This window comes from Microtus oregoni, unplaced genomic scaffold (genome assembly GCF_018167655.1).
Source record: "Microtus oregoni isolate MIOR12 unplaced genomic scaffold, Mior012 000005F_ref0000423, whole genome shotgun sequence".
In the NCBI taxonomy this organism is placed as follows: Eukaryota; Metazoa; Chordata; class Mammalia; order Rodentia; family Cricetidae; genus Microtus; species Microtus oregoni.
Window position 1 is genome coordinate 11886795 of NW_024543064.1, and position 69103 is coordinate 11955897.

The window sequence follows — 69103 nt, forward strand, 5'->3', positions numbered from 1 at the left end:
CATCTTTGGTCCCCAAAGCAGCACAACTCAAAGGCTTCAAGAGTCACTGAGTCCACGGTACAACTCCAAACAAGTCTCAGTTTCCCTGCCTTTAAGATACACATGATTTGGGGCTGGAAAGATGGTTCAGCAATTAAGGGCACTGACTACTTTCCCAAAGGGCCCAGGTTCAAATCTCAGCACCCACATGGCAGCTAACAACTGTCTGTAACTCCAAGATCTGACTCTCACATAGACTTACTTTCAGGCAAAACACCAATACACATAAAATAAAAGTAAATAATAATAAAAAAGTTACTTATGGTTCTAGCTGGGCAGTGGTGATACACACCTTTAATTCCAGCACTCAGAAGACAGAGGCAGGTGGATCTCTGTGTGTTTGAGGCCAGCCTGGTCTACAAAGTGGGATCCAAGGCAGCCAGAGCTGCTACACAAAGAAACCCTGTTTCGAAAAACAAAACAAAACACAACAAGAAAAGAATTGTGTGGTCCTCAACCTGGGGGACTGAACCCATTGGGCCAAATGAACCTTTCACAGGGGTCACCAAACACCATGGGAAAACACAGATACTTACGATTCATAAGACAGCAAAATCAGAGTTGTGAATTAGCAACAAAAATAATTTTATAGCTGAGTGGTAGTGGCACACGCCTTTAATCCCAGCATTCCGGAGGCAGAGGCAGGTGAATCTCTGTGAGTTTGAGGTCAATGAGTTCCAGGACAGCTAGGGAAGACAGAGAAACCCTGTCCTGAAAAAACAGAAAAAAATTATGGTTGGGGTCCACCACAGCACTAGGAACAGCTGTGAACCACTGGTGTAGCCCCTGCAAACCCATCCTAGAGAAACACAGGTCTCTCCCAGTAAGGCACCAAGGACTCTGCCCTGTCCCAGGGGCCAGCATCTCCCCATCCCAGGGCCTGACGGGTGCCCACCTCTGCCCACAGGTCCTACCCAGTGACTGTGGATCACTTCATGAACTGTACCCTTACCACGCTGGCCAAGGACATGCCCCTGGAGGAGGTGATCAGGGTTGTGATCTCCACAGATGTGACCCAGTACCCGCTGGTGGAGACTACAGGTCTGTAGCGGCTGCAAGAAGAAGGCAGCTGCCTGAGAGAAGGGGTTGGGCTTCCTTCCGCTATTCTTCCTCTAAGGCCCTCAGTGTCCCAGGCAGCAAGGGCAAGCATGATGTCAGTTCTGCTCCCTAACCCAGCTCTGCAATTGGGTGGCCGTGTGACCCGGCGCTAGCCCCTTCGTTTCTCTGGGTTTCATTTCTTCATGGAGAAAATGGACCTAAAGACCACTTCTGCTAGAGAAAGTGGGGTGATGTGTTTAAACTAAACATGAGGGGTGCTTGTAAGGTGGCCCGGGGCTGGTCCTTTGGATTCTGGGAACCAAGCCTTGTGTGTTAACTCAGACAACAGGGCTACTGCTAAGGTCTTCCAGAAGCTTCCTTTCTGACCCAAGTGCCATCCCCCTCCCCCATTCCCCACTTCCAGTTGCCTTTTTGAATGGCATTAAGTCTTAGGGGGATCTATCCTGAGCACCTTCTCCAGTTCAGAAAGCACATTACCTAAGTGAAGAAGAAAACCAGGTAGGGAGGAGCTACCTGAGCCCCGCCAGGGCACCTATCCATCCACACACCCCTCTCTGCAAACGAGGTGGGGCGCACACTCGGCAGATTGTTGGAGTCTGGTGCTCACTTGCCCTTGAGCAGTGAGCAACAGGCACAACATGGTCACCTATATGCCCCCATCGAGAAGAATAAAGTCAGTCCTTAACCAGGGAAAGAGTGGTGGATGTACCTCTCGAGTTATATGAACTACAGGGTCCTTGTATGAAAATATGAAGATCACCATGGGTTCCCACGCAAACATCAGAAGCTTCACCCTTCACTAATGGGACGACTTTAGCATCACAGGAGAGATCACGGCAAACACGTATTTACTTATTTCACAACAGGAAGGCCCTGTCAAGAGGCGTCACCTCCGAGAATTGGTTTGGGTCGCAGAACTCCCACTGAGACAGACCCTGGCTCTGGACCCCCCCCCCCCAGTCTACCAGGAAGGAGCTGGTTTCTAAAATGAGGGAGAGGCACTTCTATTGTGTTATCCAGTTACAGACTGAATCCAGGGCCTCGTGCACGCTAAGCAAGATTTCTTCTGCTACTGAGCTACAGTCTTTTTTTTTTGGGGGGGGGGGTGGGGGAATGTTTCAAGACAGGATTTCTCTGTGTAGCCCTGGCTGTCTTGGAACTCTGTAGACCAGGCTGACCTTGAACTCACAGTGAGGAATGCCCACCAACCCCATGATGCCTGTAATGCCCAACATGTGTCCAGGCTAGCCAGGCTGGCTTAGCCTCAGCACTCAGTAGGACCAGCGCTCAGTAGGATCTCAGGTTACAGTGAGCCTCAGGGCTCACCCTTCCACTGACCTGACTCAGATTTTAAACAACTGGACTGAAAACAGAAGAGAAAGCCCAACTGTGATGCCCAAATGCCCAAAGGCTGATGTCCCCAGCTTCCCCCTCCTAAAATGGGGGGTGAGGGTATCAGAATACCCGCTGACCCACTGGCAGCCTTGCCTAGATGCCCTCAGCTGCTGTGTCCATGTGGAAGCTGAAAGGTTTAGGGCAGTAGTTAGCCCACCAAAGCCTCAGTTTCCCCTTCCGTAAACAGGGTGATAAGGATTCTGAAAGACCACACACACACTCTGTAAGTTTCCTCAGACATGAGGGCACCCTGCGTCGTCTCGGCACATAGTAGGTGCTCAGCGAATGTGATGTCTATGTTCATAACATGTCCCTCCCTCTGGACTTCCTAGAGTCTCAGACCCTGGTGGGCATTGTAAAGAGGAACCACTTGGTGCAAGCCCTCCAGATGGAGCCAGCTTCCTGGGCTCCAGGCCAACAGGTGGATTCCCCTACCTTGTGTGGGGACAGGGTGGGGGTGTGAGCAGGGCTGTGAAGGGAGGAGATGACTAACCTCTTAGAGAGAGGAGAGAGGAGATCAGGATGTAGCAGCTGGTGGCTGGCTCAAGTCCCCATGGTCCTTTCCCATCCCCAGCCCTGTCTCCAGGATATCTTGGCTGGTGGCTGCCCCATACAACCAGTGACCCTGCAGCTGTCGCCAGAGACCTCCCTGCATGAGGTAAAGGGGGAGTTAGAGCGTGGGGGTAGAGGTGGAGGCCTGATGGGGGAGGCTGGCTAACGGTGGACCACCAGGTTCCTTCTATCGGAGGCTCACCCAGCTCCTCACACAGACTCTGGCGACCCCTAGTGGTCAGATTTCACATTGCAACCTGCTCACCAGGCACAGAGCCGAGTAAAACAGGAAGTCAGCTGTTTCTCTCAATCCCCCCTCCAGACACACAACCTCTTTGAGCTGCTGAACCTTCAGTTGCTGTTCGTGACGTCACGGGGCAGAGCTGTGGGCTCTGTAACCTGGGTGGAGGTACTCGGATCTTGAGGGCGGGGCAGAGCTGAGGATGTGGGAGTGCCAAATTCCTTCCCGCCAAAGGTTAAGGCCTACCTGGGACTCTGATGTAACCCACTTTCCGGATGAGAGTGGCCACTGGGCCTGGGACCCCAGCCAACCCTGCCGCTCTCTGGGTTCATTGATATTACTCATGCACGGGACAGGACCCTGCTCTCAATCTTTCCCAGGGGAGCCACCAGTGCCTAAGCCCCTGAGGGACAAGTCTTCCCCTCCTCTAACCACTCCTCCTCCCTGTCCTGTCGTCTCTGTTAGTTAAAGAAAGCAATCTCAACCCTGACCAATCCGCCCACTCCCAAGTGAGTCAAAAGGTGCGTGTGTGTGTGTGTGTGGTGTGCGAGTGTGTGTGTGTGTGTGTGGTGTGCGAGTGTGTGTGTGTGCGAGTGTGTGTGTGAGTGTATTGTGTGCGGCAGTGGGTGGGAGGGGCAGCCTGGGTGGGTGGCAGGGGGATGTCAGCAGCGGGGGGGGGGGGGGGGGGGGCCAGCAGCCTTGAAGTTTGCAGCCTAGAGGGGGCAATGGGGGGGGCAGAAGAAGGAGGGGCGGTTGCTGCTGCACAGCTCAGTTTCCTGGCACAGCAGGGCCCCTCCACTCAGCCAAGAAGGGAGCCCCATTGTTACTTCTCCCCATCCTGAAGGAGCTGAGAGTAAGTGAAGACATCAATACATCAATGTGTCCTGTCACCAAGGGGGACCCTTGTGCCTTCTGGGATCGTCTGTGGCCAACCAAGAACTTCGGAGAAAAATAAAAGCGACGTCTAGAGCCACTGCTCAGCTCTCTTCTCCCTTAAGGGGGTGCGGAGCGGGGAGGGGGGCCTTCTGGGATCAAATAGGCCTCTCTCAGTGGCCCTTCTCACCATGGTGACCAAGGAGCCCACCTGAGTGCTCTATTGCTACGATTTCTTTGTCTGTCTAGACAATTATCACAGGGTAATCTGTGTCCCCCAAGGACTAAGTTTCATCTTACAGACTTGGCCTGTGCCCTCCCTACCCACAACCCCCAGCTCAGGTACAGCAAAGCCGGTCTCATGCAGTTCATCCTCTTCAAGGGACAGCTCTAAGATGACCACTGGGCACTCCAGCCCTTCCATTCAATCAGGTGACTGCCTCAGCATAAGTCCAGGGTTCTCCAATACTTCAAACCACCCATGTCTGTACCCCAATCCATATATCTACTACAACCCTGAGTACTGAATGCCCTATACCCCAAATAACACACAGAGACCATGACCAATGAACACCTTGCCTGCCATACTCATGCTGTGCCCTTTGCACTCCCCAAGTTTTGTGCCCCCAATTCACTTAGATTCCATATCCACCTTCACCCTCCCATGTCCTATTTCCAGGGGATATGTCAGTCCTTGGGGATTTTGTCTTCAGAAAAGTCACACCTTTCATTTCCTTTCTGACCTGGTTCCCACCCCCATCCCCACCTCCAGTCTATAAATCAACAGATATAAAGGGGAATTGAAAAACAAGAGTACAGGGCTGGAGAGATGGCTCAGCAGTTAAGAGCACTACCTGCTCTTCCAAAGGTTCTGAGTTCAATTCCCAGCAACCACATCTGTAATGAGATCTGGTGCCCTCTTCTGGCCAGCAGGCACACATGCAGGCAGAATACTGTACACATAACAAATAAATAAAACTTAAAAAAAAAAACAAGAGTACAGAAAAGAAACAAAGAAAGGAAGGAAGATCAAGCAGTGGTGGCTCATGCCTTTAATCTCAGCACTTGGGAAACAGAGGCAGCCTGGTCTACATAATGAGTTCTAGGTCAGCCCAGGGCTACATAGTGAGTCCCTGTCTCAAAAAAGCAAACAGGGCTGGAGAGATGGCTTAGCGGTTAAAAGCACTGACTACTTTCCCAGAGGACCAGGGTTCAGTTCTTGGCATCCACATGGCAGCTCACAACTGTCTATCACAACTGTCTATAATGCCAAGATCTGACACTCACACACAAACGTAATGCAGACAAAACACCAATGTACATACAACAAAAATTAAAGCAAATTAAAACAAAACAAACAGACAAACAAAAAGTTGAAGGAAGACTGAGGAAGACACCTGACATCAACCTCTCCCCTAGCATGGTGCATGCCACACTGATACACACACACATGCACACTGCATCAGTGCATGCACACTAATACACATATGAACATTCACACACATATATGCATACCAACACAGAGAACAAAAAAAGATGCTCCAGGGATGGAGAGATGGCTCAGGAGTCAAGAGTCCTTACTGTTCTTACAGAGGAGCTGAGTTCGGTTCCCACCGCCCTGGGTCTCCTGCTCTAAGGTGGCTGCTGACCTCTTTGGGCTTCTGGGTGAGCTTGCACTCACAGTGTGCAACACGCACATACTCACACACACACACACACACATACACACAGTGGAAAATAAAGGAACTTTGGTTGTTTGTTTTTGTTGTTGCTGTTTTGAGAAAGGATTTCTCTGTGTAGCCCTGGCTGTCCTGAAACTCCCCTTTGTGGATCACGCTGGCCTCAAACTCACCTGCCTCTGCCTCCCGAGTGCTGGGATTAAAGGCGTACACCACCACTGCCTGGCAAGTGTTTCACATTTTAAAAGGCAGTAGGATTTTTGGTTATACTATGTTTTGTGTTGTAATATTGATGGAGGTGGATCTGTCCCCCTTGACTAAAGGTCTTGAGTTCAGACCTAGTCGCTCCTTCAAGGTTATGACAGGAGGTTTGCCCTAAGGTGTGGCTACTAACAGGACATCTTGACCTAGGATGGGGTTACTCGATATTTATTGAGAAGATAATTACTTTGTTTGTTCCTTGTATCATGGTAAAGAAGATTCATGCCTTCCCCCTCCTTTTCGGATTGGGACGTACAAAGCCTATGAGACATAAACGCCGGGCGAACCTCGGTATTACTGAGTGCCCTCCCGACTCTATCAGCCGTCTCTTCTCTATTTCTTTCTCAGTCCACACACTCCCCGCCAAGCATGGATGAATATGTCAGGTGGGACCCGGCACGTGCTAGGTTAGGACCCAGCCATGTTTGCACCTGCCTGGGCCCCTCAGTGGCAGGCGTCTCTCTTTCTCTCTCTCCTTTTGCCAATTGGTTCCAGAAGTTGCACCTGGCACCTCTTGGACCTCATGGAGCCTCCGTTTGTGTGGGGTTCCACAGATGTGAGCCTGTTCCACCTTGACTAAAGATCGAAGAGTTTGACTTTATTTCTGCTCCTTCAAACTCATTGACAACGGGTGTGGCTACAAACAAGAAACCCTGACCTAGGGTGTGGTTCACTTGGTGTTTTGGACATTAAGATGGCCCACAGAAGTGAATCTACTCTACCCTGACCAAAGGTCAGAGAATTCAAGCCTATTCCTGTTCCTTCATTTTAAGACAGGTTTGACCCAGGGAGTGGCTGCCTACAGGATACTTGGTCTAGGGTGTATTTGCTACATATCCTGCCCAAAATATCAGGAAATAATGGCTAAATGTCTCAAGTATCGAAGTAGTAACTGTTCTGGTTGTCCTTTGTGTCATGATAAAGCAGCCTTTTGCCTTCTTCCCCCCGCCCCTTTTGTATTGGGGTATAAAGGCGTGTGCAACATAAATGCAGGTGGATTCAGTATTCTCTGAGTGGCCCTCCCGGCACAGGTGGAATCAGTATTCACTGGGTGGCCCTCCCGGCGCTATCTTACGTCTCTCTGTTTCTTTCCTATCTCTGTTCCTGCTAGCATTTCTAGTCCACATGCCCTTACCCTGGAAAGTACGAACCCGCCATGGTTGGACCACTACAAATGTCACCCCAAAGTGTCACTTAGGACACATTTGCGGCCCCACTTTCCACAGGCTCCTCCCATACCCCATCACGTTCAGCCAAGATGCTGGGCCTGTCCGCAGGAGCCCCTGCGTGGGTGCTCATCCTCTCTCACTCCAGCGTCAGCATGATTCCGCATGATGGCACAGCAGTGCAGGCTTCACGAGTGCTGCACACTCAGGATAATATGGATTTGTGTGTGTGTGTGTCGGGGCACACGTGTGGATGTTAGAGGACAACCTACAGGAGAGAGTTCTTTCCTTCCTGCTGAATCAATCTCGCTGGCCCAAGCAATTAATTTGATTAATTTTTAAAATTTATATATATATATATATATATACACACATACAGTGTGTGTGCGTGTGTGTGTGTGTGTGTGTGTGTGTGTGTGTGTGTGAGAGAGAGAGAGAGAGAGAGAGAGAGAGAGAGAGAGAGAGAGCGCAGAAGAGAGTGTCAGATTCCCTGGAGCTGGAGTTACAGGCAGATGTAGAAACCAAATTTGGGTCCTCTACAAGACCAACAAACACTCCTAACCATTGAGTCATTTCTCCACATCACACCCACAGCGATTTATTTAAAAATTCTTTTTATTGGTGGGTACAGAGCCCATGCCTGTAATCCCAGTGCTTAGGAAGCAAAAGCAGGAGAATTTGGAGTTAGAGGCCAGACTGGGCTGCATAGTGAGAACCTGTCTTGAAAGCTAAGAGCTGGCCAGAGAGTACTGACCTAGGATGCATAAGGCCTCATGCTCGCTCACACCAACCCCTTGAGAAAAATTAAAGGAGTAAAAGCTCTTATTTATTTGTTTGTTTGTTTGTTTAGAGATGGCCTCTTGGTATATTGTTCAAATTGATCAGCAACTCTGGGCTTCCAGAAATGCTCCTGCCTCAGCCTCCTAAATGGGTGACATTCAGGTGCCAGTGAGTGTGCCAGATGGCCCTGTGATCTTGGGCAGAAAGCCCCACAGTTCTGCAATGCCATTTCTTTCAAACAGGACAACTGGCCATCTCCCTGGGTTTTGGAAGCTCTGAGTTTTGGGAAGGGCCCAGCTCCCAGGGACAATGGAGATGCCCTTCCGTGTGCCTCCTCCCCTGTGCCCATTCCCATCCCCTGTGACCCCTCCTCTCCCTTGTGCCCCCTCCCCTGTGCCCACTCCTCTTCCCTGTGCCCACTCCCCTGCCTGTGCCCACTCCTCTCCCCTGTGCCCACTCCCCTTCCCTGTGCCCTCTCTCCTGCCCTGTGCCCACTCCCCTCCCTGTGTCCCTGCACCTTCATCTGCTGCCTCCCTCCGCTCTACTTTGCATCTCTCTGTCGAGTTCAGCTAAGAGACTAGACCCTGAAGCTCAGCTATAAGCAGAGGGGACCCTCCCTCACTGCTCTGTGTGTTCATCAGCTCCTACTCCCAGACCCGGAGCTCAGGGACGTTCCAGGGCCCAGCAGCACAGATGGGTGCCCTCTGTCCTGCTCTCACATGTGGAAATACCCCCGAACCCCTTCCTCACCTCTCAGAAGCCATGTCCTTCGTGCTCTGTTGACCGGGGTAGTTCTGGTTGGCTTGTCTGGGACATTCTTTAGTGGTTATGGTAAACTTGAGCCTGGGATAGGGGGAGGGAGGGTGTTGATTGGCGGAATGCACACCTGTCCAGGTGCAGAGGCTCTCCAAACAAAGAGGCTGTGTTAGAGGAGCTCCAGTCGGGACCTCTGCCTGGTGCACCGAAAGGTAAGGAGCTGAGGGTGCCGAGGAAGGCAGGGACTTGAACTTGGGTGGGACATGCCAGGATCAGGACAGGCGGGGAGGGTGCAGATTGGAGCAGGGACAGAAGCTCTTTCTGGGTCTGGGAGCTTCCTGCTTCGCCTGGAACTACGCTGAGGGACACAGGGCATTGAGAGCGGGGTATGGAGCATTAGAACCATCCACGGGGACCAAATGACAGGGTCATCTCTGAGCAAAATGACTGCTCAGAACGTTCTAGGGCCCCTGGAGGATGGCAGCAGGGAGCCCCAGCAAGGGAGAGGTTTCTGAAAGGAAATAGACCAAGCCCCCATCCCAGCCCCTTCTGGGTACGGCTGGAGCTGAGAAGTCCCATTTCGCACATCCAGCACACAGGCACCACCCAGAGAAGGCACACGGAGACCACTGAAGGCTCCCGCACCAGCAACCCACACCCACTCACCCACCCACCCACCCACCCACGAGCATAGGGCTCTGCCTTCAACTCGGAAGGTGGAGTACTGGGGGAACCTAGATGTGGGATGTGGGTAAATAGTGCCTGTCACCAAGCAGCTGTCCCCCCCGTTACCACAGAACCGATGGAGGAACTGGTGGGGCTGCGTGAAGGCTCCTCCGGGAAGCCGGTGACCCTGCAAGAGCTGTGGGGTCCATGTCCACGCCTCCGTCGAGGCATCAGAAGTGAGAGCTCAGTCCTTCCCTGCCCCTCCTCCAAAAGTCCTCTTGGGACATCACTGACCCTCGATCCAAGATCACTCACTTCACTTCTGTCTGAATAGTAGAACCTTACCGTCCTCATTGTTAGGGGGCAGAGAAAGTGGGAACCCCAAAAAGTGGCAGAGTTCAAGCCCAGGCGCTGATGCCCACAGCTAGAGAAGTCTGTCTTCTAGGTTGAGCTGACAGCCGGTGGCCAAGGGCATCCCTGGGGGCCTGAAGTGCAGGTGGCCCACAGCCCTGGGGACAACACTAGGTCCTTGATGCTCTTCATGGTTGCTTAGACCATGATGAGGTCTGGGTAAGAGTTTGGTGTCAGGCCCCTCATTTCCATCTGCCACTTTGACCAACCTTCTGTCAGGCCAAAGTGAGCAGACAGACCAAAGCCACAGAGTCACTACCTTACTTTCTACATACCCTGCTGAGCCCCTTCCATGAGACAGAGCCCCTCCTCATCACCCCAGACTCTAGCTCCGGGTCCCTAGCTTGCTTTCCCTACCCAGAGCCTGAACAGCCCCCAGAGAAGGAGCTGTGACCCCAGTGTCCTGCCCAGGGGCCCTGGAGTGGCTGAAGGAGCGGCTGTTCCGTGTGGGTGAGGACTGGTACTTCCTGATGGCCCTCGGGGTGCTCATGGCTCTGATCAGCTATGCCATGAACTTCGCTATCGGGCGTGTGGTCAGAGGTAAGGCCTCCCCGGCATGCATGCCCGCTCTGGGCAATAGGAATCCTACATTACACTTGGGAAGCCAGCTGGGCAGCCAAGGGCAGTGGGTTAGGGCAGGGCTGTGGGTAAGCAGGCCTGGAGCTGGTGCTGGCTTCAGCTGTGTGACCCTGGCAAGGTTCCTTTCCATCTCTGGGCCTCAGTCATCTCAGCCACACAGTGTGGGGAAAGAATCTGAATGCCTCTAGGAGCCTTTACTTCTGGGCACAAACCCCATCTTTCTGCCCTCCCTCCATGCTGAGTGCTCAATGAGATAGCACTTCCCCTGGACACTCGGTTGCCATGGTGAGGCTCCATATTGTCTCACCAAGACCTCAGTGGCCTCCTTTGGCCTTTCAGGGACCCAGAGTTGGGGAGGGCACCATCACTGACTACTGGACCAAAGGGAAACTGAGACTCAGTCAAGTTACTTAGCTTAATAAAGTCCCATAAGTAGGAAGCTGGAAAACTGAGATAAGGACTTGGGGACCTGGTCGCTCTCCTCTCACTGGGTGGCCGTGGGCCCTTTCTTGGTCTGTGAGTGGGCACAAGTGTCTGTCCCCAGGGCTGTAGAGGCTCTGGTGGCTCCCTGACAGTTGGGCATCTCCAGCACACAAGTGGCTGTACAGGGAAGTTGGGGACGGTCACCTGCTCCGATATCTCTCCTGGACTGTGTACCCTGTGGCCCTCCTGTCCTTCTCCTCCGGCTTCTCACAGAGCATCACACCCTTCTCTGGAGGTGAGTCATGGTCACCCGGTCTCTGGCCAACCCGCCTTGTCCTGCAGGCCCCCTGGGTCCAAATCTTTTCACATCTGTGAGACGTCTGAGGAGGGAGGACAGGGAACAGGGACATGTTTGTGCTGGGGAAGCAAACTTGGAAGAGGCAGGCCACTTATCCAAAGTCAGTAGGGGACCCGGCACATCAGCTGGCTTGGCTTGACTTCCCTAGGCCCCTTTGGGACAGAAACAAATATTGGTGGTGGGTCACCTATAGGAGCACAGTCCATGATGTCAGGGCTGGGCTGATGGAAGCAGCCTGCTCTCAGACTCTAGAGTGGCCTCCAACTGCAGCCCAGGGACCTCGCAGGTGTGACTGGTGATAGCTTGACCTTCCCTGGGTCCCCTCCCTGCTGCTGCAGGCTTCAAGGTCCACTTGGACCCTCACTTGTCTCTCTGGACAGCTGGAGTCACACATCCCACTCACAGGGTGTGTGAGGTCCTGAGGATGGTGCCAGAGTGTGCTGTGTGCATTGGGGCGCTAAGTGTGGTCTGGAGGCAAATCTTGGGAAGCAGAAGCAAGAGAATGGCTGCCGGTTCCAGGCTATCCTGGGTCACACAGTGAGACCTTGTTGAAAGAGAGAGCTAGCCTTACCACCCAGAATCCACCTGACACCTCTGATCTTGCTAGGCATGGTTGGGATTGGTTAGTACTTAGACAAGGAGAGAGAGAGAGAGAGAGAGAGAGAGAGAGAGAGAGAGAGAGAGAGAGAATATAAGAGAGAATTCCTTGTTTTTACTTTGCTCCAGGGTCTGGACTCCCAGAGCTGAAGACCATGCTGTCCGGTGTAGTCCTGGAAGATTATCTAGACATCAAGAACTTTGGGGCCAAGGTGGTGGGCCTCTCCTGCACTCTGGCAACAGGCAGTACCATTTTCCTAGGCAAAGTGGTAAGAACAAGGAGAGCCCACCCACCTTTCTCCTTGCTCATCGTTGTTCCTCTAGAAGCACAGCTAAGTCTGTGATAAAATGCATGTCAGGACAGCCCTGAGGTTTGGGGTTCACCTAGGACAAGGATGTGAACAAGGATGCCACATCATCTCCGGTCCAAGCTTGCGGTTCCCATTCCTTGGGGCCTTAAGGAGAAAGAGGAGAATCAGGGGGAGGGAGGACCCAGCTTCCCCAGGGCTTAGACTCTCTGCATCAATGCTTTCTCCCCCCACCCCCATCCCACAGGGTCCCTTTGTGCACCTCAGTGTAATGATTGCTACTTACCTGGGCCGCATAAGAACCAAGACCATTGGGGAATCTGAGGTGAGGGGTACAAGAAAGAGCCCATTGAGACAAGAAGGGGACAGGAGCTGGTTCTGAACCCAGAGTTCTGTTTTTCCCAGAACAAGGCCAAGGAAATTGAAATGCTAGCAGCAGCAGCTGCAGTGGGTGTAGCCACAGTCTTCGCAGCCCCCTTCAGTGGTGAGAGCTCGGCCCCTCCTCCACCTTGTAACTTCCCCTGGCCCTGAGTTCCCTGGCTTGCCCCCCCTCCACCCCATCCCACCACCCGCCACCCCACCCCCCAGCTCCTGATCCTGGCAGCAAAACCTTCAATCTGGCCTGTGTACATAGGCACCCCAGGGTGGTTGGGACAGTGTCCAGGCCTGTAGACTCTTTTTGAACTTATGGGCTTAGCCCCCACTGTGTGGCCTTGGCCAGTGAGTTCACTACTCTGAGCCTGGTTTCTCGGGCTGGGAAATAGAACTCCTCAGTCCCACCCCATAGGTGAGGATGGGGACCTGTGAGCTTTCTTGGCTTGAGCCAAGGACAAAGGCAATAAGGGCCTTCGGCGGTTCAGGCAGCAAAACAACAGGGCTGGGAGGGTCAGGGAGAATGTGACCCCAACATCCCGCAGCTAGGGCAGAGGGGTCCCCTGAGCTGTGTGTCCCCTAGGTGTCCTGTTCAGCATCGAGGTCATGTCCTCTCACTTCTCCGTCTGGAATTACTGGAGGGGCTTCTTCGCTGCCACCTGCGGGGCCTTCATGTTCCGCCTTCTGGCGGTCTTCAACAGTGAGCAGGGTGAGTCCCATGTGGGGGACCTCGTCTCTCCCCTCCATTTTCTGCAACTCCTCACCCCATTGTCTTCTCCTTCCTTCCCATCTCCACTCACCCTTCCCTTTTTTCTTCCTCCCTCCCTCCTCCCTCCCTCCCTTCCTTCATCCCTCCCTCTTTTCTTCCTTTCTTCTTCTTTCCCCTTTTCCTTCTTCTCCATCACCTGGGTTTCTGGAGCATCCAGCCATAAAGTCTAGCTCAGGGGTCTGAATGCTTACCTGTACTAAAAAAAATATCTCAAGAATGTGTGTGTGTGTGTGTGTGTGTGTATGCACATGTGTATGTGTGTGTGTGAGAGAGAGAATACTTGTGTGCATGTGCACACCCATATGTGTGTGAATCAATGTGTGTATGGCTTTGGGTGACGCTGGAGGGGTGTTCTCAGTCTGTCTGCACCTTGGTCACCACAGTGTCACTAAAAAGGTTAAACAAAAGCCAGAAGCCGGGCGATGGTGGCGCACGCCTTTAATCCCAGCACTTGGGAGGCAGAGGCAGGCGGATCTCTGTGAGTTCGAGGCCAGCCTGGTCTACAAGAGCTAGTTCCAGGACAGGCTCCAAAGCCACAAAGAAACCCTGTCTCGAAAAACCAAAAAAAAAAAAAAAAAAAAAAGCCAGAAAACACGTGTGTGCAGACGTCCTCCTTCTGGGGTCAGGACTTCCAAGGGAGCAGTCTTCAAGCCCAGCGTGGAATTCTCCTACAGGAATTCTCATTGCCATGTCCCTCGCTACAATCCCCCCCTTTGTGTGTCTGTTCCTCTGTCTTGAGGGTCTGGGAGTGCTGTGTCATCCGTCTCTGAACTAGGGTGTGGATTCCACCAAGAGCAGCTGAAGCAGATAGGCTAAGAGAGGAGCCCACATCCCTCTGCCCAGGGGCAGGATGCACACAGCAGCCAAGGTCGGAAGATAATGAAAAGCTCCCCTTGGTAGAAGGCAGTTTAACAGAATCTAACACTTCTCGGCTCTCCAAGAGGTCTTTGAGAGGGACACCACAGTGACTCCCTTTGACCTGGACGTTTCAACTCTCCCTCTCCAAACACAACACTTCTCCCAAGCATGGCAGGGTGAATTCTGCTAGACCCTGGTCCCTTCTTCTTCTTCTTCTTCTTCTTCTTTTTTTTTTTTTTTTTTTTTTTTTTGGATTTTCGAGACAGGGTTTCTCCGTAGCTTTTGGTTCCTGTCCTGGAACTAGCTCTTGTAGACCAGGCTGGCCTCGAACTCACAGAGTTCTGGGATTAAAGGCGTGCGCCACCACCGCCCGGCACCCTGGTCCATTCTTGATCACCAAACTGTGACCAGAGAGCCCAGCCATATCATGTGCCCTGTTGCCTATTCACCCACCTCAAGAGAAAATGATATGATGTGTGTAGAAATGAATTTACTTATAGTTTTGGTTAAAACCACAGAAGGGCCACAACTCAGGAAGAAGCTGAGGCAATCATGAGGACACACTCATATGTAGAAAGTTGTCTGATGTGTCAAGAGTTCTGGGATCGAGCCTTCCTATCAGATGTTGAGTTTTCTTGGGGGAATTTTTTTTTTTCTGTTTTTCAAGGCAGGGTTTATCTGTGTAGCACTGGCTGTCCTGGAACTCTCTCTGTAGACCAGGCTGGCCTCGAACTTAGAGCTCTGCCTGCCTCTGCCTCCCTAATGCGGGAATTAAAAGCATGCATCACCACCACCCAGCCCTTCTTGGGGAATCTTAGTCACTAGCCCCCCTTCCTCCTTGATGGACAGAAGGGAACCTACAGTGTAGGTTCGGAGAAGGGCTCCAGGGTAGAGAGAGCCATGGCTCGCTGAATGATACCCCCAGGTTTTTGACTCACAAGGTCAGAGATGCTTGATCTCGGGGCACTGTGCTACCTCCCTTGTATGAATTATTCTGGGATGCACTTTGGGTGGGGAAGAGTGTGACCTCAGACCTGCACTCCCACCCTCCCCCAGAGACCATCACTTCCATCTACAAGACCAGTTTCCGAGTGGATGTGCCCTTTGATCTGCCTGAAATCTTTTTTTTTGTGGCTCTGGGGTAAGTGTGGTCCAGGCCCTGAAAGCCCAACTGGGCTCCTCCAGGCATGAACTGGGGTAGCTCTACACTGACCCTCACTACCACCTCCAGGGCCATCTGCGGTGTCCTGAGCTGTGCTTACCTTTCCTGTCAGCGCAATTTTGTTCGCTTCATCAAGACCAATCGGTACACCTCCAAACTGCTGGCTACCAGGTGGGCGAAGACCTGCAGGGAGAACCCACTCTCAACCCACACCCACTATAGAAAGCCCCGCCCTACCTGAGTTAGGGTCCTAGCCATAAGTCCCTCAAGTATTTTCTCTGGGACACCTCACTCACAGTGTCTCCTGTCCTCACCAGCACCCACCCGTCAAGCCCCTCATTTCCTGCCCCGCTTACTGGAGACCAATCCCATCATGGAATCCTTCTCATCAGATATTGCTTCCTCTCCTTCCTGAACCTCCTGTCCTTTATCTTGGAGCTCCTCCTCCTCCCCCCCCCCTGACTCAGCAAGACCCATCCCTACCGTGACCTGGCTGGTCTGTCACTGTCCAGCTCTATCCCAAACCCTCCCTCTCCCCCTCCCTTTGCCACACTACTTCTCCTGGGCTCCTCTGCCTGTTTCTTCCCTGGAGGGCTCTGTCGGTTTCTTTGCCCCTCGCCTTCCTCCACAGTTCTGTCTTCATTGTGGGGTTGTCTCTGACAAGAAGCCGCAGTGATCCTCCCCCCAGCACACGGTGGGGGAAGAAGAGGCAAACCGGGACTGCCTTTCTCTCACAGCAAACCCTTGTATGCAGCTCTGGTCGCCCTGGTCCTGGCCTCTGTCACCTATCCGCCTGGTGTGGGCCGCTTCATGGCTTCGCGGGTAAGGGGCGCTGAACTAGGCGGTGGGTGGTGAGTCCCATTTGGCGTCTCCTCTGTGTGCCTCATCTCTTTCACTGCCCCCAAACTGTCAAAGGGAGATCCCTACAGGTCATTTTTCAGATGACCAGGTTGTCGCTCAGTAATGACAGAGCCATCCTCAGGGTCCTCAGCTAGGAAGGGGTGGAGTTGTTGAGGCTCAGGTGGGAGATGGGGCAGATGGGACAGGCTGACCTACCACTGCCTCTGCCCCAGCTGTCCATGGCGGAGATGGGGCAGACGGGACAGACTGACCGACCACCGCCTCTGCCCCCCTGTCCATGGTGGAGATGGGGCAGACGGGACAGGCTGACCGACCACCGCCTCTGCCCCCGTCCATGGCAGAGATGGGGCAGACGGGACAGGCTGACCGACCACCGCCTTTGCCCCAGCTGTCCATGGCGGAGATGGGGCAGATGGGACAGGCTGACCGACCACCGCCTCTGCCCCCCTGTCCATGGCGGAGATGGGGCAGACGGGACAGGCTGACCAACCACCGCCTCTGCCCCAGCTGTCCATGGCGGAGCACTTGCGCTCTTTGTTTGACAACAACTCATGGGCACTGATGACGCGGAACTCATCCCCACCCTGGCCTGCTGAACCTGACCCCCAGAACCTGTGGCTTGAATGGTACCACCCACAGTTCACCATCTTTGGGACTCTAGCCTTCTTCCTGGTCATGAAGGTGGGTCCCTTCTGCCTGCAGATCTGGGGTGGGATGGGGCTGCGTCCACAGCGGGACCCTGGAGCACTGTGCACTTCCAACCTTGTCTCCGATCTGAGCCAGAGTCACTATGCTGCTAACAAGTCACACTGGCTTCCCCAGCCCCAGATTCCTTTTGTGTTTTTAACTCAGTTTCTTTATCTTTACCATGAAGTAGGGGCTGAGGAGATGGCTCAGTTAATAAAGTACTGGCCTCAAAAGCATGAGGACCTGAGTCCCACCCTCAGCACCCACATAAAAAGGTGGGCATGGGGGCATGTCATGCCTTGTGGTTGCTGAGAACTGAACTCAGGACCTCTGGAAGAGCAGCCAGTGCTCTTAACCTCTGAGCTGTCTCTCCAGCCCATGCACACTCATTTACAAAAACAATGGGGTAGTTGCTCTTTCTACCCAAAGGGCAGGCTAAGGGTGAGAAAGTGAATGACTTAGCATGCGCCAACTACACAGTGGGCACTTTAATAGGGCTTGGTTACTCCACTGATTTGATGTTGTCTGTAACTCCAGAGTTTCAGGGCCAGCATGGCTTTGTCTTCTCTGAGAATAGTCTACTCCCATCCTATTCCTCCCTTGTTTACTCTTGCCCCCGTTGCCTATAACTTCTGCTCTCTGGTCCCTTCTCCCATTCCCGGCACAGTTCTGGATGCTGATTCTGGCTACCACAATCCCCATGCCTGCTGGGTACTTCATGCCCATATTCATCATCGGTAAGTCTGGATTCCAGGGAGATTCGGGGGGCATGGGGCATAACCATGGCTCCCGCACACCATCTGTCTCCCAGGAGTACTGAGAAGGGGGTCTGGTCAGCCTGACTGCCCCTTCACTCTGAGTCTGTTGGCAGGAGCTGTCATCGGGCGCCTCCTGGGAGAGGCCCTAGCTGTTGCCTTCCCAGAGGGCATTGTGGCTGGAGGTGAGGTCAACCCCATCATGCCTGGGGGCTATGCTCTGGCAGGTGAGTGAACCTGGGTCCAGCAAGTAGGAAGACCACATGGGCTAGACTATGGTTGAAGGGGCTGATGTTTGTCTATGGCGTGAACTGTACAATGTGCCTTCCACTCCCTGAACCCCATCATCCTCCGAACCTCCCAGCTCTCTCTTAGCTCCGTCTCCCCTCCCCCATTCCTTATGCCCTCTATATCCCTTTTCTCTCGCCACACCTGAGCATTGCTAGCAGTTTCTAGTATGTGCCCTCTGGATATTGCTGACACTAGCCATGGTCACACTTTACCCACCTTGCCCTCTGGGTGAGTTGGCTCCTGGCCTGAGTCACCCACCATGGCTCTGTCCCTGCAGGAGCTGCTGCCTTCTCTGGGGCGGTGACCCACAGCATCTCCACGGCGCTGCTGGCCTTTGAGCTGACCGGACAGATCGTTCACGCACTGCCTGTGTTGATGGCAGTGCTGGCGGCCAATGCCATCTCCCAAAACTGTCAACCCTCTTTCTATGATGGCACCATCATGGCCAAGAAATTGCCATACCTGCCGTGGATTCGTGGCCGTAAGATTGGGTGAGTTTCAAGTTGGCTAACGGGGTGTCCCAGGATGGTCTGGGAGTTAAGAAGTGAAGTGAATGGAACTCTTATATTTTTGCTTGTGAGCCTAGCCGTTAGCAGCTGAGCCATACCTCCAGCCCCTAGGAGCTAAGGGACCCCCCAAATTCAATGCAGTTGTCCTCAGCCCACCCTCATGTGGTAGGAGAGGAAGCAGGGGTTCAGACAGGTGTCTGTCTTGCTTCAGGTCAAGAGGGGGGTTGAGCACCAGCTAGGCCAGGCTTCTCTCCTGGCTCTCTTGCCCTGCTCTCTGAGCCGGGTGGGTAGTCAGGAGCAGGGACGCAAATGGGGTCTGAGGTCCTTCCTCCACCAGACTGTGCCCAGTGGTTTTAGTTCCTACAGCAATAGGACCAGAGGTGCAAGATCCGCCGTGTTCTGGGTCCAGCTCCAAGCTCATGCAAGCTGCCGTCCTGTTCCAAACCCTCGGCGGCCCTGTGGCTGTGCCTTTTCTCATGCTCTCAAAAACTAAAATTCTCTCAGGTGTGAAAACCAAACAGAACCAAAAGAAATTCTCTAGAGCAGAATTCTGCTAGGTGACACAGTCCCCGGCGAGGCTAGTGCCGGAAGCAGAGGGTGCAGAATACTCCCACTAGGGAGCAGGTCTCTGTTCCTTCCCATTGCAGGGTCCTAAGTGTCCCCCCTCATCGTGCACTCAGAAACTAAAAGCATTTGCCCATTTACTCCTTGCTACAATAAAACACAAGGCAAAAGCAACTTCAGGAAGGGAAGGTTCATTCCCACTCACAGGTTGAGAGCGCAGTCCATCTTGGCAGGGAAGGTGTGGCAGCAGGAGTGTGGGGGTCTGGGTACATGGCATCCACATCAGGAAGCAGAGAGAAATGGTGCTCAGCTTGCGCTTGGTCCTAGTTCAGGGCCATAGCTCACCGTGGACAGTTCTGCATCCAAGTTTAGGGTGGTTCCGCATCCACGGTCACCGTGGGTGGTTCTGCATCCACGTTTAGGGTGGTTCCGCATTCACGGTCACCGTGGGTGGTTCTGCATCCACACTCACCGTGGGTGGTTCTGCACCCACTTTTAGGGTTGTCTTCCTACCTCAATAAACACAGCCTAAAACTATTTTACTGAGGCTCCATGATGCTAGGTCTTGTTAAGTTGAAGATAAATATTAACTATCACACATGGGTCCTTCCCAGCAAGGTTTCCTGCTTCTTCCTGAGGGCTAGCACTGCCATGCAGGGCCTGACATATGCATCCCTCTGCCCACAGCTCCTACCCTGTGACTGTGGAACACTTCATGAACTGTACCCTCACCACCCTGGCCAAGGACATGCCCCTGGAGGAGGTGGTCAAAGTCGTGACCTCTACAGATGTGGCTCAGTACCCCTTGGTGGAGACCAGAGGTACTCATCCTGGGTGGGGGGAGGCTGCCAGGGAGGATGGGTGGAGAGTCCCTGTGAGTATCAAGGCAGCAGAGCAAGCAGGGAGTTGGAATCCAGGCTCTGCTGTGACATGGGAAAAGTCACTCAGCTTCTCTGTGCTTTGGTTTATTCGTGGATGACACAGAAGCAATAACTAAGGTCTGTGTCCTATTTAGAGATGAGAAGACTTGTAAAGCAGCCTAGGGAGGACTCTGGGGATTCCAGTCAAAGGTGATGCAGCCACCCCAGTTGCCACATATCCATGCCCAAACTTGAATTTCTGTGGGCAGGACAGTTACCCAACTGTGCCACTCAGTCTGTGCTTCCTCGTCTATAAACTGGGTGACAAGTGTCCTGAGAGACAGAAAATTCTGTAAATTTCCTCGGAGAAACAAGAACACCCAGCATGAGGCTGAAGAGAGAGCCCAGTGGTTAAGAGCACTGCTGTTCTTGAAGGAGCCAGCACTCTCATGGTAGCTTACAGCTGTTCTTAACTCTAGTTCCAGGGACTCTGGCACCCTCTCCTGGCCTCTGTGGGGAAGTATACACAGTGTGCGCACACATACACATATACATGAGCAGGCAAAACACTCATACATGCAAAATAAAAATGTAAATAAATCTTTGAAACAAGCACCCAGCATGTTCTTGGCACATAGTAGGTGCTCAGATAAAATAACTTTCATAGTCCTAATATGTCCCTCCTCTGCACTGCCTAGAGTCTCAGATCCTGGTGGGCACTGTGGAAAGAACACACCTGGTGCAGGCCCTCCAGACGGAGCCAGCTTCCTGGGCTCCAGGCCAACAGGTGGGTCCCCCTGCCAGGTGTGGGGACAGGGTGGGGGTGTGAGCAGGGCTGTGAAGGGGGAGTTTAGAGAACGGGAGCCTGGGAACTGAAGGCTGGCTCAGGCCTCCATCATCTTCCCCCAATTCCCAGCGCTTTCTTCAGGACATCTTGGCTGGTGGCTGCCCCACACTGCCAGTGACCCTGCAGCTGTCCCCAGAGACCTCCCTGTATCAGGTAAGGGAGAATTAGAGAAAGTGGGTGGAGAGGGAGCACCTGATAGGGAAACTTAGGCTCCACCTCCCTTAGGCTCCACCTCCTCCCACTGTTCAGTGTTGTGCGCGCGTGCATACACACACACACACATACACACTTATGCACGCACACACATGTGCACACTTCTCACCTGCAGATGTGCACAGCAGCCCCAGCCTGTGAGCCCCTCACCGCCAGGATTGCTGGGGCCATGCGGAGGAGAGACAGGGAAGTGAGCGAGCTTGGGAAACATGCCTCTGGGTAGAAACTGTCAGGAGCATCCCATGGAGCAGGAGAGATACCTTAGCTTTAGGAGCACTGGCTGCTCTTCCAGAGGATAAAGGTTCAATTCCCACAACCACATGGCAGCTCACAACTGTCTATAATTCCAATCCTAGAGGATTCAAAACCCCCTCTGTACCCTAGGGGCACTGAATGCATGTGGTACACAGACATACATGCAGACAAATACCCATAAACATAAAATTGTTTAAAAAAAGAAGAAAAGCTGGGCATGGTGGCAAACACCTTTAATCCCAGCACTTGGGAGGCAGAGGCAGGAGGAGTTCTGTGAGTGTGAGGCCAGCCTGGCTTACATAGCAAGTTCCAGGACAGCCAGGGCTATATAGAGAAACCTTTTCTGAAAAACAAAACAAAACCTTTTTAAAATTTATACATCACAAAAGGATCCCAATCTGAGGAGCTTCCCCTTTGTGTGACAGCTAGTAGATCACCCAACCTCTCAGAGCAGGCACTTGTGTGGGACTGGTGATAGAAGCAGCCTAGGGACCTACCAAGGCATGGTGTCCCAGGGGCTTGGTAACCTGGACCAACCTACCTGAGCCCTTGCTTCTGTCATGGATTCTGACTACCACCTAGTGGTCAGACTAGACATTGCAGGCTGGATTCTGTTCTTCCACTCAGCTGGCACAGAGAAGGGTATGGTGGCCACAGGGGTGTTCCCTGACTCCACCATTTCCTGTCAACTTCCCCTCCAGACACACAGCCTCTTTGAGCTGCTGACCCTTCAGACGCTGTTCGTGACATCACGGGGCAGAGCCGTGGGCTCTGTGTCCTGGGTAGAGGTACTGGGGTCTCGAGGGTGGTCAAAGCAGAGTTGGGGGTGGGGGCACCAACATCCTCCCTTTCAAAGACAGGGAGATACACTATAATCCTTGGATTAGAGGGGTCACTGAGCCTTGGACATCAATTACCAGCCTGCCACTCTCTGGACTCGGTGTCCCTTATGCCATGGGGTAGGCACCAGCTATAAACCCACAGACTTGACCATCGAGGGTGCTGTTGATGATGGAGGCCAGAGCTGTCTCTACCCCTCTAACTCTCCATCCCCCTCAATCCCTCTTCCTCTGCTACAGCTGAAGAAAGCCATTTCCACATTGGTCAACCCACCAGCCCCCAAGTGAGCCAGCCTGGGAGTTGGAATGACGACCCCTGCCTGGCTCCAGAGGCTGCAGCACGGAGTCCCATCCCCTCTTCCCTCCCGACTCCACCCTCTCTAGCCCAACTCAGCCCTTCAGTGCGGCACGCAGCCCTGCCAGCCTGAACAGGGTTCCACATTCATTGTGGCCCACCCTGAAGGGACAGAGGAAGGAAAAGAATCTCGCCCTGGTGTTTGTGCCTTCTGAGGTGATCTAGTCCCAACCAGTAGCTCCTGAGAAAAATAAAAGTGATGCCCAGAGCCACCATTCATGCCTGTTCTCCCTCAAGAGTGTGCATTTGGCCCCTTGGGTTCCAGTGATGGCCTAGGTTAAGCCCTTGGGGCATCTGGTGCTCACATGGGCATCACAGGCTGGGCCTGGGGCTCTTCAATCTATACCTCTCAGTAGGGAAATAGAGGGAAATGAGGGTCCCTACCAGGTCGTATAATGCTTGGCCTCACCTCTAACAGGACCTTGGGGATGAGGTCTCCAGACTTGATCTCCCTGGCTGTGGTTCAACTGGCAAAGGGAGGTCTCTGGGTGTGGCTCTTTGAGGATAAGAAGATGCCCTAGACCTCCTCCTTTGAGGCCTCTCGGGTATCTGTGTGTTGGAGGGAGGAGTCCCCCCTAAGCCCTATAGACCCTCATCCAGGGCTCAGGAACACGCTCTCCCTGGGATACCAGGTCAAGTTCATCCAGGATGAGCACACTACTTTAATGTCACCAGAGAACCCTGTGGGAGATGAAGGGGGTAAGGGGAGACGTGGGTTCTCTTGGCTTGGGAGCACGGGGGTCACGGAGGAACCAGGTAAGAGAGGAGGAACAGACAGACCCTCCAGAGATGTTAGAGAGGCAAGGAATGGCTTGACCAGAAGAAACTGTCCCACCTTCCATGGGACAGATGAGTGGCGAGAAGATGAGCCCAAGTCAAGGCTGGCTTCCCAGGCCCCTCCAAATGACTCCCCCACTCTCCCAATCTTCCCCTGGTGTCCTCCTAGGGGCCTGAGTGCCAGTCTCCTGGGGCCAGTTGCCCTGGTGTCTGCTTAGAGTCTGGGAGTGGGCTGAAGGCAGAGGCCCTAGAGGGGCCAAGCCCACAAAGCAGGGGGCTCCCTCCCACTGTTGAGGGCAGGTCCATGGACGCACTGAGTGGTCTCCACAAGAATGACAGTGACCATCCCTGCCACACTCCACCCTGTGTTTGGCCCAAGGAGTCAAGAGATGTTCAGTGCCAGCAGACGGTGCCTTGGGCTCCCAGAGAAGTGTGGAGTGGCCAGTTCGCCTCAGTTGTAGAATACCTCATCCTCGTCTTCTGAGAGAGACCCACTGTCCACGGAGGGCAGGGAGCCATGCACGTGGGCCCCTCCACTGTCAGGCCCCTGAGCCCCAGGCAGCCTCTGCCGGTGTTGGTGGGTGGGGCTAGCGGGCTCCTCCTCCAGTGAAGGCCAGCCATCATCGAGAGTGAGGCCAGGGGAGCAGGCTAGGAGACTGTCGTCCTGTGAAGGGCCACTCAGGAGGCTGTCCTGAAGGTAGATGCTCTCCAGGTCTAGAATACCAAAAAGAGGGTACAGATGAGAGATGGAATCCCGCATCCTGGATCCTACCTCCTTGGGCGTGGGAGGACAGGCAAGGGGTGGAAGACCTGGTATGTCACTGCTAAGCTCTGTGACCCCAGGCAGGTCTCCGAATCTCTCTGAGCTCAGCTGTCTCCCCATGACAGGGAGTAGAGTAGCCAAGAGCAGGAAGTGATGAGCAGTGTGACTATGGGTGCTCCTTCTGGTCCTCTGTGCCCTCCCCTCCTGGCCATAGGGAGAATCAAGTGAGCTAAGTCAATGCACGCTTCACCAGGACCCAGGTTTGGGAAAGCAGACCCACAATGCACCTAGTGCCAACTCAAGCCACACCGCAGCCAGGCTTTCCTTTTGGCTTGGGGCACTCCCTGGGAATGTGTAGGCCAGAGCTGCCGCTCCCAGGTTACTGAGAAGGAAGCTAAGCCATGGAGAAGAGGGGACGGGGAGAGGAAGGAGCCCACCTGAGCGACCCAGGAGCCACCCTCAGTGCTCTTCCGCCCACCCTGCCTTGGTACAACCGGCCGTACCTTGGAGCTGGAAGGCACCCTGGGTACTGTCCTCCGGCTGCAGTTCTTCGTCATCCAGGGAGGACCAGGCACTCAGAGTGGCCTCCGTGATAGCAAACTGCTCAGCGACACCTGGCGGACAGCAAGATCGGGTTCGGTGAACCCATGGGTGGGAAAGGGGCACTCTATGCCTACACGGGCCTCCCTCTCTACCCAGGTGAGGAGGGACGCCACCTAGCGCCCGCCCCATCCGCCATCCCCCGTGCTCAGACCGAGCTTCACTCCAGCAGACCCCGCCCACCTATGGCCTCCCTCCCTGCACCCGCCCCGCTCACCCGCAGCAAAGCGGGCCTCCCGCAGCTCGTCAGGCAGACAGCAATAATGCTCGTCGTCTCCTGGGGACAGCTCCCAGCCTGACTGCTGGACGCTCCAGCCTTTCCATTCGATGAGATGGGCCACTCGGCCACGGGCCATGGCTGTGGGCTTTGTGATGTGGTCCTTGATGCTTTGTACCACCCCTGCGAGGAGGTCACAGATGGTTATCGGGTGACCAGGTCAGCAGAAACCCCATTTCAGGCCATCCCATGCTCTGTACCCCAACCACCCCTGATCTCTAAGCCTGTGCCTGTCAGTTTCCGGTAACCATGACCAGGGGGAGCTTTGCCTCACAAGTCCCACACCCTACCCCGTGCCCTCCCCAGCCTTGGCCCTACTTCACCTACATGTCTCACCCATTCGTATGTCCACCCCCCAACCTTCCCAATGTCTTATTGAATTTGAATCAGGTTTCCAAACCAGCCACCCCTTAGACTAGCTGAGGCCTTCAGTTCCTCTGGGACTCAGCACCCTCCACTCACGAACCGACAGTTCTGAGGGAGCTTCCCTGTGCTCCCTGCTCTGTGGAGTTAGACTCTGGGGTGGAGCACTCAGGGAATGCTCCCTGGAGGAAGTGGCCTGCAGTTGGGTTCTGAAGGTCTGCGGTGGTGGGAAGGAAGGGAGCCAGGCTGTTCCACAGGTGAGACGGGGTTGATGGCACAGAGGAGCTGGCATCACACCAGTACAACCAAGGATGACGCACAGGGACAAGAGGCTGGCAGCCCCCACAGGGACCAGACTGGGGCTGGAGAGTCAAGGTGACAGCCCTGTGTTGTCTACATAGCAGTGGAGAGCCCCAGCCAGACACGGACCAGGGGAGAGGGAAGTTTGGTATGTTATTTGGAAATAGCATCCTAATTGAAAGATTAAAGTTCAACGGTGGAGAAGGAAGGTAGGGGACAATTCAGGACCATTGCAGGGACCCAGCAAGAGGCAGGCCAGGGCTAGACAGAAGGAGAAGGACTTGGGGAGCGTAGGACCTGACTGGCTGAGTGTAGACAGTAATGAAGAGGAGGAGGCAGGAACCGCTCATCATCGCTAATGGAACCAGGGACAGATCTGGGCATCCCCAGGGTCCCTAAAGCCAGGCAGACACAAGGCCCCGGGGAATGCGAGTTCCAAGGACAGATAAGAAGTCCACAGGAATGAGGGACCAGGAGCATGGGAACAATGGAGATGAGAAGGAGGGGGAGACCTGCTCCCCCAATGGGGTGCTGGACTGCGGAGTTCACTGGAGAGACAGTATGTTTCTCAGATGCTTGGGGACAGGGCGAGGTGGATGGCAGGTGTAGCAAGTGGAGGGAGCTGCAGAGACAGGGGCAGAAGGAGGCGGCCGGGTCCTGTGGGAACCTGGAAGGACTGTTATGGGAGCCTGCAGTGTGAGAAGCTGTAGGAGGCGCTGGTGGGCTAAGCGGCCTGGTTGTTGGCTGAGAGCCATCTGCAGCCAAGTACAACTGCGTGGGTGTTCCACCCCACTTGCACGCCCTTCTCCTAGCCTCCTTGGCGTGTTGCTCCTGGCTTGTTCCCACACCTGCTTCAGAAAAACTATCACAGCTTTGGTGCGGCCTCATGCCCTCAAGGCGACACAGTCCTCCTCACGGACAACTGAGGACTTAAGTCCAGACCTGTGGTCTTCAAGTGCCATTGATCCTCAGGCGACCATGCTGCAGGGCTCCCAGTGGGTCGAGGCAGGGAGAGAGCCACAGCTATAACCAAGTCTCCATTGAGCAAAATCCTCAGCCTCCCCAACTGCCTTCACACCCCAGGGGCCAGCCCAAGAGCAATTCCCTGGGGGCACAGGCCCCACCTCAGGCTCTGCTTCTAGGGAACGAGACCCAAGGTGACGTGGGAGACCACGCAGTCAGACACCCAAAAGCTGCACCTCCCTCCTCCCTCTGAGGCATCCCCAGGGCCTGAAAACCCAGCAAGCCAACTCCTGAGAGAGGAACTGAGCCTGAAATCTGGCAATTAGAAAATATTAACCCAGCATGACTGTGACCCATTGCCTCCCCTCAACACACGTCCGGGGAGGGCTGGAAGGGACTGTGGGGACCTACCCACAAGGGATGAGGTGGCCAGGGCAGCCACACTGTAGTTGCTGGGGCAGGCTCTAGAGTCTGATATGTAGCCATTGGTGGTTTGGAAGCACCTCTGTAGAAAAAGAAGGGGTAGGAGGGAAGGGCAGTCAGCCAGAGGACATTGTCCCCCTGCCCCCTGCGGACCACTGTGGCCACCCACTCATCCGTGGATGGCAGCCAGGGACCAGGCAGAGAAAGACAGGGAGATCCCATCCATTCCCTGGGCTGGCCATACTGCAGGAGAGCAAGCACACTTACCTGCCACGGATCCCAACAGAAATCCAGTTGCTTGTCCTGAAGCAAGAGGAGAAAGGGGACCAGTCAGGACTGGGGACACTGTGACATGGCTAAGGCCTGAAGCCCCTGCAGGGTAGGGTGGCTCCACCTGAGAAATCAAGGTCTGCCCGCTGTCCCTTAGCACTAAAAACAGTGGGACACACTGGCCTTAGAAGGAGACGGTGATAGATCCGGCCTAGACCAGAGTATACTTTCATTATTTCCTGATACCTGGAGACTAGGGAGTTCAAAAACCAATGACCTAGCTGGTATGAAGGCTCACGCCTCTAATACCAGCACCAGGGAAGCAGAGGCAGGAGGATCTCTGTGAGTTCCAGGACAGCCAGCACAACATAGTGAAACCCTGTCTTAAAAAATGGAAAAACATCAAGAACAAAAAAAATCAAATAATCATAATAATAACATTAATGATGAAACAAAAAAATTAAAAACAGCATCTTAAGGCTGTAGAGATGGCTCAGTAGTTGAGAGCATGTGTTATTTTTCCATAGGACATGGGTTCAGGTCCCAGCACCCACAAGGCAGTTCACAACCATCTGTACCTCTAGTCCCAGGGGATTCACTGCCCTCTTCTGGCATCCACAGGTACTGCACACAAGCAGTGAACATAGACACATGAAGTCAAACACTCATACACGTAAATGAAAAATAAATAAATCTTAAAACAAACAAAGTAAACTGGTAGGTTCAAGCCACACCCCTGGACGAGTATGGAAAGTATGCACTAGGACCCCTCGCTACACCAGGACCCCTCGCTACACCAGGACCCCTCACTACACCTTCCTGATCTATGTGGAGAACCCCCCTACTTTTGCTCTTGAGTATCTGTTCCCAGCTGCTAAGCAGTCTAGACCGGCAGCGGAACTTACTGTCTGCAAGACTTGAGTTAATTTGGGCAGGAAGACCTCTGGGGTGGGATTATGTATTCTAAATAAGTCTGGCCCTGTTCCTGGTGCCCAGCCCAAGGCAGACCCTCATCCAGCTGAATGCCAAGCCCCTGGTGCCCTATTGCTCAGGGGGAAACTAGGGTTGGCAAGGAAGAAAGGAACTGAGAATGGCTTCTGCTTGCCTTAGGGACAAAAAAGAACAGCTGGAGGGAGGGTGAGGAACGGCCAGTTACCTTGCCACCATCATGGTCCGGAACAAGAGCAGGCGGATGCTGGCTGGAGGTCAGATCCTGATTCAGGAGGTCTGTGCCCTGGGGCCTGGGGCAGTCTTTCTGGGCACTTGTGAGCAGATCTGGAAATAAAGATGGGAGGAGAAATTTAAAAAAAAAAAAACCTACTTAATCATAGTAATAGGGTAGTAATAGAAATGAGGGGTTTGGACCAAAAAGGAGGAGATAAGCTATCCCTTTTATGTGTAAAGAAACTGGACAGCTGGGTGGTGGTGGCGCACATCTTTAATCCTAGCATTTGGGAGGCAGAGGCAGGTGGATCTCTGTGAGTATGAAGCCAGCCTGGTCTACAGAGCAAGTTTCATGACAGCCAGGCTACACAGAGAGATCCTGTCTCAAAAAATGCAAGGCTTCATCTCTAAGTTAATAATTGACATCAACGGATAAGTGTAAAGCTTCTGATTCCTCCTTTTCTCCTTCCTCCATCTTTGAGACAGAGGCTTTCTATGTAGCCCAGGCTATCTCTGAACTTCCTGCCCCAGCCTGGCAAGCAGGAGGCACTTAGAGATTTGTGCCAATGTGGCCGCTATTGTAATTATTTTTACTTTATGACTTTTTGAGACAGGGTCTCATCATGGAGCCCTGGCTTTCTATACAGACCAGGCTGGCCTCAAACTCACAGAGACCCTCCTGCCTCTGCCTCTTGAATTCACCACCACTCCCAGCCCAGCCCTCAAGGAGGCAGAGCGAGCAGGAGGATCTCTGTGAGTTTGAGGTCAGTTTGGTCTACAGAGCAAGTTCTGGGACAGCAAGGGCTACATAGAGAAACTGAGAAACCCTGTCTCAAAAAAATAAAAAGCCACAATGCTCGGCTATAAAGAAAAGAATTATCTGGGCGATGGTGGCGCACGCTTTTAATCCCAGCACTCAGGAGGCAGAGGCAGGTGGACCTCTGTGAGTTTGAGGCCAGCCTGATCGACAAGAGCTAGTTCCAGCACAGGCTCCAAAGCCACACAGAGAGAAACCCTGTCTCGAAAAACCAAAAAGAAAAAAAAAATTAATGTTTTTTTTACTCTTTTGTAATAGCACTTAGATTAATATACAAATACATACTGCAACTATACAAAATTTTTTTTACTTTGAGACTAGGTGTTTGTGTGAGTGTGTGTGTAAGAGAGTGAGAGAGAACATATACGTGTGTGTAGGTTAGAGGACAACCTTGGGAGATGTTCTTCAGGCACTATTACTTATCTCTTTATTCATGTACGCATTTATTTGTTTATTTATCTATCCATCCATCTCTTTGTTTTTGAGGCCAGGGCTCTCATTAGACTGGAAATGACCACGTAGGCCAGGCCACATGGCCAGGGATCCTCCAGCTGCCTCTGTGCCCCAGCGCTGGCACCGCATGTGCAGGCTACCATGCCTGGCCTCCTAATGTGGATTTGGGAATGAAATGTAGGCAGGTGCCCGACTGAAGGATCTCCCCAGCCCCAACTTCATCTATCTGATGGGCCGCAGCAGCCCCAGCTCCTGCCGCAATGCCCAGCACACAGCAGGATCTCATTGGGGGCTTCACAAAGGAGAAAAGTGAGGCGTTCAGACATCAACACGACAGGGACAAGCCACCGTTAGTGAGAACGGTGTTCTGTCAAACACTGGGTTCTGTCTCCAGCCACACTCCGCTCCAGACCCCAACAAGTCAGAGCAGAACGGGGTCCCAACAGAGGAAGCACCACAGAGCTCACACCACAGGCACAGGCAGCCCGGCTGGAGGGAGTACAAGCCTGCGTTCAAGGTGAAAGTTTCCAGCCAAATTACTTTCCGAAAGAGGCCAGAGGATCTGGGACCTGCCCCAAAGCTGGAACGCATGGGCCAAGGCAGGGAGCCTGGAACCAGGCTGTCTGGACATCATAGGAGAGGAAGGCAAGGTGACAGTCAATGTCCTATCCTGCCCCAAAGTGGCCCAGACATAAGGACAATGTGGGTTCTGAGAATGAGGGCTGCCCCTTGTGCTTGGACTCGACAGTCCACAGCACAGCCTCCTGCGTTCCAGTCTGCTGTGTGACCCCAAGTCAGTGTTGCTTTTCTCTGGGCTCCAGTACCCCCATCTCCAAAAAGGAGGGACTCAATGGCGGGGCAGGGGCCACATCCTTCAGTGGTCATGTAAGCCATTCCTCAGGTTTGTTTTTAATTTATTCGCTGCTTACATGGTTATCCATTTATCTGAATGATCTCCAGCTGGAGATCAAAACCAAGGCCTGGTGCATGCTGGGAAGCGTTCTCCCACTGAACCTCATTTATATCCTCAGCCGTCTTTTCACCGGGTCTATTTAAAAAATAACAAAATAAGTATTGAATAGAACAGAATGGAGATCATCAGGACCAGAGGCAGCCTGAGATTCATTCAGTCTTGTGTCATGGAGCGTGTGTTTGTGTGTGTGTGTGTGTGTGTGTGTGTGTGTGTGTGTATGAGAATTCGAACAGGGAAGAATTTTCTAGATATACACACTGGGTCAAAATGCAAAATGTATTTATTTCTTCCTACAGGTCTGCCTTAGTTACTTTTCTTTTTTTTTTTTTTTTTTTTCCGAGACAGGGTTTCTCTGTGGCTTTAGAACCTGTCCTAGAACTAGCTCTTGTAGACCAGGCTGGCCTCGAACTCACAGAAATCCACCTGCCTCTGCCTCCCGAGTGCTGGGATTAAAGGCGTGCGCCACCACCGCCCGGCCTTAGTTACTTTTCTATTGCAATGCTGAGATACCACGACTAAGGCAACTTGGCAGGCAGATATGGCACTGAAACTATGGCTGAGACTCACATCCTGATCCACGAACACAAAGCAGAGAGAGCTAACTGGGAGAGCAGGGGCTTTTGAGACATCAAAGCCCATCCCCAGTGACACACCTCCTCCAACAAGGCCACACCCCCAATCCTTCCCAAACAGCTCCACTAACTAGGGACCAAGGGTTCAAATATATGGGGGCCATGCTCATTCACCACAGGGTCCAAAAATATCCATTAAAAAGCTCGACCAGCAAGATGTCTCTGTGGTTTAAAGGTGCCTGATGCCAAGCCCACTGATCTGGCTTCCATCCCTGGGAGCCATTGGTGACGGGAGAGACCTGACTCCCAGTTGGTCTAAGACCATCACACATGTAACGTCATATGCACACTGCCACATACAAACACATAACAAGAAAGCATAAAAAAGAAAAAACTTAGGGGCTGGAGAAATGGCCTAGTATTGAAGAGAACTGGCTACTCTCCCAGAGGACCTGGGTTCAGTTCCCAGCACCCACATGGCAATTCACAACTGTCTCTAACTCCAGTTCCCATGGATCTCATGTCCTTCCCTGGCCTCTATGGGCACTAGAAATATACATGATGCAGGCATGAATTATTATGAGATAATTTTTTTCAAATTAATTTTTTTTTTAAGTTTGAAAGTTGTAACTAGGCATGGTGACGCATGCTTGTGATCCCAGCACTGGAGGCTGAGGCAGGAGGATCGGGAGTTGGAAGCCAGTCTGGAATATATGGTATGTTCCAAGTCAGTCTAGAATCCACAGCAACACACCAAGCACGCAATACACACCACAGACACACCACACACAGAGACACATACACACAGAGACACACCACACGTGCATACGCACTATAGACATACACACACCATACACACATACCATGCACACACACCATACACATACACACCACACGTGTACACACACACACACCCAAACAACAAAAAGTTAAGAGACACTTTGAGTGTTCTGGAGTTCTGCATGTCATGCAAAGTCAGAGTCCGTCTAGCTACAGGGTGGTGCTGGGTTCCTGGCTGGGTGCTGGGATGCTTCTGGACTCCCTGGACTGAAGCCCTGAGCCTTCCAGCTGCAGAACAGGGAGTGACAAGGATGAGCAGGAGAACCCAGGACAGCAGTGACACCAAATATTTGCTGGGGTGGTGGTGGGGCTGGTAGCCCCTGGCTCCAGCCCCTCCCGTTCCTGCCTGACTCCCATCCCACTTGGGACCCAGATGCCCCTACCAAAGTCCCCTCCCCCTGAAGATTTTAGTCCCATGATGTCATGGGCTGGTTGCCACAGAGACGTCAGGTAATGAACCAGCCCAGGGTGAAATCACAGGCTGCTCTTAGCCCAGCAGGGACCTGGCCACATCATGGCCTTGGTGACTGGAAAAACACACTGCCATGCAGGGTGGGGCAGAGGAAAACCCAGAGGACCTCTAATGCCTGCCTGCTTTCTTGGGTGTCTCTCCCAAGGGAGTTGTGTGGTGACACCCCCTCTCTTTCACAGTGTACACCCTACTCCTTTCCAGGGTACACCCTAACTCCTTTCCCCCCAAGGTCTGAGGCCCTTTCTTGGACCTGCTCCCTCACTCACCTCCTCAGGCTACGGGAGGGGCAGTCCTCTTGTTGCCATGGCAACCTGAAGACCATTTTGATCCTTCCAGGAAAGGGCGTCATCTAGAGATCCCCTCCATCCCTCTGCTTAGCAGAGATGTTTCCTGCCTTTTCTACCAAAGCTCCCAATGAGAATGTCAGCCTAACCACCCAGACAGTTCTCCATAATGTCTAGCCTAAACTCTTCACGCCGTGGCGCTCCCGCTACCAGCCTGGGTGAACCTGACGACCAGCCCCACGCCTCCCGTCCCCCAGACTCCTCTTATTTGCTTTAGAGCTGTCCGGAGCTTACAGCTATTCATTAGGGCCCCCTGTCCCAGCCCATTAGTCACTGTGGTTGCCACCTGCACCCGGAGTGTTTCTTAGGAGCGAGAGAATGAGCCTGCAGCCGCTTGGGAGGAGTGAAGAGGGCTCTTTCCCAGCAGCACCGAGAAGGCGAACAAGTGAGCAGCAGCCTGGGCGCAAAGCCCCTGGTGCCGCCTCCCTGGAAGCCAGCCTCCCCAAAGAGGCTCCGGGCACCTGCGGCAAATGGACGCGCCAGGTGGTCCCTCCCACTGTGATATGTCAGCTGCCCTTGGCGCTGTACAGAAGCAGTGTTGAGCTTAATCCTCTGGATCACAACCATGTGTTCCCCATGGACACCCCACTTCTCACCCGTGTGTGCGGAGCGCTACCGCAGGAGGCTACCGCTGTGCCGGGACTCCCTCTGAGGAGTTGCTCGCTCTGTCCCACAATTTGTCTTTCTGGAAAGTGGGACTCCTGTGTCCTGTTCCTGGGCTGGTGTTTGCCCTGGGGACCCTCTGAACCCTACAGAGGGAGACCAAAGACTGAGTCATTGGTGTCTCTGCCTGGTGAGTCCCTGCCAGGAGAGCAGGCCCCAGAATTTGGCAGAGGCCCATTCTCCAATGTCTTCCCGAACCACCTGGGCCAGGATGGTTGGCTGAGCTCAGAGGGATCCCTTTCCACCCCCAACCGAGGGCTTTCACCCACCCCAGCTCCTCATTTGCTCTGCCCTCCTGGGGCCCAGTCTACTCCAGTAGCACCAACGCCAGGCACACTGCCAGGTTGGCCTGAGCTGACGAGATGATTCTCTTGGGGGAGAAGCCTGGCCTGCAGGGATACATTGCCTGTTTATCAAGCGTGCGCTGCGGGTCAGGCACCATGGTGATTCCTCACCTAGGATTTCGCTTTGAACAAGCAGGTAGCAGCGTGCCCACCTGACAGATGAGAAAATTAAGCCTCGGAGAGTGTGCATGGCATATCCAAGGCACCAGGTAGTGAGTGGCAAGGATGAAGTGCAGACCTAGGGGCACTATGAGTAGTACTGATGATCTCCAGAAAGGGACCTGCAGTCATTATTTTCTGTGGTCTGTGTGTGTGTGCGCGTGCATTGCTTTCCCCCCACCAGACTTCTTTGAACACAAAACTGTGTCCCTCCCCTCAGACTGAACTTCATTGACTCTTTCCTAATTCTCCCACAGAGCTCATTGCAGTGTTGCTCCCAGCAGGGGCTCTGGCAGGGCACCTGCAGGACCTCAGCCTTCTAGACATAATCAGACATTTGATTCTGATGGCCAACATCTGCTCTCATAAGAACCAATACACTGGACACTAGAGACCCCTAGGGCAGGCCAGGAGGCTAGCTGACTAGCTGGAGGAGAGGCCTGTGATGGGGAGGGGTAGACAGAGAAGCTGTGGAGCCAGGAGGCATAGGTGGGCACAGAGGAACCCTGAGATAGAGAGGGGTAGATACTGACGCCCTGTGTGTCCCGGTGCCAGGAAAACCTAACCAGACGTGAGGCCTCTGAGCTATCCCAGAAATTGGTTCTAGACTTCTGGCCATGTGCCAACAGCTGTGGGGGAGAGCAAGGAGTCTGAAAAATCAAAGGGCAGGGGCTTCTTGCTCAGCACTGGGGCCCATAGACCTGAGTCATAGACGTGAGTCTGCTTCTCTGTGCTACCAGGTGGGGGACCTGAGTGAGGTCTCGCTCCACTCTGAACCCACTTCCCTCCCAGGTTCAAGGAGAACTAACTGGGTCAGGAGAGCCAAGACCTGGCTCAGCGTGGCTCAGGATAAGCAGCCAAAGAGTGGCAGCTTAAAAAAAGATGAACCAGCCGGGCGGTGGTGGCGCACGCCTGTAATCCCAGCACTCGGGAGGCAGAGGCAGGCGGATCTCTGTGAGTTCGAGACCAGCCTGGTCTACAGAGCTAATTCCAGGACAGGCTCCAAAACCACAGAGAAACCTTGTCTCGAAAAAACCAAAAAAAAAAAAAAAGATGAACCAGCCGGGCGGTGGTGGCACACGCCTTTAATCCCAGCACTTGGGAGGCAGAGGGAGGTGGACCTCTGTGAGTTCGCGGCCAGCCTGGTCTACCAAGAGAGTTTCAAGACAGCCAAGACTGTTACACAGAGAAACGCTGTCTCTAAACAAACAAACAAAAACAGATGAACCCCAGACTCTGGTTGTAGCTCAGCTGGTGGAGTGCTGGCTTAGCATGCATGAAATCCTGGGTTCAGTCCCTCAGCATCACATGCATGAAGTCTGGTGGTTCCGCCTATAATCCTAGCACTCAAGAAGTAGAGGAGAGGATCAGGAGTTCAAGGTCATCCTCAGGAATAGCAAGTCCAGGGTTAGCCTGGGCTACTGGAGATCCTATCTAAACAAACAAACAAACAAAAAGACAAACAGGGCAGACGCGAAACTCTAGCTTTTGGGAACTGGAAGCAGGAGGATGACCTTGAGTTCAATGCCAGCCAAGACTAGAATAAGAGCCTGTCTCAAAAATAAATAAGTAACCAGGACAGGCTCCAAAAAGCTACAGAGAAACCCTGTTTCGAACAACCAAAAAAATAAATAAGTAAATAAAAGTTGAAGAAATTGAAATAGACAATAAATACAAAGTAGCTCTGAGATGCAGTGTGTGCGGCCAGTATCCCCCTGCCCTCAACACAAATGCCTGGCACCTACTGCTTCCTCGGAGGCAGGAGGAGTCCCTATCCCACCAAGATGTCTGCAGCAAAGCTGATACACCAGCTCCACGCAAGAAATGGCTATTGAGTGTTGATGGTGACTGGACCGTGGGGAGGGGTCTTTGCACTAAGACCCTCTCCCATCCAGTCCTATGCTCCCACCTTAATACGATTCCCTCTCAACTTGAGACCACACAGTTGGGAACAGTGGAGCAGGGACTGCAGGCTGGAGACTCCTGATCACCCAGCCCAGTGGCAGAAGCTAACTGCTGGGTAGGGTGAATCTCTCAGGTGTAGCCTGGACCTGGAGTAGGGGGAACTGGGTAGCCCCAGTTGGTTGCAGGCTCCAGGCTCTGTGAGATATCAAAGCTCATGACCCCTGACCTCCACTTCAGGCTCTGAACATGGCCCATGCAAACCCTTAGCAAACGGGGACAGTGGTCAACCACTGGTCCAGGGTGCAGAGGTAGGGACTCAGGAGCCCAGCGAAACCTGAAGTGATATCACCACAAGGCTGAGGGAGCCCAGCGAAACCTGAAGTGATATCACCACAAGGCTGAGGGAGCCCAGCAAAACCTGAAGTGATATCACCACAAGGCTGAGGGTGCTGAGGCTAAGGACCTGCCCCTGGAGTGAGAGAATCTCCAGCCCTGCCTTTATTGTTTCTGGGTTTATGGCCCTGGGAAACTCACTGTGTAGACCAGGCTGGCCTTGAACTCACAGAGATCTACCAGCCTCTGCATCCTGAGTGCTGGTATTAAAGGCAGGCGCCACCACTGCCCAGCTCATACCTCTCACTTCTAAGTTGCTGGAGTGCATGTTGAGACTGTCAGGCTCTGTCATCTCAGGATGGGGAGAGGGTTAGAAAATGCAGCCTGATCTGGGGGTGGCACTCAGGACGCAAGAGGAAAGGTCGGAGAGTCAGTCAGTGTGACCTCAACTGCCCTGGCAGGGGAGTCGTGGAGGAAGCATGGGAAATAGAGGACCCAGGTCTCAGCCTCACAGTGTGACCTTGGCAGGCATCCCCGCTGTCTAGTCTCTATCCTGTACTCTGTGGACCCTGGGCTCACCAGACAGTGCACTCAGGGCCGGGACCCCACAGCTGCGGAGCGAAGGGCTGGAGAAGGAACCTAGTCACCAAGGAAACACCCAGATACTTAACTCCTGGAACTGCCTCCATGGGTCTCCAGGGTTTCTGGGAACGGCTCACACCTTTTCTTACCCTCTGCTTCAGAGGCCAGGTGCATGCTGGGCTCATAGGACCACAGTGACTGACACCCAGCAGGTAGCCCTGTGACCATCAATCAGCTTGAACCAACTTGATACAGGACCCCACTGCTGACACCTTCCAGGGACACCCTAAGTCAGTTCCCTGAATACTTTTCCTTGAACTAGGAGCAGAACTCCATCAGAGTCCAGAGGATGGATTTTTCAACATTCCCCAGACCAAGATCCCCTCGAGGGCCTGCCCAGCCCCACTCCAAGGCCAGTTGACCCTTCTCTGCCTGAAGTGGCCAGTGGAATCGTCAAAGACCTTGGGTAAGGAGCCCTGGTCTCTAGGCTCTTACTCCCAGCCCAACCCTGCTCCCACGGAGGGTAAGAGTCCTAAGGGGGGTGGGGCCAATGACCCAACCTTTTATTGGGGGGAGGGTTGTTTTGACACAAGGTCTCAGGAGTATAGCCCAGATTGGCCACGAACCGTCTATGCTGGCCTTGAACTCTTGATCTTATACCTCCTGAGTGCTGAGATTACAGGCATGCCCTGACACCTCCCAAACTCTTCTAAAATATTACTCCAACGACAGGTATGCCCATCCCCCAGCCTCCATGAAAGACCCTACGCCCCCCATTCACAGTCAGGTGCCCCACCCCTTCCAGCAGATGAGGGACAGTCACTCCCATTCCCTGGAATCACCTTGGGGATGACCAAGGTACCAGGTCAGAGACAAAGGCCCAGGGGTTACTGGGAACATCAGCTGTCCTCTGTCCTCTCCTGTCCCCTGAGCAGGGATGGGGGTGGGGATGGAGTTAGGGATGAGGGTGGGGTAAAGCCAACCTCGATAACCTGTTCATCCCTGCTGACCCCTTCCTGCCAGGGGCTTTCTAGGGTTGAAGACGGAGGCACCGGGAGGGAAAGGGACCCCGGGCTAGGAAGGCCAAGGAGCGAGGTCTGCCTGTCTTCCTCGAGCTCAGTGGCCCATAAGAGGACCAGAAAGAACCGGAAGCCATCCTCCCCTCCCAGGCACATTGCGGGAGGCGTGTGTCTGCAGAAGAAAGCATGGCACCGGGACCTTGCTTCATGCCACCTGCCGGGTGCCGAGTGGGGCGTGGGGTACCGAGACCTCCGCCGGCTCTGCAAGCTGCCCGCCCTCCTCCTGAGCCCTGTCCCAATGGAGCACCGCGTCCCCTGGGGTGCGGCTGGTCCGTGAAGGGCGGACACCCACCCTAGGCTTCCCCGGGGCCGCGCGCTGGTGCTCCCGCCCCTCGCCGCGTCCCGGGCCGCCGGGTCCTCACCTCGCGACACGCAGGAGCCCATCACGGAGCGGCGGGGCCGGGCCACTGCGCCCGGGGTGCGGCGGGCGGCCGCGCGCTCATGTCTCCGCGGGCCGGGGCTGCTCGGCTCGGCCTCCGCTAGCGCCTGGGTCGTCGTCCCCGCTGCCGCGTCCCAATTGCCTCGCGCCGCGCCCGCAGCTGCCAGGACCCGGCGACGCCGCGGCGGGCGGGGGAGACCCAGGGAGCGCAGAGGGCGGAGGGCGGTGCTGGAGTGCGCCCCGCCCCCTCCGTGCCCGTGCACCTGTTGTCGCAGCCCGGGGTAACCTGGACTCAGCCCTGTGAGAAAAGACTTTGGGCCTCACTTCTGAGTAGCACCTGCTGTCTGGAGTTCAAGGTCAGGGGAGAGGGCTGGGAGAGGGGAATTCTGCAAGGAGGAGTCTCATCCCAGTAAGCACACTGAGAAGGGTCGAGACTTTATTTACTGTGTGTGTGCGCGCTCGCGCCTGCGTGCATGTGTGTGTATGTTCCACAGCACGAGTATGGAGTTCAAATGACACTTGGAGGAGTCTATTTCCGTCCACTATGTGGGTCCCAGGGATCAAACTCGGGTGGTCAGACTTCCTGCACAGTGCCTTTAACTACTGAGCCATCTCCCTAGCCCCTAGATCAGGGTTTGTTGACAGTCACCTGCTTGCTCATAGGAGGATGCTGGCCCAGGGTGAGAGTTCTGAGGGAGAGCCAGGACACACTAGTGGCCTCCTGGCTGGATAGAGGTCTCACGCAGGAAGATAAGACTTCCTCCCAGGGCTCCGGGAGGGCGAGGAAACTTAGGGACAAGTCTTTTGCTCCACCTGGGGAGTTCTGTCACAGAGCAGCAGTGGCTCCATTAATTGCCGGCACTCACACACCCTTCTGCATGCGTGGTCTCCACATCTCACACAGATACTCTTGTGTGCATTTGTATGTGCTCATTCAGGAGCCCGGAGTGGCCGGACACTCCTTGGCAAACCTTGCCGGGCTCGAAGCAACCCATGTGTGAGGCAAATTTCATCACACTCCATCCATGGCCGTTCCTGTTCCCAGGAAGAGGAGTCGCTGGGTCTGTTTACCAGACACGTGTCCCTAGAGACAACCCTGAGGGATGAATATGGCTTAAAGCAAGGGCCTGGGCTGGGGCTGAAGGCCCTGTGCAGAGCAGAAACCTAGCCTGGTGGGGCTGCCCAGGGCCTGGCAGTTGAGTTTTTGAGTAAAGTTGAGTACAGATGACTCTGTGTCAGCCCTGGGGTTGTCAGATGTAGGTGTAAATGGAGACTCATATAAACCGTGTTACTTAAACACACACTCGAGTCTGCAAGGAACATTAGGTGGTCATCATACAGTGCAGAACGAGCCTTTACCAGACACGGGGCATGGCAACTAACCCCGAGACAGTTGGGTTTACAGTGCGCGTGCCCGGGAGTAGGGATGACGTCACTTCTATAATGCCAGCACTTGGGAGGTAGAATCGGGAGGATCAGAAGTTCAAGGTCATCCTGGGTTACCTAGTGAGTTCAAGGTCAGCCTGGGCTATGTGGGACTCTGTCTCCAAAAAGAAAAGGGTAAGAAAATAAAGCGCATGGGAGGTTGTGCACAGGTTATGAGGCAACGCTGTACCATTCTGCCAAGGGGCTGGAGCCCCTGGTGATGATGGATCTCTTGAGGACCATCACCATCGTCATGTTGGCATGACGACAGCAGCACAAATTACTGCAGCCTCCTGCATCCGTGGAGAGAGCTGAAGCCACTACTTGTATGAAGCACCGACTACATGCTAGTGTGAGCAACACTTGAGCATCTGTCCTCCAGCGGGTGCAGGGCTCTGTCCCAGCTGCTCAGAGCCTGGTACTCTGCCCTCCGAGCCTAGCCTCGCTGAGGTCCCTGTCGAGGGACCATTCTTTATTATAAGGACACCCGGGTGGCTCACTCAGCGTGAGGGGTGCTCCTGCCCCTGTGTGGAGGAGGAAAAACAGACCTGCCTGCGGCCAAGCTCTGGTCCTGTCCTGTTTCTGCGGCCTGGCACTGAGCAGGCAGATGTGCCTGCCCTTCTTATCATCGCTCTCAAGAACATGTGGATATAGCTTGGAGGCGGGGCTCTGACTCACCATGACGTAAGGGCAGGAGCTGGTCACAGCAGCTGATGCTTCGGCTGGCAGCATAACAGTTGGGGGACTGGGGTGAGGCTGATGGAAGAGAACCCCCGAAAGAGAGGAGAGAGAGGGCAGCTCACGGGGCAGGGGGTGCCTGGGATGGAGAGGGGTGGATGGGATAAGCAGAAGGTCTAGGGTCCCCACCTGGCTGACTCAGAGACGCAGGTGGGGTGGGATGGATGCTTCCGCCTGCCCCATGTTTACAGTGATTCTCTTCCTGCTGATTCAGTCTTGTCGCTGTACATTCTGGCGTTCAGACCGGGGCAGGGGTTTGCTTAAGGTTGCACAGCTTACTGATAGCAGGTCAGGGACCAGAACATAGGTCTCCTGATAGACACCCGAGCCCTGGTACCTCCCTGAGACTGGGCCATCCTAGGGGGGAGGCAGGTGGCTCTTCCTTGCATGTCCACATTCACCTTCCCAGTCCTTGGAATTCTGCTGAAGCAAACGATAGCAATGTCCAGACAGCTCCAAGATGTGTGGCTGTCCTCCCTGGGATGCTCTGTCCTTTCCCAACTCACCCCACAGCCCATCTGCCCTGTGACCTTCTACTGCCCGCCTGGGGTGCCCTCTGCCACACCCACTCATGGGCAGACAGTGCTAGGGTGCCCCCTTCACCCCTCAGGTTCTGTTCCCCTGGCATGGTCTTGAAGACCCAGGCAGAGGCCCCTCCCATGGCTGTCCATCAATAAACAGACATCTACAGCCAAGAGAGCCCGCCCGCCCTGCTGTGGGCACTGGAGCATGGAGAAGGACGGTGCAGGGCTGGACGGGGGAAGGCAGACTAATCTGCAGGAGCCACTCCAGAGATGAATCAGACCCGTGCTCGCCTGGCAGTCCCGGGGTCAGCAGGGACACTGGAGAGAGCTCAGGGTCAGGGTGGGTCAACAGAGCCTGTGAAAGGAGAGCTGCTGCCGAGGGCCAAGGGGACCTGGGGACAGCTTCAAGTCTATGGTGACCCTGAAAACAGATTTTTTGAAGGTTGGGTAGAGTGTTGGCAGCTATAACTGGTGGAAGGCTCTCTGTACACAGAGGTTTGAAAACGGGGATGCTTGGGGACACTTGGGGCACATGTGACATCTGGAGAGCAGAAGCAGAGGGGGGATGGGCCCTCTGAATGTAGAGGGCCCTCTATTGAGCAAAACAGCAGCGATCTCCTTCAGAAGAGGCCATTGGTTGCTGACTGCTGCTGCTGTCGTCTCAGAAGAGAGGACGGGAAGGTCACTGGGTCCTCGCTGGGTTTTCAGACACGCTTCTCAGCCACCGAATGTAGTTCTGCCCTCAGGAGTTGCTAGAATATACAGGCTAGGGAAAGTGGATCGACTGGGGTTCTGTCTATATGGTGATGCGGAAGCCATCATCCACGCTGGGTGAAGTAGCTGTTGCATGCAGCTGCTTTGGGGCCCCACCAGGCTCCTGAAAGAAACTCCTCACCCACACTCTGTAAGTGAGCCAAATTCACTGTCTCCCCAGGGTGAACTGTGGTGAAATTGCCCTTGGGTTTGTCATTGAGATCTTGTGAGGAGTCTCTCCAAGAAAGGCAAAGTTTGACGGCTGAAAGAGGAGCAGAGATCCTGGCAGACCTGTGTGGGCATCCTGTGGATGGGAGGACCTGTGGATGGGAGGACCCTCAGTAGGTGCTCAGTTAATAGGTGGTGACTGAACGTGGAAACGTGAGGTTTGCCCAAGGTCCCACATCCGGAAGATCGATCCTGGCCAAGACCCAGTCAGCCTGTCCTCACCAGCAGGTACCCTGATGCATCGGGCAAGGGAGACATCAGTGTAGAGGCCCCTGCGTACTGGAGGCTACAGTATCAGTGGGAGTCAATGCTTCTCCAGCAGTTAGCAGGGTGCACATGGGACCTCTGTCAGCACACGGTAGGTAGGAGATCTGGAGAAGGAGAAAGGCTTGGCCTGGTCTGGTTTGGATCCCGGAAGGCACATCCTGGGAGAGATGAGGATGGGAGCTTCCAGCTGAACTCTCAGATCGGAAGTCTCCCTGACCCCCAGACAACAGGTGGACTAGAGAGGGAAGAGAGAGAGAAAGCGAGACGGCATACACTCTCAGTCTGATGGGGGAGGCAGTCCTGAGGGAGCTCAGTCTGTTGGAGGCAGTGACTGCCACTGCTGTTCAGGACCCTGGGACACAGGGAGGCCTCCAGGAGTAAAGAGACTATGGAGGAAGGAGGTATTGTTTGTCTCTCAAATGTCTAGTGTAGGCCTGGCCCATGATGACTGCTTCGAGACAGGATCCTTTTCTCGGGGTCCGGGGGGCTGGTGATGTTGATGTAACACTGGTTCTGATGATTTCTGCAGGCAGAGGAACCCCCCACCTCAACCCTGCCAGAACCAAGGACTAGATGACACCAAGGTTCTTGAGTTGTACAAGTCATACAGCAAGTGACCGCCAGGGGGCAGTCTGAGACGGCATCATTCTAAATAGCTTTCGTGGTCCTTTTCCGCGCTGAGCCAATTGACAGAGAAAGCACCACGCTGGCAACTCTGACCCAGCCAGGGCTCAACGTTGTGCACACACTGGGACCTGAACTTGGTGCCTGGTGACGGGGAGGGACTGAAGCATTGTCCCCATTCCGGCCACTGGGCCCCGAGGTTTACCAGGGAGCTGTGTCTGCCCCAGGACTGTGCCCCCTCTCCTGAGCCACAACTACAAGGCTGCATCCACCCGGAAGGACCTCTCTATGTAGACCACAACCCCTCAGTCTGAGATCTGCATGGTCCTGAGCCCAGTGTATGGATGTGGAGACTGAGAGCCAAGAGAAGGACTAAGGCTAGGTAGAAGAGCTGGGACTTGAACCCACAGCCATGGGCCCCTCTGATCCAGGACACTCACAGGGTGGTGGCCAAGTGCTAACGCTTGGAGACATACCTGGCCTGAGAGCCCCAGGGGTCTTGCTGAGGAGCCCGGGAAAATGACAGTCTAGACAGAGTCAGGTGTCAGAGTCTTCCTCAGACACCCAGGTGGGCCAAGTGTAACAAGAGTTCCCAGTCGGACAGGGGAGGGGTAGCAGAAACATGGCTGTGCTGAGTGAGACCCTGTCTTGAGCACTGGGGACACTGGCACCAGGCTACCCAGCCTAGAAGCTCACAGGCGCAGTGACACCCAGTCGTGAGGATGGCCCTTCGAATTGAGGAGCCCTTTAGAAATGTCACTACTCCACAGGCAGTGATGGCACCACCTTCAACCCAGCACTCTGGACGCAGAGGCAGGTGGATCTCTGTGAGCTCAAGGCCAGCCTGGTCTACAGAGCGAGTTCCAGGACAGCCGGGGCTACACAGGGATACCATGTCTTGAAAAATCAAAAGAAAAAAGAAAAGAAAAGAAAAACACCCACCATTAAGCTACATCCAGCCCAGTCTCCTTTGTCATGGCGTCTAGGGTGATACCAAACCTGGAAGCTTCTGGGTCCTCTGGGACCAGCGTTGCCCTCGCTACTCCTGCCTCTGGTTATTTGCACAAGCCGAGCATTCCCCCTCCGTCAGGCCACGCCACACATGCCTGCCCTCTGGGTCCTGCCCATCCTGCTCCCTCACCTTCCTCTCTATTCTTCGGTCTTCCTGTAAGATGCTCACCACCCACACAGCAAGAGCAAAGGCACAAGCCGGCAGTCTTGGAGGCTGAGGCAGGTGTTAGCAACCTATGGCATGCAGCCTGCTTCTGTAAACGAAACTTTATTTAAACACATGCATGCTTATTCATTCACCCGTTTTCTTTAGCTGTCTGCTTTCTCACAGTGGAGGGTGCGGCAGGCACAGTGTGACCCTCAAAGCTGAAAATGGAATTGTCTGCCAGTATCTGGTCAAGACTGGCTGAGGGGACAGATAGTAAATCACTGGGTAGATAAGCGGACAGTTCCCGAGAAGTGCCAGGGGGTACAGAACAGGGGCGGGCAGGAATTGAGACTATGGCTGAGACATTTCCCATCCCACCCCTTTCTCCCCAGGTGCCGGAGCAGGTTGGCCTGGGCAGAAGGTGGGCAGAACACATGACTTTGCCTCCGTGAAGGTCAGGCTGGGTCTGGGCTTTCCGGGCTTTCCTCCCCAGCTGCAGTTCATGCCCCACTAGCAGAAGGTCCTGTTGGCATCCGTCCTTTGGGAGTTGACTACATGCTACATAGACACGGTGTCTCTTTTCTGGGCGCTCATGGGAGATTACAGAGAGCTGCCCAAGCTGAAACCCAAGTCAGAAATCAGATCCAATGGGGCCCGTCCTCCCTCTCCTCCTCCTGTGCCTTCTTCCAACCACTCATGAACGTCCCCCAGTGGTCCAGGAGCGGGACATGCACCCCTTTTATTGACAGGCTAACAGAGGTTCTGTGGTGTTTGATGAATTGGCCAAGCCTTTGGTCCATGTCTGCAGGCAAAGCTCTGATTGTCGTGGGAAAACCCCCCCGATGGTATTTAGGACAATGGGTTCTAGCCCAAGACTTATTCGGGCAAGTCTGTCCCCGCTGGGCCTCAGTGTGGTCGTCAGGAATCAAGAGGGCTGGGTAACTGCACCTGGAAGATCCGCCAGCTGCACACGCTAAGGCTCGCCTCTTCCCTTTTCAGGCCTCAGTTTGTCTCTGTAAAATGGGGAAACGCATGCTGGTCCTCCCACACTCTTGCAGCTGGTCCCATTCCAGGGAGATCACAGATGGGAAAGAGCTCTGAGCTCAGGGGAAGAAAAGAATTCTATAAACCTAGGGGGTTATTATGTTGCTGATTTGGGAGCAAGCATGGGCTAGCACCCAGAGGCTGACAACATTTAGTCTGGCCAGTAGAGGGCACTATGGGGAAGCTGAGGATACCGAACTGGAATCCCTTTGGTCCTCAGGAGATCAGCCCAGATATCAAGCCTGCAGTGGGGGCATGGAGGCATGGTTGTGAAATGCAGGGGACCCAAGATGCCTCAGTATAGTGGTGGGGACTGGGCAGGGTAAGAACATGAAGCAAATTAGCCTTAACAGTGAGGTGGGGGCTTTAAGGAGAGATGTCCAGGCTGAAGCCTAGATCAGAGGTCTGGGCTGGAGAGCCTCCAAGAGCATGGAGAAGTGGCACCTTCAGGTTCCAGGATCAGGCTGTGCCACCTGGGGGCAAGTTCCTCTGCTTCTCAAGGTGTCTAGTCCTTCCCCCAAAAGGAGAAACATCGCTGGGCAATGGTGGCACACACCTTTAATCCCAACATTGAGAAGCAAAAGCAGTAAAATTTCTGCGAGTTTGAGGTCAGCCTGGTCTACAAAACAAGTTCCAGGACAGCCAGGGCTACACGGAGAAACCCTATCTTGAAAAGCAAACAACAAAAAAGAAGCCTCGTGGCTTCCCCTCCCAGAGCTTCTATGGGCTGAGAGACCAAACGCTGAGTGACGGACAGCTCTTAGAGACTCTGCAAACCCCACCATGCCAACATGGGCTGGGTGATGTTCTGATGCGGGTAGTGGGCCCTACCAACTCCTGCCTTCCCAGCCCTGTATAGAGCCAGAGCCCCGAGTAAGAGTTATCCCACCGAGCACAGGTGTGGGAGGGAAGGAGCAAGGGGGTCAGGGTGGGCCTTGTGGGGACCCCAGGACATGGGTGCCAGCTGATGACTGTTCTTAAGGGGGTGAGACAGTGGGCATCGGGATCATGTACTGGGAAGAGCTTCCTATTGGTTCCCTTTCCCTACTGATGCTGGGATGGGATGGCACTGTGCTGAAGACACAGTGAAGGGAGGCAGAGGGTGACCTTCAGAGAAGGGATGCCCAAGCTGGTAGGAGATGGAGAGGAAAGGGATTTGAAGGAAAACAGGAACCAGCCTGTCCTACCCAGCCAACCACCCAGCACCCTCCTCTCTGAGACCCCCCTGCTCTGGGCATCAGTTTCCTTATCTGTGAAATGGAAAGGTACCCCTTGAGTTACAGGCCTTCAAAGATTCCATTGAATGGCCTGGATCTCCAAAGGGTCCAAATGGCGCCTAGCATCCCTGGTAAGCCTCCCCAACACACAGAGGCCTAGAGCTGGTTTTGCCCCTGCAGCTGCTAAGCCTTTTGTGTAAAAGACCAGTTTATGAGGAAAATCCCCTGAAACAAATAGAGCCCAGCTGGCCTCCCCTCCCCAACCCTGCCCAGTCCTACCGACTCCTGCCTTTCCAGCCCTGGTTAGAGATGGGTAGAAAAGGGGCCAGAACTCTGGGAAAGTGATTTCCCAGCCCAGGGTGGAAGGGGGTAGCAAGGTTAGGGTGGGCCTTATGGGAACCCCAGGAAATTCAAGGGACTGATGGCTCAACCAAGAAGGTGAGTCATCAGGAATCATTCACTGGGAGGCAGGTTAAAGAAGCTAATTCCAGAAATTTCCCTATGTCTAGTGAAGGGCAGAAGTCCTCCTGGGAGAGTGGCCTACAAGGTTTCAGCTAGGCTTCCGACCTCTGCTAAGGACAGGAGTTTGGGGAGGAGCTTAGGCTGGGGAGGCTCTGTCTGAGGTGGGAGGCACTTACAGGGTCCAGCAAAGGAAATGAGAAAGTCGGAAGTGCCAGAGAGCAGAGCAGGGCCTACACAGACACACGGAGGGCTGCTTAGAAAACACAATAAAACATCAAAATCCCGGGGCTGGAGAGATGGCTCAGTGGTTGGGAACATTGCCTTGCTCTAGCAGCGAGCCTGAGTGTGGTTCCCAGCACTCTCATGGCAGCTCACAACCATCTGCAACTCCATGCCCAGAGGATCTTACACCCTTGTTGGCCTCCTTGAGCACTAGGCACACACATGGTGCCCATGCAAGCAAAACATCCATTCACATAAAACAAATTAATTAATAAAAAATTTAATTATAATTCTTGCTGGGTGTGGTGTCATAGATCTGTAATCCCAGCACTTCAGAGGCAGAATTACTGCAAATTCAAGGCCAGTCTGATCCACATAGAGAATTCTAGATCAGCTAGGGCTTCCTAGCGAGACCTTGGCTCAATAAATAAATAAATAAATAAGAAAACGAGCAAATGCTCCGGTGGCAGCTGGGCTGCCCACTCAGAGCCCACGTGCTGCCAGCCAACCCTGTGTAAGGACCTGGGTTCCATCCCCAGTACTGAAGGATAAAAACACAGGACTCTGTACCCACAGAGGGAGAGCCCCATCCCCTTCTTCTCTCCACTCCCACCTCCCATCCCCACCTCCATCTCCCACCAACCACCTCCAGCCCCTACCTCCCACTCCCCCATCTCCCACCCCACATCTCCTACCCCATCTCCCACCCCTACCCCTCATCTTCCACCCTCACCCCCATCTCCCACCCCCCAAGCTCAGAGTCAAGCTAGAAGGAAGGTTCATCCACTGTGCCTATGGTTAAACAGAGGCTCTGAGAGACTGGGGCTGGAATCCAAGTGAAGTTCTGTATCAGGAAGTGGGCAAGGAGAGCAAAAGAGAAAGGGTCTGCTGGGCCCCTGCCTGGGTCAGGTTCCTCTTGGGACCTGGAGTTTCGCTGGATCAAGGCAGGTCAGGACTGAGCCAGACACTGAGGGTCCTACAGGGCTTGGGTAGCCGTTCAGCTGTGTCAACATGGCTGAGGAGGCGGGAGCTGTGTCTTTGGGGATAGTCAGGTCCTATTCCTCTACCCTGGGAAGCCTCAGGAAGGCCAGCCTCTCTGTATCTCCCTAGCCCTGGCTGGAGGATCTGCGGGGCTCCCAGGAAAGCCAACTTCCCAGGGGCTGGGTGGTGGCAGTGTAAGCCTTTAATCCCAGCACTTGGGAGGCAGAGGCAGGTGGATCTCTGTGAGTTCAAGGCCAGCCTGGTCTACAAGAGCTAGTTCCAGGACAGGCTCCAAAGTTACAGAGAAACCCTGTCTTGAATAACCAAAAAACAAAACAAACAAACAAAAAAAACCCCCACATTTTTCAAAGGAAACTCCCAAGTGTTGGGATTAATGACATACACCACACATCCGGCAACACTCAGTTTTTATTGTTTACTCTCTGGCAGGGCGGGACCTAGAAATCTGGTTAGTTTCAGGGACTTCCTGAAACTATTTTGAGTTGTTTACTTTGCTGCTCAAAGAGCTTCCCTCCAGTTTCAATCTCTGCAGAAGCAGCTACCCAACATCTGGGACCACCTGTGCTGAGTTAGACTCTATTAGGCATTCTGGGCTGCAGGGAGGTCCAGGGAGATCATTCATCAATCCTGCCACCTATGCGTGGGTCCCCACTCCCACCCCCACCAGTGAGGGACTTCACCCTGCACTGTGCTTTGGAAGGTTGCCATGGGGGGGGGGGGGTTGCGGGTGGAGAGGAGATAGAAGCAGAAGCCAGGAGGCCATGGATTCAGAGCCTCAGCAATGCCCCAGCTGGGGTACAGCCCGTGAATTGGAGCCCATGGTGGCTCCTTTTGAAGTCTATTTCCTCCCTAGTGTATGGTGGTTTCTGCACCAGGCGTGGGCAGTGTCTTCAGAGGCCTGGGGAGGGCATAAGATCCCCTGGGGCTGAAGTTACTGACCACTGCAAACTTCCATGTAGGTGCTGGGACCCGAGCCTGAGCGCTCTGTAAGAGCAGCCGGCGCTCTTAACGTTTGGGCCATCTCTTAAGTCCGGAAGTTCATTCTCAACTGTCGGAGCCTCTGCTTCTTTCATCGCCCCTGTCGCCTCTGTGTCCACAGTCCTGTAACCTCGACCCCCAGTGGGGCCCAGGGACCCTCTGACCACCTATATCTCCCACCTCTTCCTCCTGTGTCCCCAGCCCAGGCTGATGCCCCCCAGGGGTGATGCTACAGACAAACAGGAAACACCTTTCTGAGTAAGAGACACAAGGCACTCAGAGATTCAGAGACGTTGAACTAAGAAGGGCGATGGACTGGGGACATAGCCCGACTGGTAGAGCGATGATGTAGCATGCAGAAGGTTCAGGGTTCAATCCCCAACCCTTGTACATTCCAGACCTGGTGTTGCACACCAGCAACCCCAGCGCTTAAGTGGTGGAGGCTGAAAGATCAAAAGTTCAAGGTCATATTTGACAACGTAGCAAGTTGGGTCTAGCCCGGGATACTCCAGACCCTAGCTCAAAACTAACTAAAGAAATAATAAGCAGGCTGTTGAGAAGGCTTGCCGGGTAAAGGTGCAGGAACAAGCTAAGGCGGAAGAAGAGAACAGACCCCACAAAGTGGAAGAAGAGAACATGACCTCCACACCAGGGTCATGGCATGTGCCCCGCTGCCAATGCCCCACCGCCATCATACACATGATGGTAATAAGAGAGAGAGTTGGTGGCCAAGTGAGTTACCATCCTCTCTTGTCTCAGCTCTTGAGCCTGAAGGACCTCCCATGCTCTTACACTCAGGGAAAGTTTGCAGCTTCTGTTATTGGATCGTCTCTCACCACCTCACTTCTCAGGGGAGACGTTCAAGCCCAGAGAAGGCGTGGCCCTGTCCAAGGTCACACAGCAGTCCTCTTGTGTCAGACGCCTCACGGCAGGCGCCACCCCAGGGTGGGTCCCTCGGGGCAGCCTCCATTGTGCGCTCTCCAAGCAGGAAACCGCTGCGCTCAGCAACCTGGGCAGCAGAGATGGGAAACGAGTTTGGCTACGTGACTGGCAGGCCCTGAAGGCTGAGCCAGGCCTGAGTCTGGAAAACAACCTGTTGGAGGGGACTTGGGCGGAGGCCTCCGTGCTTGGAGAAAGGCGTGGCTGAGGGTGGCCTTTCCCCAGACAAGGCTGGGAGGCTTACTGTATGCCTGAGCTGCAGGGCTCTGGGGAGAAGCAGGGAACGTGGGTGGGCAATGAAGTCAGTGGGCGCACGTAACCCTGGGGTGACCCCTGATTTTCATAAGTCCTGGTTTGTGGGGAGGAAGGAAGGCAAAGCTACGCCTGTGGATTGCTGGGTTCCTTGGTGATTTCGGGGATCCTGGTCCAAAGCACAGGGGCCGAGCGTCGGTACGGTTTCCTTGCGGTGGAACTCAGAGCAAGGTGGAGGTCCTCTGGGGTCTCGTTAGCCTTGTCAGCCTTACCGCTGTTCTCTGGCCTGACTCAGAGCCAGGAAATCATCTTTGAAAAGGCCCGGAAGGGGACTGGAGAGATGGCTCAGCAGTTCAGAGCAGCTCACAACCGTCTGTAACTCCAGTTCCAGGGGATCTGACTCCCTCACACAGACGGACATGCAGGCAAAACACCAATGCTAGAAAGTAAAAATACATAAATTTATTTAATAAATAAAAAAAGAAAAAAGTCAGGGACCACAGAGAAAGCTTAGAACGCCAGAACTACCAGGGGGCAAAAGGAACCATTGGTGGTCCATCACAGGGGAAGGTGACAGGGAAGGGGAAGCCTAGAGGCTGGAAGCCAGTTGCAGGAGGGGAGACTGAGGTAAGGAAAGAGAATCCTATTTAGGCATCGGCACGGGACCAGGGAAAGACAAAGCCGGGTTTGATACACTTAAGTGCGGGCACGGAGGGGCCTTGCTTGGGCTCCCTAGGCTTCCCTCCTGCAGCTGTGGGGCTAAGCACACCCAGTCCCTGATGATGTGCCAACTGCCACCTGTTGATTATGCGCAAAGACAAGGGAAGGGTGGAACTGGGTCAGAACCTAGGAGACCTCCCACCTCTTTCCCTGAACACACCGCAGCCCCGACTGCCCCTGGCAAAGGGTACCCTGAACCTGGCACAGGGCACAGCTCTAAGGCTGCAGCCACACTCTGTAACCGTGCACTGGGAAGACACCAGCACCAACATCTGCTTTACCTGGGTCTCCCTTGGCTCCCCAGTTACTTCTCTAGAATAGGTCCTGTGGGCGCTGCCTCAAGGGACTAAGGGCAGGAATTAGCGAGTCTGGTGAAGGGGCGTAGCGTATCATAAGTACATCTGACAGCCAGCAGATACTGCTTACTCTGAGCAAATCCCAAGGGGCAGATGCACCCTTCTCCTCACGCAGAAGGAGGGAATTGAGGCGTTGATTCTCAACCTGTGGGTCGCGACCCCTTTGGGGGTTGACTTACCCTGACACGGGGTGGTATACGAGACAGCATGCATATCATATATATGCATTTCAATTCATAACAAAATTGCAGTTTTGAAGTAGAAGTAAAATAACTTTATGGTTGGGGGGGTCACCACCACATGAGGAACTGTATTAAAGGGTCACAGCATTAGGAAGGTTGAGAACCGCTGGGTTAAAGGGACTCAGGATCATCCTGTGATTTTTAGTTCCAAGCCTGGTGTCTTAGTTAGGGTTACTATTGCTGTGATGAAATGTCTTAACGAAAGCAACGGGGTGGGGGGGGCAATGCAACCTGGGGGTCAATTTATTTTATTCACCCTTTGTCATCAAAAGCATTGAGGGTAGAAGCTCAATCAGGACAGGAGCCTGGCAGCAGGAGCTGATGCAGAGGCCATGAGGGATGCTGCTTACTGGCTTGCTCTCCATGGCTTGCTCAGCCTGTTTTCTTGTAGAACCCAGGACCACAAGCTCAGGGATGGCACCACCCACAATGGACTGGGCCCTCCCCCATCAATCACTAATAAAAAAGGGTCTTCGGTCAGATCTTACGGAGGCATTTTGAGGTTTGTTCCTTCCTCTCAGATACCTCTAGCTAGTGTCGAATTGACAGGAAACTAGTCAGCACACCTGGATTCTCTGCACTGTGGGAATGGGCAGGTGGGTCGAAACAGGACATGGCCGTCTCTGGGCTTGAGCTCACTCATCCCTTCTCTTCTGGCCTCTCTCCCCATCTGACCCTCACCAGAGGTGGCAACCAAGGAGAATCAGCTGACATATTTTTTTTTTTTTTTTTTTTTTTTTTTTTTGGTTTTTTGAGACAGGGTTTCTCTGTGGCTTTGGAGCCTGTCCTGGAACTAGCTCTGTAGACCAGACTGGTCTCGAACTCACAGATATCTGCCTGCCTCTGCCTCCTGAGTGCTGGGATTAAAAGCGTGCGCCACCACTGCCTGGCTCAGCTGACACTCTTGGTCCCAGCAACCATCCTGGGTATCCCTCTAGGGTCTAACCTGGTCCTTCCTGCCCAGTGATACTCCACTTTGCCCCGCTGATGCTTGGATGAAAGTCTACCAACCCCACTTCTACATGCCTCATGCCCCAGGGGTGTCGTGGCTCTGCTACCCTGCCCTGCATGGGAACGGCAGCACCCTCCCTCCTACATCCAGTGGGTCTCCAGTGGACCCACTCAGTTCCCCTCTGGTGTCCACGCACAGCAAAGCAGTGCCTTTACTTCCAGCTGGAGCCCAGCAGAAGGCAGCCAGCCTGTCCTGGCACACCTGGCCAGGTGAGAAGGCAATGAAGCCAGGAGCCAGCTCATCGCTTGGGTGTAAACAGCAGGGAAGTGGGAAGTTGGCAGCTGTCTCCTTAGGCCCTTTCCCCAGCCCTCTCCCTGGAGCCCCACCCTGGGGACAGAGGGTGTCCCAACTTGTTAGAGAAGTTTCCATCCCTCACCTGTACCCACACTGGGCGTGAGGGGGAGGGGTCGTGGACAAGGTCTTCAGATTGTCTTTGTATTCCAGACCTCCAGTTGGCCTGTGCTTGGGTGGCCCCCATCTCCCTCAGACCTAGAAGCCTGGGGCTCCTTGTTACAGGTCCCACCGCTAGACAGAACTAGGGCATTATGGGAGCTGGAGCATGCCCTGAAGGGGCCTCCAGTTCCTAGTTTCCACCATTTGAGAGATCTGGAAGAATAAAGAAAATAAGATTACAAAGCATTTGACCCAGCTCCTTGGTCCCTCCGTTTAGAAATGGGGAGACTGAGGCCAAGGAGACTAAAAACTTGCCTGTTATTGCCTGTCTCAGAGTATACTTTGTTTTGGGTTTCGAGGTTGTTTGTTTCTTTGTTTGTTGAGGCAGGGTCTCTCTGTGTAGTTCTGGCTGTCCTCGAATTTGCTATGTAGACCAGGCTAGTCTTGAACTCACAAAGATCTGCCTGTCTCTGTCTCAAATGCTGGGATTAAAGGTGTGCACCAATACGCCTGGCTTATGTTTTGTTTTTTGTTTGTTTGTTTTTGTTTTTAATTATTTATTTTTATTTTATGTGCATTGATGCTTTGCCTGTATGCATGTCTATAGTGAGGAGGTCAGATCCCCGGAAATTAAGTTACAGACTGAGCCACTGTGTGGGTGCTGGAAATGAACCCGGGGCCTCTGGAAGAGCAGCCAGCGCTTTCAGCCTCTGAGCCATCTCTCCAGCCCCCTATACTTTGTTTTTAGTGTATATGTGTGTTGCCACACTTGTGCACAGGGGCCAGTGGAGATTAGGCCCCTGAAGCTGGAGTTATAGATAGCTGTGAGCCTCCTGAAGGGAGTTCTGGGAACCAAACTCAGGCCAAGTGCCCAGCCATCTCTCTAACCCCAGTCAAGGAAAAGTCTCAGAGAGGGCAACTGACCTGGCCAAGACCACACAGCCAGGAAAGAGCTCAAATGGGAACTGAGCCAGGCCAGTTTGAATCCTGAATCCAGACCCACCTACTGAGGCTAGAGCAAGGCATGCACAAAGCACACGCACCCACCCGCCTGCCAGAGTGCCGCCCACACACGCGTCCACACCTACCCGTTCAAGGGCACACTGACTACCCTGCCTGCCCACATCATGCAGTCCCATGTCATAGGTGCTCCCTCTGCCATCTCTAGGAGATGCACAAACTTCCTTCTATGTCTTCATGCCACCACCCCCTCCTCCACGCCTGCGGAAGGCAGGACAGTACATGCCCTCCTCCACCCCCGACAGCCTGTACCCTCTCTGCCTCTCTGGGCCCCAGCAGCTCCCTGGGATGTTTTGGAGAGACTGAAGAACCACAAGACATCGGTTCTAGAGGCCCTCCTGGCATGCAGAGGTGGGGCGCAGGCCAGAAACAGTAGCCTCACCTCTGAGCCTGGGCGGTGTCAGTTACTGGTTCCTTGCAGGGTAATTTCAAGTTGTGGGGCCCGCTCCCTGCTATGCAGTCTTCGGGAAGTTAAGGGAAAGTGTTGGTCACCGGCCTCTCTACTAATACAAGGTCTGTGACTGCAGAGGGGCAGCACAGTTCCACACCTGACATGCGGTGTTTAGTCACAGGAATGCTGGGCAATGCTGGGCTCTCATGTATCTCAGGTACCAACATTGTTCCCATTTTCCAGAGAGATAAACTAAGCACTGAGAATTAAGGCGCCGGCCTGAGGCATGCAAGTCTTGGCATAAACTGAGTGTTATTTTGATATTTGTTGAAAAAAATGAAGCTGCAAGGAACGGTGGGGCGCAAGCCTTTCCGAGGACAAACCTCGGGATTTGAACTCAGGTCCACGCTTCCTTTGTAACCGCGGAGCAAGCCTGCCTACCTGGCTGGGAACCGCCCCTCCCCAGAACCTGGGTAAGGCTGCAGGCTTTCCTTTCAAATGGAAAAAGCCAGGAGGGTCCCCTGAGTGGGAGCCATCCCTGCCCACAGAAGCATTGCTGTAGATTGCCACGTCACACAAAGCCACTGTGGGGCCATAACGCACCGAGACAAAACCAAGACCGCGCCACGTCACATGTGAACACAAGTGAAAAAAGGAAGGCATTGTAAACCTCGGGAGGACCCAGTATCCTCTCTCTTGGCCGGATGAGTGACAGCGGCTTTAGCTTTGCTTCCTGTCTCTTCCTTTTAGATCGAAATCTCTAAGATCCCCTTCACAGTCACCTCCGGTCTGTGGCGACACCCGACCCAGAGCAAAGCCACACTTCCTAACACCCCCAAAAGCACCCAGCACAAACCAAGGTCGCCTCAGACCTTTCAGAGACCCCCCCGTACTCCAACACCCCACGTTTTCCAGGTGTGCGCACCCCGAGTTCCAAGCAGCAGTAAAGCCCACTGCATCCTGTGGCTGGTCTTGGACGCAGTCCTCAGGACAAAACAAGGCCTGTTTTGTTCAGCCTATTTTGTTGATGTTTTTGGAGCCGGGAGCCAGCGAAGCTTCAGTCTCCCGTGAAGCATGACTTGAACTGGAGAGGAGCCTTAATCTCTGCTGCTGCCAGGGGGCCTGTTTCCAGGATCTCAGGTAGGAGGCTGGCCCCACAGCACTTGCCAGTCCCTGGCCACCAAAGACCAAGTGGTCTGTTGGTCCCCGTCCCCTACAGGCACTTGCCAGCCCCTGGCCACCAAAGACCAACTCTGAGATGTGACACCCCTGCCAGTCCCCATGGTAGGTCCCCATCCCCTGCAGGCATCCAATACCTGTCAGGACAGAGGCAGGGAGGGAGCACAAGCTTGGGAGTCTGGAGACTTGGTTCTGTTTTGAGGCTCCCTCTCTTTGTTTTACGATCTGCACCTTTGCTGGGGCAGTGGTGGCACATGCCTTTAATCCCAGCACTCAGGAGGAAGAGGCAGGTGGATCTCTGTGAGTTGGAGGCCAGTCTGGTCTACAGAATGAGCTCCTGGCCGCCTGGCTAGCTTATACCCCGAAATAACACACAAACTGTATTCATTTAAACACTGCCTGGCCCATTTCTATTAATGTGTGTAGCACCAAGGTGCGCTTACCAGGAAGATAGGCTCCAAAGCTACAGAGAAACCCTGTCTCAAAAAACAAAAACAAAACAAAAAAAAAAACAATCAGCACCTTAGTTTTTCCGTCTGGAAAATGGTCAGGGCAGGGCTAAGTGGGATAAATGATTGGCAGCTCCCCACTTGGTTCTATCACCTGGCTCCTCTCCGCCATTTTATACCCTGGAGTAGGCAGGTGAAAGTCTGGCATCCCGTCCTCCACACTAACTCCATTACACTGGGCTGAACTGAAGAGCAGACGAGGGTTCAGGGGGGCCTCAGCCGTCCTCAGTCACTAGACTCCTGCCTGGGGAAGCAGTATGGCTGAAATCATTGCTAAGAGCTCAGGGTTCAGGGCTGCGTCCTTCCACCCTGTCCCTCCTTGTTCCCAGATCAGGGCCCATGTCCAACGCAAACAGGACAGAGCGGAGGTGCCACAGGAAGGCCCGCCAGAGCCTCGGGGCTCATTGCAGGATGAGGACGTGATGGTGGGGGTGGTGAAGGAACCTCTCTGTAGGTTCTTTCACCTCTAAATCCTGTTCTCTGCAGCAGGGGGATGTGGCCTCCTCCGTTCTGCCCTGGGCAAGAGGGAAGGAAGGACTTTAGCTGTGGGACCGAGGGGCGAGCCAAAGACTGTAACCTTTCCTGATCAAGGGCGCTAGCTGACTTTTCTTGGAACACAGGATCCTCCGCTGGCTCCGGATCTAGAGGAAGAAGTGAGATTCCTAAAGCTTGGGGAGGGAGGGAAATGCACCTTCTGTCCGTCCCCCATGCTGTGACAAACACTCTTGACTTTACCTGGGCTGCCCTTCCCTCCCACAGCCCTGTTTGCCTACTGCTCTTTCCTCATTCTTGCAACCTCAGCTTTAATTTGCTTCCTCCAGGAAGCTTTCTCTGATTGCAACCATGACCACGACGGCTTTTAACTTCCTGCCTATTATTTTCCTGGTGTGTGTGTGTCGGGGGGGGGGGGCAGGGATAGTCTGTCTCATTCACAGCTGACTTCCTCCTGCCTGTGAGGAAGATACCTGATAGACGGTGACATCCTGTGAGTGTTTGATCATGAGCAACCAGAGTGATGGAGATAGAGGCCAGAGACCCTCAGGTAGCCGAGTGCAACAGGTCTTGGGCTGGGATGACTTGTCATGATGACAAGCATGGGTAGGGCTTGGAGACAGGTACCAGAGATAGGCTGGCTGAGGCTGAGGCGTAACCTGGGCAAAGGCAAGGGGAGACCAGTGTGAGGCTATGGTTTCAAAGGGGGGCTTTTACCTCAAGTAACTGAGCTGTCACTGGGACCCGCATTGCTGCTGAGGGAAACTAAAATCTCAAGGTCCAATATAATATTTTTTAATATTGAGCTAGAGAGATGGCTCAGTGGTTAAGAGCCCCCGCTGCTCTTCCAGAGGAACCAGGTTCTGTTCCCAGCACCCACATGGCAGCTCATAACTGTCTGTCACTCCAGTTCCAGGGGATCTGACCAACCTTCATGCAGATGTACATGCAGGTGAAACAGGAATGCACACTAAGTAAAAATAAATGTTAAAAAATATTTTTATATTTATTTATTTTATTTTACATGTATGAATTTTTTTGTCTGTATGTACATACGGGAAACGCATGCATGCCTGGTGTCCGTGGAGGTCAGAAGGTTTCAGACCCCTCAGAATTGGAGTTATAGGTGATTGTCTCATGGGTGTTAGCTGGAGTCCTCTGCAAGAGCAACAAGTGCTTCAAACCTCGGAGTCATCTCTCCAACCCTGCACAACTGAATTTTAACAAAATATTAAAAAAAACTCCAGTGTATATGTGGTAGGGGCTCACTCACCAGAGACGGGTCCCTCCCCAGAGCCAGCTGTGGACCCACCCAACTGTCATCTCGGACTCCCAGGTTCCCAAAGTTTGAGGATGTTCATAAAATGCGTTTATTTATTTATTTGTTGTCTACCTCTGGGTACACACGTGGAGGTCAGAGGGCGACTTTAGGGAATCGAGTCTCTCCTTCCACCGTGTGAATCCCGGGGCTCACACTAGGGCCATTAGACTTGTCATCGGGCATATTTACCCAGAGAACCGTCCCGCGGGCCCAAGTGTGAGAAATTTGTCTCTATCGTTGGAGTCACCCAATCTGTGGTATTTTTGTTCTAGCAGGCTGAGTGAAGACAATATCATTAGTCACTAGGATATAGAAACCACAATGAAATTCCTGTTTACACCCACTAAAGTGGCTGCAACTGAAGGGGCAGGCCATAACAAGTGTCATCAAGAACGTGGGGAAACTGGAACCCTCTGCGTCACGACGGGATGCAAAGTGGGCTGCCATTACGGACATCAATGTGCGGACCCACAGAATCCAACAGTTCCTCTCCCTGAAGTATGACAGAGAATGGGAACACACCTGCAGTGGGTCACACATCTGTGATCCAGCACGCAGGATTCTGAAGTAGAAGAATAGAAAGTTCCAGGCTGCTCAGGACGATGCCGGGAAACCCTGTTTCGACGAAAACCAGGCCTGGGGATGGATGGCCCAGAGAGTAAGAACACTCTCTGCACAGGCCTGAAGAACTGAGCTGCCTTCCCAGAACCTCCACAGTAGAGGGACAAAGCCAACTCCTGAGGACTGTCCCCTGGCCTCCACACACGCACTGCGTGTATGAGACAACACACACACACTGGTGCACACGTGCACAAACACAAGCACTTGCACACTAAACAACTGAGCAGAAGCAGCTGGGCTTGGTGCACAGGTCTGTAACTGTAAGCACAGACACCCAGGAGGCTAGAGGCAGGAGACTTGAAAGTTCAAACCAGGGCTAGGGAGTGAGTTCAAGGTCTCCCTGGGCCACTTGATGAGATCCTGTCTAAAATAAAATGTAAAGTATAAGCTAGGGACCAAGTGTGGTGGCTCATGTCTTTAATTCCAGCACTCCAGGAGGCAGGGGCAGACAAATCTCTGAGTTCAAGGCCAGCCTGGTCTACAGAGTGAGTTCCAGGACAGTGAGAGTTACGTAGAGAAACCCTGTCCTGAAAAGCCAAAAAAAGGGGTGGGGGGACAGGAGTATGGCTATTGCCTAGACCTCAGTGTGATCCCAGAACCAAACAGATATGATGAATGAAGTAAGTTGCTGAGACAGCAGGAGTGACCTTGAAAACCTCAGGGCAAGTCACGAGCTGCAGACTAAATTTCCGTGAACGTGTAGACTAGGGACTTCCTAGAGACGGGAAGTAGACAGAGGGTCTCACGAGCTAGGCAGGTGTTCCACACCCTCCCCCTCCCCCTCAGCTATGACACTGGGCTGGTGTCTTTAAAAGGTAAATATTGGAGCCTGAGAGATGGTCCCTAGCATCTGTCTACCCTCGTGCATAGTAAGTTCTGCCTCGGGGCCTTTGAAACTGCAGTCAGCTCTGCCCGGAATACTCTTTCCTCCAGCGGTCACCCGGCAGCCTCCTCATTTCAGGGGAATGTGCTTCTGACACCTGAGGCTCCCTGCACCTTGTCACAAATCTCTTGGCACCTGCATGTGTGTGGTGAGCATGCATAGGCATGTTCATGCACCCATGTGTGCAAACACCTAAGAATGTGTAGTTTGGGGGGGGGGGATGTGGTAAGGTGTGGTTTGTGGGTTTAATTTTTTTTTTTTTTTGAGACAGGGTTTCTCTGTATAGCTCTGGCTATCCTGGAACTTGCTCTGTAGACCAGGCTGGCCTCCAACTCAAGGATCTACCTGTCTCTGCCTCCCAAGTGGCATATGCCACTACACCTGGCTTACTGAGTAATTCTTTGTTGGCTGTGTTTGACAGCGGCATCGGGTCTCCGTCCAGTCAATAGAAAGAGGGGGTACCAGCTTATTTCCAGTGTGTGAAAAAGGCCTCTAGACAGAGCAGATGTCCCCTCTGGGGAAGCCAATAGTTGCCTGTAGTTGTCAGGCCCAGCTCAGAGGGAAAGTAAGAGGCCCTCAGGGTGCAGGCTAAACCAATCACTGCAGGGTCAGCACAGGGTGGGGCAAGAGGGTTGTATGGCAATTCACAGTTGTAATTTCAGCATTTGGAAGGCAGAGGATCAGCAATTGAAGATCATCTTGGGATATATAACAAGTTCAAGGCTAACCTGGGCTACCTGTTCCTATCTCAAAGGGGATAAAAAGTAGCATGGATGTGACTAAAGAGAAGTGGACAACCATTCCCTGGCCCAGCTCTGCATGTGGTCAGACCCAACTATAAATCCTTCCCAGCTTCATTTATTAGTTATTTATTTTCTTTTTCAGATGTCATGCTTCATTTTTAATTTTTTCCAATTTATTTGCTCATTTGCTTGTCTGTGCGATGTAGATACACACATGAGCACACGTGGAGGTCAGAGGACAGCTTGGGGGAGCTGTTTCCTTCCACCATGTGGCTCCCGGGGATCGAACTCAGGTCATCAGGCTTGGCAGCAGTCACCTTTCCCTGCTGAGCCATCTCATTGGCCCTCCAGTGCCCTTTACAGCTGCATCTGAAGTCCCTTTCTGGGCTTCCACACCCACCACCCATATCTCCTGTCTTCTTTCTGGGCTGAGTTCCTTCTGTGACATTCGGAACAGGTTGGTGACTTCAGAGCCACCAGCCAGAAGAAAATGCAGCTGCCCTGTGGACCGTGTCTTCTCTGGATCCCCTAAGTCTGAGCAGTCCCTCCTCCCCAAATGCTCACACTCCCTCCTGGGTGTTATCAGTGTCTCTGATCATCTGTCCCCAGTCCATCCTCTCTCTCTTTGGGAGCCTCTGAGACCTCCCCTTGTCTTCCAGTGCTCCTCACATGACATCCCACAGGCTTGAGTCTGCATCTTTCTGCCGACTTCCTAGCCTTCTCTTCAGCCTCCCTCACCCCGCCCCCTTCCCCTCCAGAGTCTGTCTCTCCCCTAGTGGCTCCAGTGGTTTGGACACCCTGGGCTCCACTGCCCGCATGACCTCACTTTCCCCCACCACACGCACATGCCTGCTGTCTCACACACAAACTCACAGACATGAACTCATACAAGCACACAAGGACACACACAACGCACACACAAGCATGAACACACTACTGCACACAGCATACACATACATATGCACACATACACACCTCTCTTCTAGGTTTCTTGCTAGATCTGAGGCAGCCTTGGCTTCTCATGGCCCCCAGGCAAGCGCTTGCCTACCTCATGAGGTCCCTGAGGAAGAGAGCGTAAACTCACATGGGGCCAGATAGGCTGGACTTGCAGAAAGTCAGCTCAGCACTCGGTGCTGTCTGTACCCTGCCTGGTCTGTGCACCGAAGCCCCGAACCCCTCTTCCAGTAGTCTGTTTTCTACTGGGGAGCCGAGGAGACTGAGCATGTGGGTCACGAGCTCCTCACTCTCCTGAGGGACTGATGGTCTCCTCTGCTCCCCACTCAGCCCTCCTGGCTGGGAATTGGAATCTTGGATGGGTGCAGCCAGCTCAGCCATCATCACCCTGGGAGACTCTGGCACGTGCCTCAGTTTCTTCCTCTGGAAGCCAGAGTCCTGGCGCCAGTCTGGTGGTGTTGCTGGCACACAACAGGCACCGGGCAGTGATGCACAGACTCTTGCCCTCCTTCGAGCCCCCCCAGTTCTGGGCCTTGGGCACCTTGGTAGCTAGTCCTCCGCTCGTGGCTTGTGTCCAGGAGAGCTTCCCAGCAGACTTGGGGGGTCGGAGGGAAGGGGTAACCGGGCTTCTGCCTTTTAATTTAGATTCCTGGGTTTATGGCAGGAAGCAAGGCAGGGCTGACGCTGTAATTAAGGCGATTCCTGAGGCCGGAGGAGGGAGAGGGCGAGAGAGAGAGAGAGAGAGAGAGAGAGAGAGAGAGAGAGAGAGAGAAGCCCACTAGGAGGCTGGTTCCCACATCTCGCTCTCCAGCCTGAGTCCCGACATTCAGCAGGCTCCTTTGCCTCAGCTCTAAGGTACTGAAGTTCTATCCTGCATTCAAGAAAACCAGAACTGGGCAACTACACGCCAAAGGTCACATAGCAATGGAAGCCTGTGTGTCACCTTCAGATACCTGCGGCCTATCCCAGGGGGGCAGGCAGTGTCCAGACTCTGGAACTTCAAGCCTCATCTTCCCTGGCACCCCACCCCCAGTTCGCACTCCTGAGGATTTGGGGTAGAGTCTGTCCAGGGATTTGCTGGGAGGGGCAGATCCCACCCAGGATCAAGACCAGGGCAGTAGCCTAGGGTTGCTGAAGCCTGCCAGTCAAGGCCTGGAGCAGTGCTGGACTCGGCTGGGCCAGGGCTGCCAGGAGACCTGGCTGTCATCTCCCATCCATGGGCCCACAAGCTGGGGCTTAGATTGTCTGCATGTCTCTGCGTCCCCACAGTCTCTTCTTCTGCGTCCTCCCTGTATGATCCATTGGAAGAGAACAATTGTCATCAGGGTTCTCCCAACAGGGTTTTTACCTCCTGACTCTGTGCCCCTTCTTCCTTCATCGCCCTCCCAGGCTGTGTGACCTTCAGCAACCCCTGTTCTCTCTGGCCTTCTGGGGTCTGGGCTGGAGCAGTGGCTCAGGTCTGTAATTCCAGCTGCCTGGAAGGCTGAGGCTGGGAGATTGAAAGTCCTGTCTGGGCTACAGTATAAGAGAGATGCTGCCTGGGAAGAAAAGAAAAAGGAAAAAGGCTGAGAGGATGGCAAGATGGCTCAGCAGGTCAAGGCGCTTGCTGCCAAGTCTGATGGTCTGAGTTCAATTCTCAGAACCCTCATGACAGAAGAAGAGAACTAACCTCCCCAGGTTGTCCTCTGACCTCCACACAGGCACTGTGGTAAGCATGTGTACACACACACACACACACACACACACACACACACAAATAAATAAGTATAATTTTTTGAGACAGGGTTTGTGTCTCTCTATAGACCAAGCTGACCTCGAACTCAGAGATCCGCCTGCCTGTGCCTCCCAAATGCTGGGATTAAAAGTGTGTGCCGCCACCACCCTGCCTATAATTTCTTTTTCTTTAAGACTTCTTTAAGACTCTGAAGTTAGTTTAATATTTATGAGCTCCCAAATAACTACACAGAGACTTATTAATTATAAACTTTTAAAGGTAGCATACATATTTGCATTAATACAAGCATAAACTGTGTGTTATATACAAGTTAGCCAAAGATGATTTTTTTGTTGTTGTTTGTTTTATGTTTGAGGAGGTAAAGTATGCATTACGTGTCTTGTAGTTTTTTTGGGGTTAGCTCTTTATGTCTGTAGCCAGGATTTTCAGGGGGTTTTCCTTGATCAAACCTAATCATCTTCAACCTTGAACAACCCACAGCCTTTCACAAAAGCATAACCTCTTCCCTAAAGCAACACAGCATTTGGCTTCCATTTTGAAGTCAAGACATATTTTCAAGATGTAGGTTGGTGTAATCCAGCAGCCTCCATAATCCAGTATGTCTTAGCAGCTGTAAGTTGTTCATAAACAATAAAAAATATAAAGACAACACAATAACATACAGGATCCAGACTCCTCATGTATTTTTATTTTTCTTTTTTTTTCTCATGTATTTTTAATCCTAATTTTAAATATTACTTTACTCCTTTTTAAAGGACTTTATTATTTTTAAACTAATTTTTTTAAACGCACTGTAACCTATGGAGAGGTTTCTTTCATCTAGATCTGTCTTTACTGCATGTCTGTAATCTTTTCTGTCTGCATGAGCAAAGTCTTAAATCCACCATATGGCTTAGCTCATGGTGTACCAGTGGGGTTCACTCTGGCGACTCAAGCCTGCAGGCAGCAGCCAAGAGACGCCTCTCTGTACTGCAGACCGCATGAGAGGTTGTGGGACTAGGAATCTGTGCTTGACTGTGTGTGTGTGTGTGTGTGTGTGTGTGTGTGTAGTTCGAACCTTTTCTTAAGCTTTCTGAGGTTTTATGTGGATAATCATGGTCCCATGTTGGGTAGAGATTTTCATTGGGACTCCTGGCTCCCAAATAACAACATAGAAACTTATTATTAATTATAAATGCTTGGCCAATAGCTTAGGCTTGTTACTAACTAGCTTTTTTTTTTTTTTTTTGGTTTTTCGAGACAGGGTTTCTCTGTGGTTTTGGAGCCTGTCCTGGAACTAGCTCTTGTAGACCAGGCTGGTCTCGAACTCATAGAGATCCGCCTGCCCCTGCCTCCCGAGTGCTGGGATTAAAGGCGTGCGCCACCACCGCCCGGCTGCTAACTAGCTCTTACACCTTAAGTTAACCCATATTCTTATCTATGCTCTACCACATGGTGGCATGGTGCTGTTTCTTTTTTTTTTTAAGCAGTTTTTTTTATTATGTATACAATATTCTGTCTGTGTGTATGCCTGCAGGCCAGAAGAGGGCACGAGACCCCATTACAGATGGTTGTGAGCCACCATGTGGTTGCTGGGAATTGAACTCAGGACCTTTGGAAGAGCAGGCAATGCTCTTAACCTCTGAGCCATCTCTCCAGCCCCATGGTCCTGTTTCTTCCACATCTTTCTGGCGACTCCCCCGAGTCTGTTTCTCTTCTTCCCAGCATTCTCTCCATTGGGTTCTCCTGCTAACCTCTTTTTTTTTTCTAGTTATTGGCCAGTCTACTCTTTGTCAATCCAATCAGAAGGCACCTTGACAAAGACATATCTTCACAGTGTACCAAAAGATCATTCCATCATTCCATAACACCCAATTCTGCAAAGAGGGACATGGATAGAATCAAGGTCTCTATTTTCATAGTCTGATACTAGTTCTGAAATCCATTATCAAACACAAAGACAAAGAACAGCCGAGGTGGGGGAGCACAGAGCACGTGGCTCTTGCTCAGCTCCCAGTTGGCTGGAGATATTTTTTACCTCAACTGTTTAGTATTCACGAGGGGGTTTGGGTTCCTGTCCGAGGGCTAAGCTATTTGGGGAGGATAAGTGTCCACATGGGTCACGGTGGGCTGACCCTGCTGTTGTAGATGGCCAAGATTCTATACAGCTGTCTAGTGGGCGGCTCAGCCTCAACCCCATGGAATGAACCCTGGGGTCTGGGTCCTGAAGCGGAGGCTGGAGGGAATGCTAGGCATTCCACAAGCCCAAGAGAAAGGGGGCTTTGTTGCCTGAAAGTGAGATACCCTCAGCCTTTTTGCATGCCCAGGCACTCTGCCAACAACAGAGATGCCCTCATGGTATTGTTAGGGATGCCAAGGTCTCTGCTGGAGCCAAAGCCCACCCTGGCCTGGGTATCTCCCATCCTCACATCAGAGGCCTGGACAGGTACAGGGAGGTACAGGCCCTAGCTAGGAGCCCAAGGGAGTTGGGGTGATAGTGAACACCTGCTCTCAGCGAGGGGGTGGGCTGAGGAGTGCTGGCCTGTCTTGTCTTTGGTTCACAAACAGGAAACTGAGGCTCAGAGACGGGAAGGACCTAGCACTGAGAAAAAACCCCACAAGGCCAAGCTGGAGCCTCCGAAGTCCCATCCGCCAGCCATGGGGAATGTAAGGGTTTCTGGGGAACACGGGATGAGCTTGGTTCTCTGAGAACTGTTGGGGTGTCATATCTGGAGCTGGTGACGGTCAATACCCTCTAGGCTTATGAACTTAGCTCTCAGTCAGAGTTTTACTTTGTTTTGTTGTTTGTTTGATTTTTGGTTTTTGAGACAGGTTTCTCTCCAGCTTTGGGGCCTGTCCTGGAACAAGCTCTTGTAGACCAGGCTGGCCTTGAACTCACATAGATCTACCTAACTATGCCTAGCAAGTTCTGGGATTAAAGGCGTGTGCCACCACTGCCTGGCTCAGTCAGTGTTTAAAAGAATTTATTAGGCCAGGTGGCACACGCCTTTAATCCCAGCACTGGGCAGAGGTAGGCAGATCTCTGTGAGTTCGAGGCCAGCCTGGTCTACAGAGCTAGTTCCAGGACAGTCAGAGCTGTTATACAGAGGAAACCCTGTCTCAAACCCCAAACAAACAAACAAGAGTTTATTGATGTTCTGGGTAGCAGGGCCCCATACACTCCCCTGCTGGCCCCTCCTCCACCATGTCCTAAGCCTGCCTGCCTCCCTTAGGTCTGTCAGAGACCTCTGCTCTCTCTGGCTCTTGACTGTCCCTTCCCTTTACCCCAAGGGCTTGGGTTCCCCTGGGGCTCTCCTCTTCATTCTGGTGCTGGACTCTAGCTTTGTGGGTGTTGTGAGCTGGGAAACTTCAGACAGCTCACAACGGTGGCAGCTAGGCCTTGCCCTGACCCCTGGCCCAGCTAGGGGTGGGGAGAGCAGCATTTGGAATGCATAAGCCTTGTGCCCACCCCTTCCTCAGACTTGGTTAAAACACAAAGTCCCTTCCTTTGTTCAGACCCCTGCCTAATAGGATTGGGCAGGGTGGAGAGTGGGCCACTGTTGGGGCAGGACTCCCCCCTGCATAGCCACAATGGGGCCCTGTGACATCACACTGCCCCCTGCTGTGATGTCCAGGGCTGTTACAATGGCTCTACCCAGACAAGGGGTGGGTCAGATGGCTGGGGACTGGGCCATGCCAGTGGGGTGGGACACCTGCAACACGGAACTAGGCACAGGACGGGAATTGAAGGACAGGACAGGCTCAGGGCCCCACAAAGAGGGCTCCCACCCCAGTTTTGGTCGGAGTCAACATTGCAGAAAGGGTGTGTGATAAAGACAGACAAAGACAGGCGGATACAGGCCTGCGGGTCCAAGCTGCTATCATAGCTTATCATGGCTGATGACAGAGGGCTTTGTTGAAGTAGGGTAGGAATATTAGGGTATGGGGACAGTTTCCAGGGCTGAGGGGGCCTTGCAGGGGGAAGGAGGGCCTGGGTAGTTAGTGTGAGTCAGGGGACACAGGGTGAGGAGTCCGGGAGCAGTAACTATGTGCAGACATTGGGGTTGGCCAGAAGCCCCTGGACCTGATCCCTGATGGAGAAGGGCCTGGCCATTTAGCAGGGGACCTGGTCCTGAGCTGCCAGGCTCTGCCAGACCACTGTGGAAACTGCATGGCTTGGCCTGGACTGTGGAGCAGGGGAATGTGATGAGGTTGCTGAACCAGGGGGAAGGCAGAGGGGCCCCTGTCCTCAGCAGGGTGCCTGCAGCTTCCCAGAAACTAGGTCTGGTTCTCCCATGGTCAACAGTTTCAGAAAGAGGCTGGAGTGGGGCCTGCTGCCTGGGCGCTGAGGCTAGGGGTGGCAAGTCTGGGGGTGGGGGCCTCACCCTGCACTTCCAACACAGACACCAAAGACTCAGGAGAGCACTGCAGGGTCCTTCTACTGTCTTCTCTCCCAGCCAGAGACTGTTCCCACTGTATCCCAAGAGAAACCATCCAGCCTTCAAATGTCACTTGGAGCAAGCAGTGGGGTTGAACTGGTCTTGTCACCTCATAGCTGTGGCATTGTGTTCTGTAGCTTCATCAACCTTGGTGTTTCCATCTGTAAAATGAGATAGATGAGCAGTCTTGCAGGGCTGTGATCAGTGGATAGAGCAGGGGGCTGAGGGTGTAAGGCAGGGGGTGGAGGGGGTGAGGGTGTAAGGCAGGGGGTGGGAGGGGGTGAGGGTGTAAGGCAGGGGGTGGGAGGGGGTGAGGGTGTAAGGCAGGGGGTGGAGGGGGTGAGGGTGTAAGGCAGGGGGTGGGAGGGGGTGAGGGTGTAAGGCAGGGGGTGGAGGGGGTGAGGGTGTAAGGCAGGGGGTGGGAGGGGGTGAGGGTGTAAGGCAGGAGGTGGAGGGGCTTAGGGTATAAGGCAGGGGATGGAGGGGGTGAGGGTGTAAGGCAGGGGGTGGAGGGGGTGAGGGTGTAAGGCAGGGGGTGGAGGGGGTGAGGGTGTAAGGCAGGGGATGGAGGGGGTGAGGGTATAAGGCAGGGGATGGAGGGGGTGAGGGTATAAGGCAGGGGGTGGAGGGGGTGAGGGTGTAAGGCAGGGGGTGGAGGGGGTGAGGGTGTAAGGCAGGGGGTGGAGGGGGTGAGGGTGTAAGGCAGGGGGTGGAGGGGGTGAGGGTGTAAGGCAGGGGGTGGAGGGGCTTAGGGTGTAAGGCAGGGGATGGAGGGGGTGAGGGTGTAAGGCAGGGGGTGGAGGGGGTGAGGGTGTAAGGCAGGGGGTGGAGGGGGTGAGGGTGTAAGGCAGGGGGTGGAGGGGGTGAGGGTGTAAGGCAGGGGGTGGAGGGGGTGAGGGTGTAAGGCAGGGGGTGGAGGGGCTTAGGGTGTAAGGCAGGGGATGGAGGGGGTGAGGGTGTAAGGCAGGGGGTGGAGGGGGTGAGGGTGTAAGGCAGGGGGTGGAGGGGGTGAGGGTGTAAGGCAGGGGGTGGAGGGGGTGAGGGTGTAAGGCAGGGGGTGGAGGGGGTGAGGGTGTAAGGCAGGGGGTGGAGGGGGTGAGGGTGTAAGGCAGGGGGTGGAGGGGGTGAGGGTGTAAGGCAGGGGGTGGAGGGGGTGAGGGTGTAAGGCAGGGGGTGGAGGGGGTGAGGGTGTAAGGCAGGGGGTGGAGGGGGTGAGGGTGTAAGGCAGGAGGTGGAGGGGCTGAGGATGCAGTTCGGCAGGTGGAGTGCTTGCCTATCACACACGAAGCCTGGGTTCAATCCCCATTACTGTATGAACCAGGACAGGGTGGGTGGATGCACACCTGTCAAGCCAGCTCAGGTGGTGGTGGAGGGAGGGTCATAAATTCAAAGTTATTCCAAGTTAGAGGAGAGGACTTTGTTGGGCCCCTGAAGCTTGGAGCCCAGGAAAGGCGGCTGGCTTCACACTTACTGTCTCACTGTAAAGACTGAGGCTGGAGATGACACAGGGCTGATGGGAGCAGGGTCACCAAGGAGTCAGTACGGATGGTGGTGGAAGAAGCTTACTCCAACCAAATGAGAGCCCAGCACTTAGCCCCACCTACAGATGGTGGGGGTCAAGGCAGGACCGGGCTCCTCCTGTTATAGTGGTTGAAGAAGGCAAATGGGAAGCTGGACTTGACTTCCCTCCAGAGAGAGCCGAGTGGCTCCACAGTGTCCTGACCTCAGCATTCAAACCTCTACAATGGGACATCATCAGGCACTAGGGGCAGTGGGTGGCGGCTGGCAGCCAGGGGGTTCCCTGCTGAGCAATGTCTCTTTTCACCCACAGTGCTCTCCTTCTGACGGTGTTTGTTTGCTTTAACTGGTTTTAACCGGTTATGTTGACTTTGATCCTTGGTTAGAGCAGCTCTTGCTGGCCTTTCCCCACTGGGAGCTTCCCTTTCCTTTGCTTCTAAGCCTTACTATTCTTCCACACTCTCTTTCCTAAGAGTTTGCTGGACAGTGGAGGAACACGCCTTTCATCCCAGCACTTGGGTGGCAGAGACAGGTGGGTTTCCTAGTTGGAGGCCAGACTGGTCTAAAGTGAATTCCAGGACAGCCAGGGATGTATAGTGAAACCCCG

The 69103-nt window shown here is 53.6% G+C and overlaps 3 protein-coding genes across 7 annotated transcripts in view; 2 read left to right on the forward strand and 1 right to left on the reverse strand.

Moving 5' to 3' along the window:
- LOC121448226 (chloride channel protein ClC-Kb) overlaps positions 1 to 4260 on the forward strand; it is an 11816-nt gene extending 7556 nt beyond the window's left edge. For 3 of the 4 annotated variants that reach the window (XM_041652061.1, XM_041652060.1, XM_041652063.1), the window contains exons 16-21: positions 947 to 1080; positions 2826 to 2914; positions 3068 to 3151; positions 3368 to 3454; positions 3752 to 3795; positions 4131 to 4260. In XM_041652061.1, coding sequence (XP_041507995.1) covers positions 947 to 1080; positions 2826 to 2914; positions 3068 to 3151; positions 3368 to 3454; positions 3752 to 3795; positions 4131 to 4137 — 445 coding nt within the window. In that variant the 3' untranslated portion in view covers positions 4138 to 4260. Of the gene's footprint in view, positions 1 to 946; positions 1081 to 2825; positions 2915 to 3067; positions 3152 to 3367; positions 3455 to 3751; positions 3808 to 4130 lie in introns of all 4 variants that reach the window. The other variant, XM_041652062.1, reaches the window with a different exon arrangement.
- A 5343-nt stretch (positions 4261 to 9603) lies between these two features.
- Positions 9604 to 22364, forward strand: LOC121448630 (chloride channel protein ClC-Ka). 2 transcript variants are annotated; one of them, XM_041652767.1, is made up of 19 exons: positions 9604 to 9703; positions 10290 to 10418; positions 11047 to 11175; positions 11965 to 12104; positions 12391 to 12468; positions 12549 to 12627; positions 13099 to 13224; positions 15199 to 15283; positions 15374 to 15475; positions 16042 to 16126; positions 16673 to 16846; positions 17520 to 17589; positions 17724 to 17834; positions 18176 to 18389; positions 19659 to 19792; positions 20530 to 20618; positions 20748 to 20831; positions 21848 to 21934; positions 22226 to 22364. In XM_041652767.1, exons 1-19 carry the CDS (start codon positions 9604 to 9606, stop codon positions 22271 to 22273), a joined length of 2064 nt encoding a protein of 687 aa, XP_041508701.1. In that variant the 3' UTR covers positions 22274 to 22364. The 2 variants fall into 2 exon arrangements, with proteins under 2 accessions (XP_041508701.1, XP_041508702.1); XM_041652768.1 differs by lacking the exon at positions 11047 to 11175.
- Positions 22365 to 22533: 169 nt separating this feature from the next.
- Fam131c (family with sequence similarity 131 member C) lies at positions 22534 to 38336 on the reverse strand. Its single transcript, XM_041652769.1, has 7 exons — positions 38139 to 38336; positions 28233 to 28351; positions 27074 to 27109; positions 26795 to 26888; positions 24698 to 24880; positions 24384 to 24494; positions 22534 to 23831 (listed from the first exon to the last, which is right to left on the reverse strand). The coding sequence occupies exons 1-7, from the start codon at positions 38158 to 38160 to the stop codon at positions 23569 to 23571; spliced, it is 828 nt and encodes a 275-aa protein (XP_041508703.1). The 5' UTR covers positions 38161 to 38336; the 3' UTR covers positions 22534 to 23568.
- Between the last annotated feature and the right edge of the window lie 30767 nt (positions 38337 to 69103).

Bases quoted from the DNA above. Each gene is read 5' to 3' on its own strand.
- LOC121448630 (XM_041652767.1), top strand. From the start codon at position 9,604: ATGGAGGAACTGGTGGGGCTGCGTGAAGGCTCCTCCGGGAAGCCGGTG. The intron at 13,225-15,198 runs GTGAGTCCCATG...ACCCTCCCCCAG, and splicing joins GGTCTTCAACAGTGAGCAGG to AGACCATCACTTCCATCTAC. The intron at 15,476-16,041 runs GTGGGCGAAGAC...TTTCTCTCACAG, and splicing joins TCCAAACTGCTGGCTACCAG to CAAACCCTTGTATGCAGCTC.
- Fam131c (XM_041652769.1), bottom strand. From the start codon at position 38,160: ATGGGCTCCTGCGTGTCGCGAG. The intron at 27,110-28,232 runs GTAACTGGCCGT...CTCTTGCTTCAG, and splicing joins CGGACCATGATGGTGGCAAG to GACAAGCAACTGGATTTCTG. The intron at 26,889-27,073 runs GTAAGTGTGCTT...CTTTTTCTACAG, and splicing joins TCTGTTGGGATCCGTGGCAG to AGGTGCTTCCAAACCACCAA.